The 64427-nt window shown below is 43.3% G+C and overlaps 1 protein-coding gene, 1 long non-coding RNA gene and 1 pseudogene across 2 annotated transcripts; 1 reads left to right on the top strand and 2 right to left on the bottom strand.

Annotated features, from left to right (window-relative positions):
* Positions 1–32580: 32580 nt before the first annotated feature.
* On the top strand, positions 32581–32719 carry LOC123047854 (uncharacterized; annotated as a pseudogene).
* Positions 32720–46200: 13481 nt separating this feature from the next.
* Positions 46201–47326, bottom strand: LOC123040917 (glycine-rich cell wall structural protein 1-like). Its single transcript, XM_044463635.1, has one exon. The coding sequence runs from the start codon at positions 47317–47319 to the stop codon at positions 46438–46440; it is 882 nt and encodes a 293-aa protein (XP_044319570.1). The 5' UTR covers positions 47320–47326; the 3' UTR covers positions 46201–46437.
* A 10803-nt stretch (positions 47327–58129) lies between these two features.
* On the bottom strand, positions 58130–60128 carry LOC123040918 (uncharacterized). Its single transcript, XR_006418324.1, has 2 exons — positions 59856–60128; positions 58130–58553 (listed from the first exon to the last, which is right to left on the bottom strand). It is a non-coding gene; the product is annotated as an uncharacterized lncRNA (long non-coding RNA).
* Between the last annotated feature and the right edge of the window lie 4299 nt (positions 60129–64427).

The raw sequence follows: 64427 nt of genomic DNA on the forward strand, positions 1-64427 counted from the left end.
GCTTCTGTTGCTCATCCGAGAAGCAACGGTCAAGCGGAGAGGGCGAATGCTGAAGTGCTGCGCGGGCTCAAGACCAGGACTTTCGACAGGCTGCACAAGTGCGGAAAGAACTGGATTGAGGAGCTGCCGGTGGTTCTTTGGTCGATCAGGACGACGCCAAATCGAGCCACTGGCCAGACACCTTTCGCTCTAGTCTATGGAGCAGAGGCAGTTCTCCCCACGGAACTCGTATACGGGTCACCTCGAGTGCTCGCTTATGATGAGCTTGAGCAAGAGCAGTTGCGACAAGATGACGCGCTGCTCCTTGAGGAGGACCGTCTTCAGGCTGCTGTACGAGCTGCTCGATACCAGCAAGCTTTGCGCCGCTACCATAGCCGCAAAGTTAATGCCAGAAGTCTCGAGGAAGGCGACCTTGTTCTTCGGCGCGTTCAGTCCGCCAAGAATTCCAACAAGTTGACGCCGAAGTGGGAAGGCCCTTACCGGGTGAAACGAGTCACTAGGCCTGGCGCTATCCGCCTTGAGACCGAAGATGGCATTCTGGTGAGCAACTCCTGGAACATTGAGCATCTTCGTAAGTTTTACCCGTAGGGCGCGGTTGCCGGAACCTGTTCCGGCAACCACCTTTTGTACAAGTCTTGCCGATGTTGCATGTAATCCTTTGTACGAAAGCCGGGCGCAGACCCCGTGCATAAGTAAAGCTCATGTGCTCCGCACATCTTGTCAATTTCATGCTTTCTACTTTCTTTGCATGCATTATTTGACACTTTGTGCAGCGCCTACCCCCGGTAAGCAATAACGAGCCGTAAGGCTCCATATCTTTATTTTCTCTTATTTCTCTTTCTCAAAGGAAGGAAGGTTCCCTCGCCCACAAGTTTGCCGGGGGGAAAGGAGAAGATAATGGTGTGGACCAAGCGTCGTTCGAGGAAGTTTCGCCTTGCCGGGAAGCAAACAACAGAAAAGCTAAGTTGCCAAAGTTTGAGCAATCAGTTTTAAAATTTTTAAGTTATCTTCCTCGAACGACCGTGCTTTGTATGGAAAACCTGTGCGCGGAGGAACCAACTCGTAGCTAGTTGCGCCCTTACTTTGTTTCGAGTCCGCTCAACAACTTAAGTGAGCTGCGACTAGTTGCAACAAGGTTTCTTGTCGGTAGCGGCACCGCCAGCAGGCTGCTAATGTCCCGCACTCAGCGCTCGCGGCTAAGGTGCCTCCGCCGACAAGTTCCCTAAAAGCGTAGGGCAAAAACATACAAAGGAAGGAATCAAGTAAAGGAAATAACATAGAAATCTCTACCCAAAATAGAGTTATATTACAAGATAGCTTGTCGCAGCTCTAACAGATTGTTCTCATGACATGACCAGCAGCAACAAAGAAAAAGAGAAAACGGGCGGCCTAATCTACGCGATCGCCCTCAACCCTCTTGATCCCGCTCACCTTGTCCACAATGGGTGCGACAAGGGTCTTGAGTGCTTCCAGATCAGCATCCGGCGGCAGGGACCTGAGGACGTTGGTGAAGTTGAGGCCTGGGTTGCGGAAGGCCACCTTCATCAGCACCTTTTGAAGAGCTCCCGCGCAGATCTTGCACGACTCGTCGGCCAGCTGCTTTGGGATCTTCTCCTGGAGTCGCTAGAGGGCCGTCGCCACGCCTTTGAAGAACAAGCTGAGCTTGGCGCTGGGTTGGAGGTGCTCATCGGAGGAGTACCCGAGATCCTCCATCCCAGCTGCGCCAGCTCCCTGTAGATGGCTGCGGCAACATCCACGAGACCCTCCGTCCAGTGCTCCACATTCTCCCGAAAAGTGTTCTGGGCGGCGGCAGCACTCGCCAGCAGCGCCTCGTCGGCCTTGATCTTCTCCGTCAAGGCCAGCTCCCGCTCCCTGGCGCTGTCCAGCGTCTGAGTCAAAGTAACCAGCTTCAACTCAAAATCTGCATTGGAGTCCTTGACGGCGCTAAGCTCTTTGCTCCTCTCAGCGAGACGACCCTACAGCTCGCCATGAGCGGCGGCGTCCTTCTCGCGCTCACGCTTGAGCGCAGCAAGCTCCTCGCTGCTCGCCTTGAGATCGGCCTCCAGCTGCGCCATCTTCGTCTCCAGCTCCTTCTTGGCGGCCTCGGCAGCTGCGGCAGCATCCTCTGCTTCCTTGAGAGCCCCGCCAAATGTTTGCTCGCGCGCGGCAAGCTCCTTCTCGTGGCTGTCAAGGTTGACCTTGCGCTGCACCAACTCGCCTTCCTGCGCAGATAGCTTTTCGGCAACAAGCCGCTGTTGCTCTTCAACTTCAGCCTTCTCGAGGAGGAAGGCTTTTCGCTCCTCGGTGACTCGCTCCCGCTCCTCTGCCAGGGACCGGAGAGCTTCCTGATTGAGGCCCCGGAGCTCCTCCGCACGCTTCTCAATATCCACTCCCGCCTTCGCGACAAGCGCTTCTCGGGATTCCAGCTTGGTCTGTCGGGCGCGGTAAAGCGACAACAGCTTCCGCAGCAGCCGCTCCTCCTCAGGCTCGTCGCTGCTGCTGCTTGGCGCGTCGACCAGCGTCAGCCCAGCGGAGGCGAGCACCTCTCCATCCAAGATCTCTCCTTCGACCGGCGCCCTGGAGCTTGAAGATGCCGTCGCCGGCCTTCAAATAGGCGCCGGGCTGGGGCTCTTCGGAGCCTGGCGCTGCAGCAGCGGCAGAGGGATCGGCGGTCGGCATAGCGCCTGACGCTCCTGCGGCCTCAGGGCCGTCAGTGCGATCGTCGGATCCCTCGCCAGCTTCTGCGGCGGCAGCTTTGGCGGCCTCTTCGCCGGCGGGATCATCAGCGCCGGCTTCTCCTTCGGTGGCAACAGCATCGTCGGTATTGCTGCGCGCGTTCTCCTTGCCGGCGACCTCGGTTTCCATTGGCTCCGTGGCAGATGGATCTGACGAATGGAAAAAGGGGAAAAGTCAAGCAAATATCCAAAAAGAAAATCAGAAGAAGAAGAACCCCAGGGAAGTTTTTCAAGCAAGAGGATTACCTGTACTAGGATCTGTAGTCATGGTCTCAACCACCAGAGGGTCGCCAGTGTTGTCCCTTGCCGGAGAACTGTCCCTTGCCGGAGAACGCTCCCTTGCCAGGGAATCCTCCCTTGGCAGTGTAGTCGAAGCAGATGGCATTTCGGGAGCGGCTTCCGGGCACTCCTGGTGAGGCTGCTCTGCTCCTACACAAACCAACAGTCAGATATCAGCAAAGAAAGAGCACCCATGCGCGCTTGATAGCAGGAAGTAAACTATATACTTACGCTGGGGGCTGCGCTGGGGGCTGCTTTGGGGAAAAGTTGTCGGGTCCGGCAAGGTGGTCTCGGACACGCCCCCTGCTGTCGCGGTGGGTTCGTCCTCGATGACAATCACTGGGACCTTGGCTCTCTTTGCCGCTCTCTGGGCCAGAGTCCTAAAAAGGAATGGGTTCGGAGTAAAGCAAATCAGATACAAGAGAAAACAGCAAGAATTGAAGAACTACAAGTACAACAAAGAATCTTACTCTTCTTCTTCCTCGTCGGAGCTGAGCGCGGAGAGATCGAAGTCCGGCTTGCCTCCGATGCGACGAGGCGGAGGAGTAGGTTCCCTTGTCCGCTTGGCAGGAGCAGTAGCGGTGGACCGGGAAGACCCCGCTCCAGTTGCCGCAGCGGCGTGAGGCGCCCCCGCGGCAACAGTACTTGCCGCGGTAGAGCGCGTCGCGCGGCACGGCGGCTGTTGACTCGTCTGCTGCCCCGCTACGTCCATGGCCTTGCGGAGACGCCTTCTTGGCGAAGCTGGCGGCTCCGCTTGCGGCGAGCTGTCTGAAGGTTCGGGCCCGACAAGCTCTCCCTCGCCGGGCTCGCTCGACTCAGCTTCAGGCCCAACAAGCTCTCCCTCGCCGGCAAGCTCCTCTCGCTCGGCAAGGCTTGCCGCCTCTGCTGCCTCTGCCTCCTCCACGGTGAATCCAAACTCGCCCACGGCAGCTGCTGCCGCCGCCTCTTCCAGCCTAGTGGCGATGCGCTGCATCTCCGCATTGGTGGTGTCGCGAGTAAGGCTCTTCTGTTCATCGGAGCGGACCGGCACTTCTACCAGGCCGTCAAAGAAATCCCGCACGACGTCATCTGCAGGCTCTTGCCAAGTTGGGACAATTCCATGCGAATCGCACAGCGGCATCATTGCACGGATGCGGTCGAGCGAGGAGTTGTTGCACAGCGGAACGACACCCCTCGGCAACATGAACGCTTCGGGATGTTGAGGATCGCGCTTGAACAGTTCCAGGATCATCGCGTCTAGTTCCAGGACATTGAAGTTGAAGTTGAGGCCCGGGCGCAGCCTCATGATATCCGCCGCGTTCTGGAACTCCCAGGCGGGTCTCCTCCTCTCCTGCAGGGGGGCGATGCGGCGGCGAAGAAAATCTGCGCCAACGGCGCCTAAGGTGAGCCCGGCAAGCCTAAGGCGTAGGATCCGGGTGACGGCAATCTTCAGCCTATCGTCTTCCGGGGCCACGTTGCTCCAATCGTTGCCGCGCGCTATTGGGGCTTGGCGCTGGGCGGTAAATGGCTGCGGGTTCTCCTCGACAATCCAGCACCATTCTGCTCTCCATTCCTCCCACTTGCTGCGGAGCTCTCCCTCCAGATAAGCTTCCTTCTTGCCAGCTCTCGAGATCCAGGCGATTCCGCCGGATAAAGGCTCTCCTCTCTCAACTCGGGGCATAAAGAAGTGGCGAAAAAGAGCTACATTTGGATGGACTCCGACAAAGTTTTCGCAGAGATGTGCGAAAACTGCCATGGTCAGAACGGCATTGGGGGTGAAGTCAAGGAAGCGGAACCCGTAGGTGTTCATGATATCGCAGAAAAATTCAGAGAAAGGCGGGCAGAGCCCGCAGTAGAAGAACAGCGCGAAGAAAGGGTATCCATTCGGAGCCAGTTCCGACGCGGCAGCTGGGAGTACCTTCGTACGCGGATGCGCTCGCGTCTCCGTCGACCAAAAGAGGTGGTAGTACTCCTTCAGCTCCTTCGCGGCGAGCTGGGGGGGAAAGATTGCCCGCTCCTTTCGCAGCGCCGGGAGCCGCTGCGCCTCGGCCGACTTCATGACCTTCCCCTTGTCGGCTTTCGGAGCCATGGCGGAGGTGGTGGGGGAGATCGACGGCGTTGGTGATGCTGGTGGCGATGGGGGGCGGAGCGCTGCTCTCTTTCAGCTTTGGGAAGAAGGGGGGAGCGGCGGAGATTTCTGAGATTGGAGTAGCAACCGGCGAGATGGGCAAACTGCCCCTGTTTCCCCTGCTTATAAAAAGGGAGGGGGCGGGCGTTCCGTCTTTCCGAATAAAGAAACCACCCACGATCTCTCCCACGACGCCGCATTCGACGCGTGCCGTTCAGGGAGGGCGCGGTGGATACGGAGTGAGATACGGCGTAACCCAGGCCGCGCGTGCCCGTGCCCTGTTTTGGGCCTGGCCCAACAGCGCTCGGCACCGTGTGTGGCCCAGGCCCGGGGGCTCCTGTCGGTGTACTAGAGTAGGGGTACCCTAGTATCCCGAACTTATGCACGGGCAGTTGCGGCACCCCGCGGCAAGGCTTGCCGGGTGACCGCCAAGGTCCTCCGTGGTTCCTTTGGAGCCATTCAAGAACAAAGTATTCAAGCCAAGGAGACAAGGCCCCGGCAAGAGGAGCTTGCCGGGAAGGCCAACCAAGGCATCTCAAGGAACTTGCCGCGACGCGCCACGCGTCCCGGCGAGGCCCGGTGAGCGACAAGCTTCTGGACGCGACAAGACAACGACCGCGGCAAGGCGCTTGCCGCGGCAAGCTACCACTCTGTACCCTGCGCTCCAGCACATCCACCAACGTGTCGCCCTGGGGCCTTTCCAGGCGCGCGTGGCAAGAGGCTGTGCAGCCAGCGGTGCGCGGTGGCAAGCGATGCTGACAAGATTGCCATCGTGGCGAGCGGTGGCGTCCCTGACGGTCCCTTTTTGCACTATTTGGGAGACGCAGACGGGCATTTAATGCCTTTGTCCCCTGCCGTCAGGGTTAGGTATGATACACTGTACAGGTAGTTGTACCAACTGCAATTCCTTTTCCATTTTTACCCTTGTCTACGTTGCCACCTGTCGGAGACCCCTTTAGCATATAAAAGGAGGCCCATGCGCAACGTGGAGGGGGGGTTCGAAGGCAGAAAAACACTCACGCTCGGTTTCGTTAGCAGCTAGTGTGTACTGTAGCACTCAGCGCTCCCGAGCAAGAACTCAATACACTCAGACATGCAGCAGTAGGAGTGTTATCTCTCTGGAGAGCTCCGAAGCTGGGTAAACTGCTCGTGTGCTTCGCCTCGATCCGCTCTTCGTGCGATCTCCGCCCCCCGCCGAACCGAATGGGGCTCGGTCCGTCGGTCCCATAGGTGTTCGTGGATCAGTTTCCCCGACAGCTTGCGACACCTAAACCTGCTACTGCTTTGAATTCTGATATGTCGCATGTTATTGATGATGCCACTTCTGCTATGCATGATACTTATGATGAAACTACTTTTGTGCGTGATACTACTTTGCCATTAGGTGAATTTCTTGATGAACAACTTGCTAGGGTTAGAGAGAATGAAATTATTGAAGATGCTATTATTGATGATAGTGATGATGAAAGTTCTCCCCCTGGTTATGAATTACCTGTTGTTCCTGAGGGTTATGTTATGGATGAGGAAGCTGCTAGAGCTATTTTTGCTTGCAAAGATAGATACGATCTTAAGAAGTTATTAGCTAAATGGAAGCATCAATCCCTTAATGCTAGAATGAAACCTGACCCCGCTTTTGCTACTTCACCTATCTGTGTTACAGATAAGGATTATGAATTCTCTATTGATCCTGAGATTATTACTTTGGTTGAATCTAATCCTTTTTATGGCCTTGAATCTGAAACTGTTGTGGCACATCTTACCAAGTTAAATGATATAGCCACCCTGTTTACTAATGATGAGAAGTCTCGCTATTATTATATCCTTAAGATATTTCTGTTCTCATTAAAGGGTGATGCTAAAACTTGGTTTAATTCTCTTGATCCTGGTTGTGTGCGTAGTCCCCAGGATATGATTTATTACTTCTCTGCTAAATATTTCCCTGCTCATAAGAAACAAGCTGCCTTGCGGGAAATATATAATTTTGTGCAAATCAAAGAAGAGAGTCTCCCACAAGCTTGGGGGAGGCTTCTTCGATTACTTAGTGCTTCGCATGATCATCCTCTTAAGAAAAATGAAATACTTGATATCCTTTATAATGGACTAACTGATGCTTCCAAGGACTACTTGGATAGTTGTGCTGGTTGTGTTTTCAGGGAAAGAACAGTCGACCAAGCTGAATTACTATTGAATAATATGTTGACTAATGAAAATAATTGGACTCTTCTCGAGCCAATTCCTGAGGCAATCCCTGAGCCAATTGAGCCAACTCCTGAGCCTATTCCTAAACCCACTCCAAAGAAGAGGGGCGTTCTATTTCTCAGTCCTGAAGATATGCAAGAGGCAAAGAAATCGATGAAATAAAAAGGTATTAAAGCTGAAGATGTTAAGAATTTACCTCCTATTAAACAAATACATGGTCTTAATATACCGCATGTTGAAGAAACACATTGTCTTGATAACCCGACACAGGTAGTAAAGGTAAATTCTCTCTATAGATATGATAAAGTTGAAATCCCGTCTACTAAATCTCATAGCCCATGCTTAGATGAATTTGATGATTTTATGGCTAGACAAGAAAGTTTTAATGCTTATGTTGGTAGAGAATTAAAGAATAATGCTTTCGAGATAGGACACTTGAGTGATTATATGGCTAGAGTTAAAGGTGAACTTAAACTCATTAGCAAATATGCTTCTATGGTTACCACTCAAGCTGAGCAAGTACTTAAAGCTCAAAGTGATTTGCTCGATGAATTAAATAATAAAGATGACTTTGCTGTTAGAGTGGCTACTAGAACTGGTAGAATGACTCAGGAACCTCTGTATCCTGAAGGCCACCCTAAGAGAATCGAGCAAGATTCTTAGAGAAATAATTTAGAGGCACCTAGTTCTTCAAAGAAGAAAAAGAAAAACGATAGGACTTTGCATGCTTCTAGTGAACCTGTTGTAGACACACCTGAGAATCCCAATGATATTTCTATTTCTGATGCTGAAACACAATCAGGTGATGAACATGAACCTAGTGATAAGGTTAATGATAATGTTCATGTTGATGCTCAACCTAGCAAAAATAATGATGTAGAGATTGAACCTGCTGTTGATCTTGATAACCCACAATCAAAGAATCAACGTCATGATAAGAGAGATTTTGTTGCTAGGAAGCACGGTAAAGAAAGAGAACCATGGGTTCAGAAACCCATGCATTTTCCTCCAAAACCATCCAAGACAAAGGATGATGAGGACTTTGAGCGCTTTGCTGAAATGATTAGACCTATCTTCTTACGTATGCGCTTGACTGATATGCTTAAATTAAATCCTTATGCTAAGTATATGAAGGATATCATTACAAATAAAAGAAAGATACCGGAAGCTGAAATTTCCACCATGCTTGCTAATTACACTTTTAAGGGTGGAATACCTAAGAAACTTGGAGATCCAGGGGTACCAACTATACCATGCTCCATTAAAAGAAATTATGTTAAAACTGCTTTATGTGATCTTGGAGTCGGTGTTAGTGTTATGCCTCTCTCTTTATATCATAGACTTGAATTGAATAAGTTGACACCTACTGAAATATCTTTGCAAATGGCTGATAAATCAACTGCTATACATGTCGGTATTTGTGAGGATGCGCCTGTTATGGTTGCAAATGTCACTATCTTAACGAACTTTGTTATTCTTGATATTCCCGAGGACGATAGTATGTCGATTATACTTGGTAGACCCTTTTTGAATACTGCAGGGGCTGTTATTTATTGCAACAAAGGCAATGTCACTTTTCATGTTAATGGTAATGAGCATACGGTACACTTTCTGAGGAAACAATCTCAAGTTCATAGCATCAATTCTATTGGAAAAATTTCAACTATCATTATTGGAGGTTTTGAATTTCCTCTTCCTACTGTCAAGAAAAAATATGATATTCTTATTGTTGGGGATGTTCATATCCCCGTTGAGGTAACTTAGTGTTATTCAAAATTTCTCTAGTTCCGTGTTATTCGGAATGAGTTGTTAACAAGACTTGATAAACCTTGTTAGTGGATTCATTTTGATGATCATGATACAGATGAAACTAGAAGGCACAACCTTTTGTACACTCTTTTTACTTTCTGTCATTTAGAATAAATAAAGCAAAAAATAGTATTATCTGTCTGTTTTTTGAATTATTCGTGCAATAAAAAATATCCCGAAAATAAAAGTGCTCCAAATGCCCTGCAAATTTAGTGTGATTTTTTATGGATTATTTGAGGATTTTAGGCACTGAAAACACTGCAGGGGGGCAAGCACCTGGCCACGAGGGTGGAGGGCGCGCCCACACCCCCTGGGCGCGCCCCCTATCTCGTGGGCCCACAGTGGCCCCCCTCCACTTATTCCTGCACCCACACACTCCATCTTCTTCCCAAAAAAATCCTCATCCAGCTCAAGCACGAGTTCTAGCTCATTTTGCTGCGATTTTCGATCTCCTTGCTCAAAGCTCCATTCACAAAACTACTTTGGGAGATTGTTGCTTGGTATGTGACTCCTCCATTGGTCCAATTAGTTTTTGTTCTACTGCTTTATTCTTTGCAAATTTTTGCTGCATAGGTGACCCTGTTCTTGAGCTTGCATGTCAAATTTATGAGGTCCCAAGCAATTCTAATGCATGATATAGGCTCTAGGCACTTGTAGGAGTAGTTGCTACCAATCTTGTTTAGTTATATTCACTTTTATTTTGAAGTTACTAAAAAATTTAGAAATTTTTTAGAGAAGGAAATTTGTCTAGGAGAATGTACCAAGGTGGTTCCTCAATAAAGAAAGGACCCAAGCGTGCTATGCGTGAGCAAGATGATAAACCACCAAGGGACGCGGAAGTGCGAGCTTGTGAGTGGCCATCACATGATTTTTTGGTCAATGCAGGCATCAAGGATGAATTTGACGCATATGTGCGTAATGCTGATCTTGAGGACTTCATACAAGATAAGTGTCCTCAGTACTACAAATTGACTGATTCATTTGTGAGAAGGTTTAAATATAAATCTTCACATAATTCTCGGAGTGTCCTGTTTGATATTTATGATAAATCTTATACCATGGACTTAGAGGATTTTACAACTGCTTGCAAACTCCTGCAGTGGGGCAATGTTAATGACCCCCACAAATCTGAATATAAAGACTTTCTTGCTAGTATTACTGTGGGAGAATCTAGGGATATAACACAAGCTACCGTAGGGAGCATTCATTTTCCTACTATACATTATTTTGCTCTCTTCATTGGTAGATGCATTAACAGTAAAGATGAAGCATGTCATATGTGTGTCCCTGATCTTTGTGTCCTCAAGAGTGTTGTGTTAGGTAATAAAGATTACAACTTGGGGGCAATAGTTGCACGTAGGTTGCATAATAACGGTTTATCTGGAGATTTATTTGGAGGGATTTATTCGACCCGTGTTGCTAATTATCTTGGTATAGCTCCACGTGAGGAGGATGTTGAGTTGCTTCCTACTTATTTAGATTATGACGTGATGGTCAAACATCATTTTCTTTTGTGGAACGAACAATTCCTCCAGTATCGACTAATCTTTGACAGACGTAGCTCTGTCCATGTTACTCTCCCTGCTCCTTTCCTTTTTGATTACCAGTCAAAATGAAGATATGTTGTTACCAGGGAGGAGGCAGCTGAACACGAGGGGAGAGCGGAGGCGGCTCGCCAACATGCCACGGCTCAGGATGCATGTGCTGCTGCATCTCAGTACGACCCCAGTTATAACTTCGGATATCATCCAAGCTATCCTTGGTATTAGACCAACTTAGGCCAAAAGCCTAAGCTTGGGGGATTACGTATTTCTCACAGACTTTACATTCATGTTCACACACTATTCTAGTTGTCGGTGCTCATACTCTTTCATTGTATTATCCATGTTAGTTTAATTTCTTTTTCTAGCTTTCTTCTTGTGTGTTTGATAAACCTTAAGAAAAAACCAAAAAAAATTAGTTAGTTTAATTTCCATGCTTGTAGTAGTAATTAAAAAGAAAACCTAAAAATATTTCTCGTTCTTCTTCTTGCTTGTTGGGAGCTTTCCTGTGTAAATAGTTTTTGTTTCTTTTCTTTCCTTTGGGGGTCGAGAGTAGAAGACCATATTGAAAATGTTTAGTGGCTCTCATATACATGATTGTTTATTTAACTTAGAGCCCATATTACTTTGTCTTCTCTCTTGAATTGAATGCTTGCAGATTCCAGCTTAGTCCAATGCACGTGCACTATTATTATTATACACATCGTTCGGTCGTGCAAGTGAAAGGCAATAATGACGATATATGATGGGCTGATTGAGATGAGAAAAGCTAGTATGAACTCGACCTCTCTTGTTTTTGTAAATATGATGAGTTCATCGTTCCTGATTCAGCTTATTATGAAGTAAACATATTTGCAATGACATTTAGAGATTATAGTTGCTTGTGCCATGTTTAATTAGCTATGAGTTATAATGGTTTACCTTGCGTGCTATTAAAATGATTATGATGTGGTATGATGGGATGGTATCCTCCTTTGAATGAATTGAGTAACTCGACTTGGCACATGTTCACGCATGTAGTTGAAACAAATCAACATAGCCTTCATGATATTTATGTTCATGGTGGATTATATCCTACTCATGCTTGTACTCGGTGTGAATTAATTTTAATGCATGTTCATGACTGTTGTCACTCTCTCAGTTGGTTGCTTCCCAGTCTTTTGCTAGCCTTCACCTGTACTAAGCGGGAATACTGCTTGTGCATCCAAACTCCGTAAACCCCAAAGTTATTCCATATGAGTCCACCATACCTTCCTATATGCGGTATCTACCTGCCATTCCAAGTAAATTTTTATGTGCCAAACTCCAAACCTTCAAATGAAATTCTGTTTTGTATGCTCGAGCAGCTCATGTTTCAACTAGGGTTGTCTATATCTTCCATGCTAGGTGGGTTATTCTCAAGAGGAGTGGACTCCGCTCCTCATTCACGAGAAAATGGTGGTAACCGGGATGCCCAGTCCCATGATCAAAAAGATCAAAGCAAATCAAAATAATTAAACAGAACTCCCCCAGGGTTGTTGTTAGTTGGAGGCACTCGTTGTTTCGAGCAAGCCATGGATTGATGCTTGTTGGTGGTGGGGGAGTATAAACTTTTACCATTCTGTTTGGGAACCGTCTATAATGTATGTAGCATGGAAGATATCGCCGTCTCATAGTTGTTGCGTTGACAGTGAAAGTATACCGCTCAAAATGTTATTCATCTCTCTTTTAAAATCAAGCTCTGGCACCTCTACAAATCCCTGCTTCCCTCTGCGAAGGGCCTATCTATTTACTTTTATGTTGAGTCATCACCTTCTTATTAAAAAGCACCCGCTGGAGAGCACACTGTCATTTGCATTCATTACTATTAGTTTATATTGGGTATGACTTGACTGGATCTCTTTTACCATGAATTACAATGTTTAGTCAGTCCTTGATCTTTAAAGGTGCTTTGCATTTATGTTTTGCGGTCTCGAAAAGGGCTAGCGAGATACCATCTTGTTATATCATATTATGATTGTTTTGAGAAAGTGTTGTCATCCGAGTTTTATTATTATTGCTCGCTAGCTGAATATGCCATTGATATGAGTAAATATGAGACCTAAGTGTTATTGTGAGTATGGTTAGTTCATAATCTTTGCTGAAAACATGAATGCTGGCTTTACATATTTACAACAACAAGAGAAAATAGAGTTTGTAAAAGTTTTTCTTTACCACATTCAGTTTATCAACCTCAAGCAAAGGTTTAAGCTTGGGGGAGTTGATACGTCTCCAACGTATCTACTTTTACAAACACTTTTGCCCTTGTTTTGGACTCTAACTTCCATTTTTTTGAATGAAACTAACCCGGACTGATGCTGTTTTTAGCAGAACTGCTATGGTGTTGTTTATTGTGCAGAAAACAAAAGTTCTCGGAATGACCTGAAAATCCACGGAGATAACTTTTGGAAAATATAAAAAATATTGGCGAAAGAATCAAGGCCAGGGGGCCCACACCCCCTGGGCGTGCCCCCCTATCTCATGGGCCCCCTGATGCTCCACCGACCTCAACTCCATCTCTATATATTCCGTTTCACGGAGAAAAAAAATAGAGAGAAAGTTTCATCGCGTTTTATGATACGGAGCCGCCGCCAAGTCCTAATCTCTCTCGGGAGGGCTGATTTGGAGTTCGTTCGGGGCTCCCGAGAGGGGGATTCATCGCCGTCGTCATCATCAACCATCCTCCATCACCAATTTCATGATGCTCACCGCCGTGCGTGAGTAATTCCATCGTAGGCTTGCTGGATGGTGATGGGTTGGATGAGATTTACCATGTAATCAAGTTAGTTTTGTTAGGGTTTGATCCCTAGTATCCCCTATGTTCTGAGATTTATGTTGCTATGACTTTGCTATGCTTAATGCTTGTCACTAGGGCCCGAGTGCCATGATTTTAGATCTGAACCTATTATGTTTTCATGAATATATGTGAGTTCTTGATCCTATCTTGCAAGCCTATAGTCACCTATTATGTGTTATGATCTGACAACCCCGAAGTGAAATAATCGGGATACTTCTCGGTGATGACCATAGTTTGAGGAGTTCATGTATTCACTATGTGCTAATGCTTTGTTCCGGTTCTCTATTAAAAGGAGGCCTTAATATCCCTTAGTTTCCACGAGGACCCCGCTGCAACAGGAGGGTAGGACAAAACATGTCATGCAAGTTCTTTTCCATAAGCACGTATGACTATATTCGGAATACATGCCTACATTACATTGATGAACGGGAGCTAGTTCTGTGTCGCCCTATGTTATAGCTATTACATGAGGAATCGCATCCGACATAATTATCCATCACTGATCCAATGCCTACAAGCTTTTCGCATATTGTGCTTCGCTTATTTACTTTTCTGTTGCTGTTGTTACAACTACTACAAAACTATTATCTTTACTTTTGCCACTGTTACCATTACTATCATACTACTTTGCTACTAAATACTTTGCTGCAGATACTAAGTTATCCAGGTGTGGTTGAATTGACAACTCAACTTCTAATACTTAAGAATATTCTTTGGCTCCCCTTGTGTCGAATCAATAAATTTGGGTTGAATACTCTACCCTCGAAAGCTATTGCGATCCCCTACACATGTGGGTTATCAAGGACCAGAGGGGAAACCTTCCTCCCATATAGGGAGGAGGCCAAGGAAGAAGAAGAAGGAGGGGGCTCTCTCCCCCTCTCTCCTGGTGGCGTCGGAATGCCGTTGGGGCCATCATCGTGACGGTGATCTACACCAGCAACTTTGCCACCGTCATCACCAACTCTCTCCCCCTTGCTACTTCTTGAGCTTGCGTTGGTTTTTCCCTTGAAAAGGAAAGGGTGTTGCAGCAATGTAGAGATAAGTATTTCCCTCAGTTAGAGAACCAAGGTATCAATCCAGTAGGAGACAATGCACAAGCCACCAATACCTGCACAGATAATTAAACAACTTGCACCCAACGCGATAAAGGGGTTGTCAATCTCTTCACGGTCACTTGCAAAAGTGAGATCTGATAGAGATAGATAAACAAAAAGTAAAATATTTTTGGGTTTTTTGGTTTATAGATCTGAAAGTAAAAGATTGCAAAATACTAGATCAGAAACTAATATGGTGGAAAATAGACCCGGGGGCCATAGGTTTCACTAGAGGCTTCTCTCATGAAGGCAAATAATACAGTGGGTGAACAAATTAATGTCGAGCAAATGATAGAAAAGCGCAAAGTTATGACAATATCCAAGGCAATGATTATGAAATATAGGCATTGTTGGAAATATGAGCAATTTACCAAATGATTTTATTAATAGAAAAACTAGATAAAGCATGACTAATATAGCAGTGATAAAACAAGCCATGCAATTTGACAAAGAGAAGGTAAATAACATCTGCATATATGATCTAGAACCAATCATCTCTAGAGCAGACAGTAGATCAGGATGCATATATGAGGTAGATCCTAACATGTCTAGGGCAAACACTAGAACAAAGAACTATCACAGGACCTCTAACAGGAAAAGCAAGAACACGTACAAGACAGCAGCTGGAGCAGAGGCACTGGACTTGGGGTCGGTGTCCTCCATGTCATTGAGGATGTTGTCGACGTCGGGGAAGTAGTCGTCGTTGGGGAAGTAGTCATCGGAGTCCGGGGCGTCCGTGACAAAGGAGTCAGTAGTCGCGCAGAGTGCTCCCCAAAAACCTTATCACCCTTCTCCCGTACAGGACTCAAAAGGTGCGGTTTCGGAGGCCTAATATCCCGACCTGCGGTGCATGCCGCAAGCCGGGATGGGGAAGAACGTAGCAGCAGCGCAGTGCTCAGGAACTTGTGGCGAGAGGAGGAAGAGATTCTGGTGCGTCTCTTTGAGAGGAGCGACCTCCCTTTTATAGGCGCAAGAGAAGGAGGAAAGAGGGCAGCGACGAAAGGTGAAACGAAGAGACGAAGATGAAGCAAACAGCCAGCAGCCGAAGGGCTGCACCGTTCGCATTCAAACTCCACTATCGCAAAAACTTTTCAGCTTCCGTGTGACCTTTCGTATACCCGTAGTGCGTGGCAAAAATTTAGACATCGGCTCGGCTCATTCCTACAACCCGCGGCGCGTCGTGACGAGGCGTGGCATGGCGTGGCGAGGTGGGCGGCAGAGGAGGAGCGCGCGTGGATGTCCCTCTTGTTCTCATGCTCATACAAGTGGGGAAGGAGCCTCCCTTATAAAGAGGTCCAACTCCTTGTAAACTACCAATGTGGGACTAAACTTTAGTTCCACCTCTTGCCTTGCACAAATGGGTTGTATGGGCCTCTAGGATTTATTAGGAATTTCTGAAATTGCTATTGGGCTAGGCCCGAATAGACAAAAATTCCAGCAATCGCCCACCAGATCCCAGAGGCACACAAAATTTGCCTTTGGTTCCAAAACACTGTTTTATATACCGGTGCTGCAGCGGAGACTGTTAAGTTGAACTGCCACCTAGAACTCTATGCTACACTAGTAAGCAACTTGAACAGTGGACTGGGCCTTGAACTGCATGTTTTCTGCTAATCTAGCTTCACATAAAGCCTTGACCGGTACGTGGCTACCGTGGGTCTTCCCCGCGGGTGGAGCTTATGTGTCATACTCCAAGACCTTTCATGAGTTTACTAGAGAGAACCCTACTCTCATAGATTGCGACGTTTAACAATCAGACTCATATAGGTGCGTTCTTCAAAAGATGTTCTGCAGGACAACATCTCTGCTTCAAAGAGCCACTTAGAACACATTAAGACATACATCAATCTGCCATGCAGATTAGGAGAGTATTGCATCTTCATGGAGTGGTATTTTAACAGTAAGGGTACTCTCCTCCCAGTTGACCAACAGCTTGTCTTCCACATCTAATTCAAGGGATCTCCGATCACAAAGAATAGGTTACCACTGTGAACAACTCATAGTGTGGGTCTCATACCCATCTCCCTTGATGCATTATCTATCACATTACGTGATAGACCCTTAGTGAAACGATTTGCCAGATTTTTAGATGTTTGGATATAATCCAATGCAATAACTCCGGAGTTTCTCATTTTTCTGACAGACTTTAACCTTCTCTGAACGTGTCTTGATGACCTCATGTTATCCTTAGAGCTGTTCACTTTTGTGATCACAGTTTGATTGTCGCAGTTCATAAGGATACCCGGTATAGGTTTCTCAACAACCGGCAAGTCATTCAAGAGTCGATGAAGCCAATCTATTTCGACCGTAGCTGTATCTAGTGTTGTGAGTTCTGCTTCCATTGTTGACCTCGTTAAGATGGTCTACTTGCAAGACTTCCAAGAAACAGCGCCACCTCCATGAGTGAATACATATCCGCTCGTGGCCTTTATCTCATCAGCATCTGAGATCCAGTTTGAGTCACTTTACCCTTCAAGCACCTTTGGGTGCCCGGTGTAGTGAATTCCATAATTCACAGTGCCTTTCAAATAACGCAAAACTCTCTCTAGAGCTTTCCAATGCACATATCCTTGTTTTGAGACAAACTGGCTCAGTTTGCTAACAGCAAAAGAGATGTCAGGTCTTGTAGCACTGGCTAAGTACATAAGCGAGCCAATAATCTGAGAATATTTCAATTGGTCTCTAACAATTCTTTGATTCTTTCGAAGCATCACACTAGCATCATATGGTGTTGGAGAGGGCTTGCAGTCACTGTAGCCAAAGCGACTCAAGATCTTTTCCACATAGTGAGATTGAAGCAATGTAATCCCACCATCATCGTCTCTCAACAACTTGATGTTCAGAATGACATCAGCCACTCCTAAATCCTTCATCTCAAAACAGCGAGATAGGAAATCCTTGACCTCCTTAATAACATTCAGATTTGTTCCAAAAATCAGTATGTCATCAACAAACAAGCAAAGCATAACTCCCTCGCCACCATGGTGATAGTACACACATTTGTCAGCTTCATTCACAACAAAGCCTGCAGCTGTTAAAGTTCTTTCGAATTTCTCATGCCACTGTTTGGGTGCTTGCTTGAGTCCATACAAAGACTCAGCAACTTGCACACTTTTCCTTCCTGGCCATCTATTACAAACCCATCTGGTTGTTCCATATAAATTTCCTCATCCAACTCTCCATTTAGGAAAGCGGTCTTAACATCCATTTGATAAATGAGAAGACCATGTGAGGCAGCTAGTGAAAGTAGAACTCGAATAGTGGTCAGTCGAGCCACAGGTGAGTAAGTATCAAAGAAGTCTTCACCTTCCTTTTGGGTATAACCCTTAGCCACGAGCCGAGCCTTGTACTTTTCAATAGTACCATCAGGCCTAAGCTTCTTATTGAATACCCATTTGCATCCTATAGGTTTGCACCCATAAGGATGATCAGTTATCTCCCAAGTTTCATTCGTCAAGATGGAATCCATCTCGCTACGAACTGCTTCCTTCCAGTAGTCACCACCTTCAGATGCATAGGCCTCTGAAATAGAACTGGGAGTTTCATCTATGAGATACACAAGAAAATCATCACCAAAGGACTTTGCAGTCCTCTGTCTCTTGCTCCTAGTAGGAACTTCATTGTTCTCCTCCACAGGACTTTCAAAGTGTTCCATCGAAATGGCAGGTTCGGTAATTGTAACTGGTTCCTGATTCAATGAACTAGGCATCTCCTAATTAGATGAGGTAGCCATATCCTTCATGGGAAAGATATCTTCAAAGAAAGTCGCATCATTCGACTCCATGATCGTACCGACATGCATGTCAGGTACCTCAGATTTTACAACCAAGAATCTATAGCCAATGCTATGAAAAGCATATCCCAGGAAAACACAATCCATAGTTTTTGGTCCCAGCTTCTGCTTCTTTGGAATTGGCACATTGACTTTCGCCAAACAACCCCAGGTTCGTAGATAAGAGAGCTTTAACCTTTTCTTCTCCCATTCCTCGAATGGAGTTATCTCTTTGTTCTTTGTGGGAACTCGGTTTAGGACATGACATGCAGTCAATATCACCTCCCCCCACCATGCCTTGGAGAGACCCGATGTGTCTAACATGGCATTAACCAAATTAGTTAGAGTACGGTTCTTTCTTTCGGCCACCCCATTTGACTGAGGTGAGTAGGGAGGCGTCCTCTCATGGATTATACCATGTTCCGCACAAAAAGCATCAAATTCATTGGAAAAATACTCTCCACCACGGTCGGACCTAAGCCTCTTGATTTTTTGATCAAGTTGGTTTTCCACTTCAGCTTTATAGATCTTGAAAAAGTTCAAAGCCTCATCCTTAGATTTTAGAAGATACACACGGCAGTATCTAGTGGAGTCATCAATTAATGTCATGAAATATTTCTTTCCACCTTTTGTCAAAACACCATTCATTTCACATAGATCTGAATGTATAAGTTCTAATGGTGCAAGATTTCTCGTCTCCGCACTCACGTGAGACTTACGAGGTTGCTTAGCTTGCACACATACTTGACACTTAGATCCCTTGACAGTGGTGAAACTAGGGATTAAGTTCAACTTCGCTAGTCGCGACATGCAACCAAAGTTAACATGACAAAGACGTGAATGCCACACATTTGATTCACTATTGTTGCAAATATGATTAACAACTTTATTCCAAACGTCTGACAAGGATAAACGAAACAGGCCTCCTGACTCATAGCCTTTACTGACAAAGGTTCCATACTTGGATATTACAAATTTATTCGACTCACAGACAAGCTTGTAGCCATCTCTACATAGAAGAGATCTGCTAACAAGATTTTTATTGATGGAGGGGACATAATGCACGTTCTTCAGCCGCACGATCTTCCCCGAAGTAAACTTCAGATCGACCGTGCCAACACCACGAACAGAAGCACTTGAACCGTTGCCCATTAGCATGGTTGAAGTCCCTGCGGTCTGATAAGACAAAAACATGGAAATATCACCACATATATGCACATTAGCACCCGTGTCAATCAACCAATCAGGAGAATGACATACTGAAAGAATAGTGGGAAATATACCATACCCAGCATCCTTCATGTCAGTGTCTCCAATGACAACATTAGCGGTCTTGTCGCCTTTCCCAGGATGACCCTTGTCATGGCGATTGGGGCAGCTAGGAGCCCAATGGTCAGGATCTCCACACACATGACAAACACATTTCTTCTTGTCATTCTTCTTCTTAAAGTTCGTGTGCTGCACAGCCTTGTTCTTCCCATCAAACTTTGCTTTACCGTCAAGCTTGCCCTTGTTCTTGAACTTGTGGGACTGGAAGTTTTTGTTCTGTACCAGATTGGCACTAGATCCTCCCTCAATACCTCGAGCACGTGTGTCCTTTGCTCTCGCCTTTTCTTCCACATCAAGAGTACCAATGAGATCCGGAACGGAAAACTCCTGTCTCTTATGCTTCAGTAAGGTAGCAAAGTTCCTCCATGAAGGAGGAAGCTTAGTGATGATACCCCCGGCAACAAACTCGTCCGGTAGCATGCAATTGAAATGCTCAAGTTCTCTAGCAAATGACTGTATCTCATGAGCCTGCTCAACCACGGAGCACTCTTCAGTCATCCTGTAATCATAGAATTGCTCCATGATGTACAGCTCAGTGCCGGCAACCGAGACCCCAAACTTGGCCTCTAGTGTGTCCCACATATCTTTTCCATTGTCAATTGACGCATAAGCATCAACTATGTTCTCTCCAAGAACACTCAAGAGAGCAGCCTTAAACAAAGTATCCATTTTCTGAAAAGCTTGTGCCTGTTGGGCATCTTGCTCTCCTTCAGGTTTGCCAAGAGTGGCATCATAGCAACTCATGGTTTGAAACCATAAGACTGCTCTCACGCGCCACCTCTTATAGTGGATACCCTCAAACATAGGAGGTCTCATGGAAGCAGCAAAACCACTTGGGGTAAATTGCCTATAACAAGGTTTTTGGATTGTTGAAAATATGAGCAATTTCCAAATGATTTTATTAATAGAAAAACTAGATAAAGCATGATTAATATAGCAGTGATAAAACAAGCCATGTGATTTGACAAAGAGAAGGTAAATAACATCTGCATATATGATATAGAACCGATCATCTCTAGAGCAGACAGTAGATCAAGATGCATATATGAGGTAGATCCTAACATGTCTAGGGCAAACACTAGAACAAAGAACTGTGACAGGACCTCTAACAGGAAAAGCAAGAACACGTACGAGGTAGCAGTCAGAGCGGAGGCACTGGACTTGGGGTCGGTGTCCTCCATGTCGTTGAGGATATTGTCAACGTCGGGGAAGTAGTCGTTGTTGGGGAAGTAGTCGTCGGAGTCCGGGGCGTCCGTGACAAAGGAGTCAGTAGTCGCGCAGAGCGCTCCCCAAAAACCTTATCACCCTTCTCCCGTATAGGACTCAAAAGGTGCGGTTTCGGAGGCCTACTGTCCCGACTTGTGGTGCACGCCGCAAGCCGGGATGGGGAAGAACGTAGCAGCAGCGCAGTGCGCAGGAACTTGTGGCGAGAGGAGGAAGAGATTCTGGTGCATCTCTCTGAGAGGAGCGACCTCCCTTTTATAGGTGCAAGAGAAGGAGTCGAGAGGGCAGCGACGGAAGGTGAAACGAAGAGACGAAGACGAAGCAAACAGCTAGTAGCCGAAGGGCTACACCGTTCGCATTCAAACTCCACTATCGCAAAAACTTTTCAGTTTTCGTGTGACCTTTCGTATACCCGTAGTGTGTGGCAAAAATTTAGACATTGGCTCGGCTCATTCCCGCAACCCGCAGCGCGTCGTGACGAGGCGTGGTGTGGCGAGGCGGGCGGCGGAGGAGGAGCACGCATGGATGTCCCTCTTGTTCTCATGCTCATACAAGTGGGGAAGGAGCCTCCCTTATAAAGAGCTCCAACTCCCTCTAAACTAGCAATGTGGGACTAAATTTTAGTTCCACCTCTTGCCTTGCACAAATGAGCTGTGTGGGCCTCTAGGATTTATTAGGAATTTCTGAAACTGGTATTGGTCTAGGCCCAAATAGACAAAAATTCCAGCAGGCATCACGTCCATGTCAAGTATACCGACTCCTGCCTGCATCTACTACTATTACTCCACACATCGACCAACTCCTGCCTGCATCTAGAGTATTAAGTTCATGAAGATCAGAGTAATGCTTTAAGTAAGATGACATGATGTAGAGGAATAAACTCAAGCAATATGATGTAAACCCCATCTTTTTATCCTCGATGGCAATAATACAATACGTGCCTTGCTTCCCCTACTGTCACTGGGAAAGGACACCGCAAGATTGAACCCAAAGCTAAGCACTTCTCCCATTGCAAGAAAAACCAATCTAGTTGGCTAAACTAAATTGATAGTTCGTAGAGAATTACAAAGATATCAAATCATGCATATAAGAATTCAAAGAAGATTCAAATAATATTCATAGATAAACTGATCACAAATCCACAATTCATCTGGTCTCGACAAACACACCACAAAAGAAAATTACATCGGATAGATCTCCAAGAACATCAAGGAGAACATTGTATTGAAAATCAAAGAGAGAGAAGAAGTCGTCTAGCTACTAGCTATGGACCCATAGGTCTATGGTAAACTACTCACGCTTCATCGGAAGGGCAACAGAGTTGATGTAGAAGTCCTCCGTGATCAAATCCCCCTCAGGCAGGATGCCGGAAAAGGCCCCTAGATGGGATCTCATGAGAACAGAAGGTTGTGGCGGTGGAAAAGTGTTTTCGTGGATGCCTCTGGTGGTTTGGGAAAATATGTGAATATATAGGAGGAAGATCTAAGTCAGGGGGTCACCGAGGGTCCCACAAGGTAGGGGGCGTGCCCTGCCCCCTTGGGCGTGCCATCCCCCCTTGTCAACGCCTCGTGGCTCTTCTGACTTGGTTTCCAAGTCTCGTGGGTGTCTTCGGGTCAAAGAAAAATCATCGTGAAGGTTTTTTTCGTTTGGACTCCGTTTGGTATTCCGTTTCTTCGAGGCTCAAAAACAAGGAAAAACAAAAACTGACATTGGGCTCTAGGTTAATAGGTTAGTCCCAAAAATAATATAAAATAGCATATTAATGCATATAAAACATCCAAAACAGATAATATAATATCATGGAACAATCAAGAATTATAGATACATTGGAGACGTATCAAGCATCCCCAAGCTTAATTCATGCCCGTCCTCGAGTAGGTAAATGATAAAAATAGAATTTTTTATGTGGAATGCTACCTCACATTTTTACCCATGTAATTTTCTTTATTGTGGCATGAATGTTCAGATCCATAAGATTCAAAACAAGAGTTTAATATTGACATAACACTACTAGGGAAAACCCTAGTAGTAGCGCTTGAAATACATATAGCAGTAGCGCTGGGTCCAGCACTACTACTAAGGCGCTACAGCTAACTGGTTAGCAGTAGCGCTTGTTGAGGGCGCTGTTGATAAGAGTAAGTAGCAGTAGCATTTCTTCTGAAAAGCGCTGCTACTAAATTCTCCTGTATTTTTGAAAATGCAACTTATTGTCGCTGTCTTTGTATAGGTTTTATATAGAGTATTTTCATCATATGATTTTATAACCATGATTAGTTAATATTTATAACAGTGGGTGAAATGAACATGGATTAGATTCAAATGGAGGCAACATGTGGTGCACATCGAAAGTACTACTAGTCCAAACTAGATCAAGTTGGGATTAATTAGTAGTACTTTCGACATGCACCACATGTTGTCTCCACTTGAATCTAATCCACGTTCATTTTACCCACTGATATATATAATAACTCATCATGATAACAACTTAGCATCATGCATCATCATAATATTAAATAACCCATCATTGGTATCATAATAACAAGTCCTACTCATCATCATCATAAAACTTCTACTCGTTATCATGAGAACAAGTCATACTCATCATCATCATAGTCATCTAACCAACCCTACTTAATTGTTCTTAGCACACGATCATGAGTATTAGCTAGGATCTAACTACCCTCTCTAAGGTAGAATAGCATAAAACAAGATAGGCCCTGACTCTCCATTATGGAGAATGGAGATTATCATGTCACCAATTCTTGCGCTTCGCACAATGTTGCTTCCAAGTAGCTCCCCATGATTGACCATACATTTTTTCCAATCTTTGATTGTCATGTGTTCAACGGTTTTAGAAATCCAGTATGGACAACAATCATGCCTATTAGGATGACCTGGTCGTAAGCTCATAACATCAAGGCGACCTTTCGGAAACATCAGATGAGGCTCACAATCCTTCAGGATTTTCTATTGAAAAACATAGTAATAACTTTGTAGTTAGCAATGTAGTTTAGTTTTAGAAGAATTTATGCAAAAGAAGCACAGACGTCATAATAGTAAAAAAATCCTACCATGCGATCTCCATGGATGTTACCGTAGTTCAACACGTGCACTAGTGGCACGTATTGACCATAATGTGCAGGAGTTTGATAATAGATATTGTAATTCTTAAGATCACTGATAAATGAGATAAGATGATTTTTCTCCTGATAAGTTAATTATGCGCCATCAGTATAGTAGGTTCTGTCTACCATCTTCCGTACATTTTTTGAACAATGAAAATAAGTTGTTAATGGAAATAAGTTGTCAACTATTTTGAAATAAACAATATAAATTACTTAATAAATATGTTTAAGAAACTCACATGGTAGTAGAATTGGAAGCGTATCAACAAGGACCCAAATGTCCATATTATCTTCGTCGATGTTAGGATCACCAAGATCCAAGGTGACAAGCATACCGTCATTGGAATCATATGCCTTGCAAAGTGATTCCCAATTCCGGCAACCAAAATGGGATCGCTCTCAGAATTGTATAGATTTATAGCAAAATCAAAACCATGATGGGTCCTTAGGTGAACTATCTTTGTTTCCATATTTTCATGATCTTTAAAATCCATCATCACCTAGACATAGCGTCTTGCATGACATGGGATAAGCTAGTTGAATTGTAAAAGACGAAAATTACACATTGAAGAAGCAGAAGTTGAGCTTAATTACGAAATAACACTTTGCGTCGTTGTGTACCGTTTCAACATCAAAGGTCTTCTAGAGCTTAATGCTGAAGTGTCGACCTTCTACCAGGTGAGGCCTGTCGCAGAAACCCCGGTCATCGTCGCGCCAGTCGCACTGCGGGAAACTTTCGTCATCCGACAACATTTCTTATGTTCATAATTCAAAGATTAAACTTCTAAAGTTCAATATATGTATTACAAAAACTAAATTAGATCATTATTATTCATCACGGGTCGACTATCGGTATGTCGAGTCTTTTTGTGAAAACTCTCAGCTCACGTGGTGTATATATTCGACCGTTGGTGATGGTCGCTCCTCCCTTCGTCCCCGAGTGCATTAAAGGAACGAAGGAGAAGCGACCCCCACAACAACAGTCAGCATTCTTCTTCTCTCATATATGGTGGAGTCTCGACAGACTTAAAGTCAACCTGAAATGTCGTTTAATTATCTCTCTAGAAAATCCAGGACACTCGATATTTCCTACATATTCTAGCACTAGTCGTGCCAAACTTCACGGAAAAATCCGGCATGACCTTTGCTAAAAAAGGACATATTAAACACCTAAAATTTGCCAAAAACATAAATTAAGCAACACTCCGGCAAAACATAGGCCACTCAGAGGTGTTACCTACAAACATGGCTGGCCACTTGGACAAGCACATATCCTATTTGAGCCACACAAGATATACGTGTTTATATCTACATCATATGAGCATTCAAACTTGATGGTCATTGCATTTCAATGGTTGAAAATATGAACAAAAACATTTCAAAATATCTTATAGGACTCATATTGACATGGAGATTTGGTTGGTCTCACCTTGAGGTCGAAGGGGGTCGGTGATGGGGACGACGGCGGGGATGATGGAGGGGCTCCTTGATTTCTGCAAAAAAAATATAAACAAAAACATTATTATCCTCATCTTAGGACTTAGTGAAACCCTATAAGCTATCAAATGCATACGCCTTGCATAGTGCTCCTCAATTTGAGCATTCAAAATAGGAGTAGTTCTCCTGTTTGAGCATTCAATAAGCAAAAGTAAATCATAAAATAAATTAGTATTCAAATTAGCATGCATCCAATAAGCAAAACTAAATCATAAAATAAATTAGTATTCAAATTAGCATGCATACAATAAGCAAAACTAAATCATCTCTTGCGTCGTACATCATCGAATATTATAACTAATACATCTCAAATAGTATCATACATATAACATCACTAATACAGCTACAACCCTAGCGACCGACGGAATCGGCGCGGGCGGTGGACACCCAAAGAGAAGCAACCATCACAGGATCATAGCTCTAGTGAGACCCTGAAGAACCTGCCAGGTATTGTCGAACCTGCCCTCCAACGCAACCATGTAGCGACGGACATGCTCGTCCTCCTCGCTGACACAGTGACGTACCACCTCCGCGAGGGACGAAAGCCTCCGCACCGTCAGTGGCCCACGCGAGCACCACCGAAGAAGGTTCGGGTCAATGACGGGCTGGCTCCTCACCAAGCTGCGCCCCCGAAAGGTAGCACCTCCTAGTACCAGCCCGGCGGAGCCCAGTCCCAGACATGGCCCCTCTGATCAAGCAGGCCTCCTCCGCCAAGTCGACGACGAGGATGCGGGATTGGCATCGTCGATATCGATGCGGGAATAATTGCTTTAACTAAAAAAATAACAACAAATGTGACATGTCCACTTCAAAACGAATCAACCTAGGATTCTGTTAAATACACCTAAAACACCTAAAATCTATTAACTACACCTAATTAAAAACCTACATTTTGAACATGGTTCGATCATAAATAGGGTTCATACTACATTATTCTAAGATTAAACACCTAAAATACCTAAATTATATTAATTATACCTAATTAAAAACCTACATTTTGAACATGGTTCGATCATAACTAGCTAGGGTTCATACTACATTATTCTAGGATTAAACACCTATAATTAAACACCTAAGATTATAACCTACTACATTATTCTAAGATTTAACCTACATTTTTCAACTAAGTAGGGTTCAAAATAAACTAGGGAGGAGGAGGAAGGAGGGAGGAGGAGTACCTCTTGCTGGAGGACGGACGGCGCGGGGCGGGGGGCGGCCAGCGGCGAAGGAGGGCCGGCGCAGGAGGGCGGCCGACGGGGGACAATGTCGGCATGGGGGAGGGTGGCCGGTGGAGTAGGAGGACCGATGCGGGCGAGGGCAGCCGGCGGGGGAGGACCGGCGCGGGGGACGGCGAGCCGCAGGGGATGGCATATATTAGCATAAATTACTCTCTCATAATATTTTTCAGTAGCATCATTAGAAAATTCAACAATATAACTATCACATAAAAGCATTCTTTTCATCATCAGCAAGCATAGAATTTTTATTACTCTCCACAGAAGCAAATTTCTTCTCATCAATAGTGGTGGGAGCAAATTCAATGAACTTGCTATCATGTGATACTTGATTGGCATAATCCAATTGAAAATTAAAATCATGATGACAAGTTTCATGGTTATCATTATTCTTTATAGCATACATGTCATCACGATAATCATCATAGATAGCAACTTTGTTGCAAAATCCATTGAAGCCTCTCCCAAAATAGTGGAATCGTCATTCAATAAAGTCATGACCTCTCCAAATCCACTTTCATAATTATTACAATAAGATTCAACACCCTCCAAAATAGTGGGATTATTGCTTCCTAGAGTTAACACTCTTCCAAACCCACTTTCACCATTTTAATCATCATAAATAGGAGGCATGTAATTATCACAATAAATTTGCTAATCAAAACTTGGGGAACTAAAAATATCATCTTCATCAAATATAGCATCCTCAAGCTTATGACTTTGCATAACTTCATTTCTATTATTTTTTGTAGTTTTCTTTTTTATAAACCCAAACTAGTGAATAAACAAGAAATAAAATGATTCAATTGCAAGATCTAAGGATATAGCTTCAAGCACTCACCTCCCCTGCAATGGCACCAGAAAAGAGCTTGATGTCTACTACGCAACTTTATTCTTGTAGACTCCGTTGGGCCTCCAAGCGCAGAGTTTTGTAGGACAACAACAAATTGCCCTCAAGTGGATGACCTAAGGTTTATCAATCCTCGGAAGGCATAGGATGAAGATGGTCTCTTACAAACAACCCTGCAATCAAATACAAAAAATCTCTTGTGTCCCCAACATACTCAATACAATGGTAAATTGTATAGGTGCACTAGTTCGATGAAGATATGGTGATACAAGTGTATTATGGATAGTACATATAGGTTTTTGTAATTTGAAATGATAAAAACATCAAGGTAGCAAGTAACAAAAGTGATCCCAAACGGTATTTCAATGCTTAGAAACAAGGCTTAGGGTTCATACTTTCACTGGTGCAATCTTTCAATAGTGCTAACATAATTGAATGATATAACAATCCCTCAACATGGGACAAAGAATCACAACAAAGTTTCTATCAGGAAACATAGGACAAAAATGTGTATCAACCTATGTGCCTAGATCACTCTAGTGTCACTACGGGAATCCGCAACTTGATTACCAAAACATATATCAGGTGACTCAATATAATACCCCATTGTCACCGCATGTATCCACGTGCAAGACATGCATACATCAAGTGATCTCAAGTCCAATATTCAATCCAACATAACGAAACCTCAAAGAGCACGACTCAATTCATCACAACAAGATAGAGAAGGAAGAACATAATATGATCCAACTATATTAACAAAGCTCGCGGTACATCAAGATTGTGCAAAATCAAGAACGAGAGAGAGAGAGAGAGAGAGAGAGAGAGAGATCAAACACATAGCTACTTGTACATACCCTCAGCCTCGAGGGTGAACTTCTCCCTCTCCGGCGTGGAGACCATTGGGATGATGAAGATGGCCTACGGTGATGATTTCCCCCTCTGGCAGGGTGCCAGAAAGGCTTCCAGATGGGATCGCTTCGGTACAAAGGCTTGCGGCGGCGGAGTCAAAGTTCTAGGTTTATTTCTAGGGATTTCTCTATTTATAAGAATTTTTAGCATTGGAATCACGGGAATAGGAGTTACGAGGGGCCCACAAGGAAACATCACATGGCTACCCCCCCCCCCCGGCACGCAGGGTTGCCTTGCCGGTCTTCTGGTCCTCCCACGAAGATTCAGGGGTCTCTTATGTTCCAAAAAAATCTTCAAAAAGTTTCGGCGCGTTTGGACTTCGTCTGGTATGGATTTTCTAGAAAACCAAAAACATGCAGAAAATAGCAACTGTCGTTGAGCACTAGGTTATTATGTTAGTCCATGAAAATCATATATAAGTCATATAAAAGTGCACTAAAACCATATAGAATTATTGCAAACATGGCATGAATACTTCATAAATTATATATACGTTGGAGACGTATCAGGCTCCACGAGGCTTCCCTCGCAATCTCAAAAATATCTACCCACCTAGAGGATTTTTCTATTTGATAGCACACAGTTATTATGTTTGGGCCTCTGGCCGATGCGCGCAGTCATTTTATTGATTATTCACAAAGACCTTATAAAGTAATACATCTGGTAGTCTGAAAGCCACCATCTTAGCAACATCTGTCGTTACTCCTATCCACATGATGAAGGGGTGCCAATAGTCCGAGCCTAATAACAAACATACATCACACAAATGCTTAACATCTAAAGCCAGAGGCCCCAACCAAGCCACATACTAGGTTTGGGGCACAAACCGGTCCGACACACTCTCATGTGTCGTCGATGCCATCTTCTAGCAATCCATCTTCAGAGCAAACTAACGCAACGACCTTGCCAGGCTTCGCTGACATCGATGCCACCATGAGCTAGACAGCATCCTCCTCCCGCGCGAGTCAATCTCCGCGCATCGAACGCCGAGTCTCCACAGTGCCACTCCGCCAAGATCCGCCACCATCAGTGTGTAAGATGAAGCACCGCTCCACCAAAGAGGTTGTCCTCCGGTCCCTCGAGCCCGTGTGCACCTCCAAAAATGACGTCCCTAAGGGGGAAATGACACCAGAGAGCCGCTGTCATCCGATCTACTGATCTAGAGTTTCCCCCGGAGGTAGCAAAGAGTGGCCTTGAACTTCTCCACGGTGATGCCTTCAGGAAGGGAATGACACAAACAGCGCCACCATCATCAGCCTTGGCAATAGCCGATAGCAGGTTTTCACCCAGACCTGTTTGAAGAACCTCCATCTCTCGTGCACATACCGCCGCCATCCCTGCCGGGATCTGGATCATCCAGGCCGCCGCTGCCAGATCACAGCAAGGAGAAGCCCCCACCATGACCCGCCAGCCAACCAGGAGAGGCCGAGATCGCACCCGCAGGACCAGATCTGCGCTGGATCCGTGCCCGCGCCGCCGCCCCGGAGCCCAATCCCACGAGCAGCCTCCATGGCCTAGCCGCCTGCGCTGCCGTATGGCCGCCACGCCACCGGATATGCCCGCCCTGCATTAGCGCCACGCCGCCGCATCTCGCGTTGCAGCTATACGCCGGGAGGGGGAGAGGGGCCCGCCGCCGCCGCCGACGCGCACCAGGCTGCGCCCGACGGCGCCTTCTGGCGGCTGCGAGGGGAGGGAATTGTTTAGGGGGCGGCCGCGGGGTGGAGGCTAGGGTTCCCCCGCCGCCGCCCGCGAGAGCGACGAAGGGGCGTCGGGAAAAGGCATGTCTCAAGTGCTAACCTGGGAGAATAAACCAGAGGCAGAGTACAATTTTGTGTTTCAGCCCTACAATTCATACAATACTTCCACGCATATTCATTGGAAAAAGGTTCTGTGCTCTTTAATGCACTTTGTACGTTGCTAACTGGCAGTTTAAATGCACGAGAAGGAGCTGATAAATTACGGATTTTCGTTGTTGTTTCTGTTTACGTTGTAGCCTGATGTCGCATGAGGTGAGCTCAAGCCAGAATAACCTCGTGTAAATTTATTGACTTAAGCCACTGTATTTGAAAGATTTTGGCTACGCTCATCTGCTATAGGTTTCTGCAATCCCAATCTTGGTCGAACTTGCTAAATGTGCAGTGAAAAAAGAACAGTATACATTGCATATGAAAGCAAGCTTGAAGCTGGATACAGCTATCACCATTTCAGTATTGAAAATACTATGACGAGAAATTCAGGGTTCTAGCTGCATAACAAGTTTTGTAGTACTTCAGATGTCAGTCATCTCTTACGTTGATTTAGCCATGATATCCAATTTTTAATGCACTGGAATGGAAACTGGCGTAACCACATCTATTATATGTTGTGGAAATCTCATATGTAGTCAACTTAACTAAATATGGTATTAGGAAACAACAGCAGCCAGAGATACAAAAGAAAGCATGTAGCATATTCAGAGTTTGTAAGGTAACATAACACGTTTGGAGTTGATATGCCATCCATCTATTCCTCTCCTGCGCGTTTGCCAAAGAGGCCTTGCATTGCTTCAGGAACTCTTACCTGGATGTTGTTGATGCTGCCATGCTTGCCACTTCGATTTTTCACTGGTGGACAAACCCTGCTTGTTATAACAGTGTTGTTTCTGGCACTAAGGGCTCAACTTTTGCTGCATATATCGCCTGGAATATTTGGAATAAGTGGAACCGGAGAGTTTTCCAGCAAAAGACCGCTTCGGTGCCTGCTGTCGTTGCCCACATCAGAGAAGATATCAGATGTTGAGACCTGGGAGTAGTCACTTCTGTATGTTTTTTTTTTGTGCCCAGTTTGCAAAGGCTGCTGTGGCTTTTATGTCTTTCCCTATTGTTTTTCTAGGCTGTGACCAAGCCACCTTGTACAGTTTTTCCCTCTACTATAAATGCAAAGACAGAGCACCTGCCAGTTTTCCTGTAAAAAAAAAAGAGTTGATACTGCTAGTGTATCCTTCCATTGGAACAGCTGCACATCTCACCCTATCGTATTTGGCAATTTGCTCTTTTATAAAATTATCCGCATCACCAAAGAATGTTCCAGTATCATACTGATTGGGTTGCACCACTATGCTAGATCATTAAGATTTTCTATTTTGTCTCACGCACTAAGGTTATTAGCTGAATCTTATGTTTCGTGTAACCAGAGATTGATAGTAGAAGATTGATAATGGTTGATTCAAATTTAAAAAAAAGTACAAAGACATGAGGCATTTTTTTTAATCCTGCAATTACTATTGTTGGTATGTTTATAAGATCCAAAATGACACTCGTGCATGTGTTAAACATACATGCCAAGGAGGCCTCGATCTCTTGGCGCACCGCTGGTAGCTGCTGTTAGGATTTGGTCTTATCTCTCTGTAACCTCCTAGTCTATCTCTTGTGATACAAGTTGTAATCTGAACAAACTCCTGTACGCGATTAGGGAGTCGCGACCCTGCTATATAACACGAAGCCGTCGCCCAGAACAAGGTACGACGTTCCAACCATTGTGTTTCACATGGTATCAGAGCCTAACTCCTCCATCGCATCTAGCCATCAGAAAAGCTTCCGCCATGGCCTCGTCCTCCACCACCAACCCTGGTCTCTTCGGCCAGATCACCGAGAAGCTTACCCGCACCAACTTCATCCTCTGGAGGACACAGATCATGCCTCAGCTTCGTGGTGCAGGCGTCTTCGGCTATGTGGATGGCAGCACGCCAGAGCCACCCAAGGTCGTCGTCAACAAGGACAAAGACGGGAAGGAGGTCATCGCACCCAATCCCCCTCACCCGATATGGTTCCGGGAAGATCAACAGGTACTAGGTTATCTTCTGAATAATCTATCCAAGGAGGTGCTCGTGCAGGTGACTTCGATCGCCCATGCCCACGAGTTGTGGATAGCGGTGGCAAACATGTTTTCATCCCAGTCGCTGTCACGCATCCACAACATCCGCATCACGCTGTCCAATGCACAGAAGGGGACCCAGTCCGTCACGGTGTTCTTTGCGCACAAGCGCCCCGTCGCCGACAAGCTGGCCGCGGCGGGCAAGCCTCTCGGAGACGACGAGCTCATATCCTACATCCTCGCCGGCTTGGACATGTAGTATAAGCCTCTCGTCTCTGCCCTCGACGCCCGTAGCTCGCCTGTCACCCTTGACGAACTATATGCTCAGATGAGTAACTTTGACCAGAGGGTGGCCTTGTTCCAGGGTGCAAACGGTGGCTTCAAGTCTTCTGCCAACACCGCTATGCGTGGCCGCAATGGTGGCTCACGCTACCGCGGACCGCCGCGCGGGAAGGGCAAGAGTGCAGGAGGCACCAACTACAACAACCCTCGCAGCAACGCTCCTCGCAGGAACAGCAGCAACAGCGGCGGTCGGCCCTCCTCCAACAACAACGGGGGCCGCCGCAACAACTCCACCAAGCGCCCTGACACCGTCTGTTGTCAGATCTGCGGCAAGCCTGGCCATTCAGCCAAGGACTACTGGTACAGATTTGATGAAGATGAAGATTCATCTCAAGATGAGAAGATGGCGGGTGCGGAAGATGGACCATACGGCGTGGACATAAACTGGTATGTGGATAGTGGAGCCATGAACCACATCACTGGTGAACTCGAGAAGGTGACCATGCGGGAAAAGTACCGCGGGCAAGATCACATCCACACTGCTAGTGGAGAAGGTATGAAGATCAGTCACATTGGTCACTCAATTATTAAAACCCCTCGTAGAAAAATTCATCTTGGAAATTTTTTGCATGTTCCTAGTGCCTCGATGAACCTTCTCTCCATTCATCGCATCGCCATTGATAATCATGTATTCCTTGAATTTCACCCCTTCTTCTTTTTGATCAAGGATCAGGCAACGAGGATGGTTCTGTATCGAGGTAGATGCGTTCGTGGGCTTTACCCGTTGATTCCGGAGATTTGAAGATTCAATAAACAAGTTTTTAGTGCCACCAAACTATTGTCTACATGGTGGCATGATCATTGAGGACATGCATCTTTTTCTTCAGTTGAAAATTGCTTAGGAAAGATAAGCTCCTATTTGTTCGAGAGCGCAATGTTAAAATAATTTGTGATTCATGCCAGAGAGCCAAAAGTCATCAACTACCTTATCCCGTGTCTACTAGTATTTCTACCAAACCATTGCAACTCATTTTTCTGATGTTTGGGGTCCTGCACCCTCCTCTGTTGGTAGACATACATACTACGTGAGTTTCATTGACGACTATAGCAAATACTCATGGATCTATCTTCTAAAGAAAATATCGGATGTGTTTCAAGTCTTTAAAAACTTTCAAGCTCTTGTTGAGCGAAAATTTGATAGCAAAATCATAGCCATCCAGTCTGACTGGGGCGGGGAGTATAAAAAACTCAACTCCTTCTTTCAAGAACTTGGCATATCTCACCATGTCTCTCCTCACGCTCACAGCAAAACGGGTCTGCAGAACGCAAACACAGACACGTCGTAGAGGTTGGTCTTGCTCTTTTGGCTGGCGCATCTATGCCCCTCAAATTTTGGGATGAGGCATTTCTCACCGCCATCCATCTTATCAACATACTGCCTAGTCGTGTCATAAATAATGAAACTCCAACTGAAAGGCTTCTTCAAGTCAAACCAGACTACACAACTCTCCGTGTGTTTGGATGCGCCTGTTGGCCCAATCTCAGGCCATACAACAATCGCAAGCTCATGTTCCGCTCAAAATAGTGTGCCTTCATCGGATATAGTGCTCAACACAAAGAGGTGAAGTGTCTTGACATATCCACCGAACGTGTCTATATCTCCCATGACGTCGTGTTCGGCGAAACAAAATTCCCCTTTGCCGATCTCCATCCAAACGCCGGTGCCCTACTTCGCAAAGACTTACTCTTGCCATCTCATCTTACCGGTCTTGAGCATGGGGAAAATAATTGTGATGATTCTTTGTTGACTAATCCTCATAATCGTGCGCATGAGCATTGTGATGATGCAGATACATCTCAGGAAGAAGATGGAGAATAAACTACTAAAAACGGTGAAGAAACAGCCCTCAACAGGAATGATTTCATGTGTCCTGCGTTGGGGGGCATATCTCCCTCTGGATCAGGGCTGCAGCAGCTCGGCAGCCAATCTTCCTCGGGATCGGCGCGGCTGCAGGACGTCAGCGCCACATAAACCGCACCGTCATCTGCCAGGCGCGATACTGCTGACTTGGCGGTCGACACGCGGCCTGGTGTGGCTCGCTTCGGCCTGGCATCTGGCCTGCACCAATCATCAATGCCCATGCGGCCCACTGCGGCTTGCTGGCCCGCTGGTGGGCCCTTCCACTAAACCCGGTGCTCGCGGTCCAGTGCGGATCTGACAGGCGATCGATCCAATGCTGCTACGGACGCAGGCACGCAATCCGGCACAGCTCCAACTAGGCCCACACCATCATTGCAGCATGATGGGCCTGCTGCAGACTCGGGATATGGCACGGGATCTTCTGTGTCGCCTTCCTCCACTCCGCCAACTGCAGATGCTGCAGAAAATCCTGCTGCACCGGGGAATCTGCCTCGGGATCACTGGGATCTCCAGCTGTCGGATCATCTGCGCCAGTTCCTCTTCAGCCACGTACACGCCTTTAAAAAGGGGTAATCCAGCCTATCAATTACAAGCATGTAACTAAATTTGGTCTAGCATGTTCTACAGGAGAACCAAACTCTCTCGATGAAGTACTTGGAGATGCTCATTGGAAGAAGGCTATGGAGGAAGAATATATGGCACTTTAGAAAAATAAACTTGGCACCTGATTCCGATACCACAAGGTAAAATTTTAATTGACTTAAAGTGGGTCTACAGATTAAAAGAAAATCCGATGGAACCATAGACCGCTACAAAGCAAGACCTGTTGCCAAAGGTTCTAAGCAACGGTATGGCATAGACTATGAGGACACCTTTAGTCCTGTTGTTAAAGCTGCTACTATCCGTCTTGTCCTATCTATTGTTGTTTCTAGGGGTGGAGCCTTAGACAGCTAGATGTGCAGAACGCGTTTCTTCATGGTATTCTGGAGGAGGAAGTGTACATGAAACAACCTCCTGGGTTTGTCGACAAAAACTCACCCTTCCATGCATGTAAGCTTGATAAAGCCCTTTATGGATTGGAGCAGGATCCTAGGGCGTGGTATTCACGTCTCAGTCAGAAACTGCAAGCACTTGTTTTTGTCTCTTCCAAGTCTGATACGTCACTGTTTATTTACAACAAGTTCAATACATCCATATTTGTGCTCATTTATGTTGATGATATTATTGTCACAAGTTCATCTGATGAGGCAGTGCCAGGACTGTTGAAGGATTTGAGTGTTGAGTTTGCTCTCAAGGATCTGGGATATTTACACTTCTTCTTAGGCATTGAAGTAAAGAAGCTTGGAGATAGTCTGCATCTCTCCCAGGAAAAATATGTTGCTGATTTGGTAAGAAGAGTTGGTCTGAAAGAGTGTAAACCTTCACCAACTCCCTTGTCTAGCACAGAAAACTTATCCCTTGTAGAAGGAAATACACTGAGTTAAGATGACAGCACCAGGTACAGAAGCTTAGTTGGAGCACTTCAGTGCTTCACTCTAACAAGGTCTGATATCTCCTTTGCTCATAATAAAGTGTGCCAATTCCTTCATGCACCTACCACAGTTCACTGGACTTCCGCCAAGCGTATAGTGAGCAAAAATATTATGAGCGTTGGTCTCACTTTCAGCAGATCTTCATCTACTCTTGTCAGTGCTTTTTCTGACTCTGACTGGGCAGGTTGTTTGGATGACAGACGCTCTACTGGTGGGTTTGTTGTATTCTTTGGACCCAATCTCATATCTTGGTGTGCAAAGAAACGAGCTACTGTGTCAAGATCAAGTACGGAAGCTGAATACAAAGCAGTTGCAAATGCTACAGCAGAGATCATTTGGGTTCAGTCCATGTTAAAGGAACTTGGTGTGAAATGCACTCAGGCTCCATGCTTATGGTGTGACAATTTGGGTGCAACATATTTATCTGCTAAACCTGTCTTTCATGCACGAACAAAACACATTGAGATAGATTTCCATTTTGTCAGAGAAAGAGTTGCTAATAGACAATTGGAGATGTTTTGTGCACTCCAGAGAACAGGTCGCAGATGGTTTCACAAAGGCGCTGCCCACAAGGAACTTTGAAGAATTCAAGCGTAATCTCAACTTACAAAGTTGTGATTAAGGGAGGGCGTTAAACGTATGTGCCAAGGAGGCCTCGATCCCTTGGCGCACTGCAGGTAGCTAGGTTGTTAGAATTTGGTCTTATCTCTCTGTAACCTCCTAGTCTATCTCTTGTGATACAAGTTGTAATCTGAACAAACTCCTGTACGCGATCAGGGAGTCGCGACCCTGCTATATAACATGAAGCCGTTGCCCAGAACAGGGTACGACGTTCCAACCATTGTGTTTCACACCATGAATATTTTAAACATGTCAGCTTTTCAGGTGCTCTTATATAATTTTAGCTGCAATATTTGATTCTTGTAATTTCCTATTATGTAATTATTATGACAATCTTATCTTCCATTTATGAAAGAAACGTTTAGAAAAAAAGAAGTATGAAAGCAACCAGCTATTTTCTTTGACCTGAATGCATCAGTAAAAAAGTATTCATTAGTTCATGGTGACTTAAATATGATTTCATATGACCCGCAAAAAAAGGATTTCATACATATTTCAGAGTTCTAAACTGCCATAACTTTTTAGAGATCCTTGCTTCCCCCTTCAGTTCCAACAATAATGCAAAATCTATGTGATTGTTAGCCCTTTTCACATTATCTTTCAACATGACCTTTTTGTAAGTAATTTATCCTCTGTTTTTATTTTATTTTTGCTTTTCAGAGCGATGAGATGACAGGCACTACTTCTAGTAAGGTCAAGAAAATCCATACACAAGGTACTCAGGGTTCTGCACGAGATACGGTGCATGCTGAAGAAACAAAAATGAGGGAGACCATTCATTTTGAATGAGATCTGATGCATGATCCAATACAATAGCAACTAGTCAGACATGAATTGGTAACTTCATCGAATTGAAGAACACTAGCAGTGAAGCATCTGCATTTTAGTAGCAGGGGAACAAGTCAGCCCACCTAGAAGCGGCATCACCATTACAAGTGGTAATATCAAAAATTTAACTTCTGTTTGAAGTAAATGATAGGTATCTCTCGCACTAACACCTTCTCCCAAAAAAAAGACATATCTGATGTTAAATACCCAGATTGTTCCCTCAAAAGAAAAAATACCTAGATTGTCAGTACGGATGTAAACTGCACACTGTTTAAGCCCACTTATCGGTCAAAAAGTTCAAGAAAGATTTTTTTTCTGGAAAATGAACTATCGAGCCATCAAAAAAATGGTCGGGCTTTGCGGCACCGTTTATCACATCATTTATATTCCTAATTTTCAGGAATGCTTTCACTATTTATCACAAGTTCTTTTATGTTGGTTGATTGCTTTCCCACTAGTAGAAAACAAGGCTTTGGTTGAGACCTAGGTAAGGATATTAATCCCGGTTCACTCACGAACCGGGACCAAAGGGGGCATTAGTCCCGGTTCGTGAGGCCAAGGCGCCAGCCGGGCCTCGGGGGCCATTGGTCCCGGTTCCAGACACGAACCGGGACCAATGGGCCTCGCTCCTGGCCCACCACCATTAGTCCCAGTTGGTGTCTTGAACCGGGACCAAAGGTTGTCCTTTAGTCCCGGTTTTAGCCACGAACCGGGACTAAAGAGAGGACTATATATACCCCCGCCCCTGCCCGCCAACAGAGCCAGTGCTCTATTTTTTTGGCTGGCCGTGGGAGGGGTTTGTGATGCTCTAGCTCACCTCCTATGCACATGAGGTGTTCGATGAAATGCCCGAGCCACACTTAAGCTTTCTCCTCTCGAAGCTCCTTGTCTAAACTCCATTTTCCTCAAGATTTGTCTATGTTTGGTGGTCCATCCTGTCTCGTCCCCTTCCTTACCACCATCGATCACCCGCGTCGATCTCGTCGACGGCACCACCGTGGTGAGTCTCTTGTTATTATCTTCTTTCTAAAAGAAAAAAATTCTACTTGTATGATTTAGATAGATACTTGTATAATTTTCTTCCTTTTATTATTGTTTGTTATTATATAGTGCGATGGTTTTGGTATCCGCCTCCGTCGGCCATCGTCCTGTCTATGATTCGGATGTGGTGTGTGTGTGTGTGTGTGTGTGTGTGTGTGTGTGTAATCTTTTATAACTATTTGTTTCATATAGTGTTTATGACAATTATGCCGACCAATGTGACATAGATGTTTTTATCTAGGAGGTATGTGAACTGGAAATTCTAACTGACCCTATAGTTGAGAGGTTAAATTTAGTTGAAAAAGAAAACAATTACTTGAAGAAAAAATTGAAAATAATTGAGGAGGAGAAGATGAGATTGGAGTTGCATGTTGCGGATGTCGTCGATGATCACAAGATCAAGATGGATGCAATGTGCTTGAAGATTAGAAAGATTAGAAAATATGTCATTCATACTGAGGCTTGATATCATTATGTCGTTGGATCAATTATTACCTTAGTTGCGATTATGATCGCATATGTTGTTGCATTGAAATGTTTTACATAGTTTCAATATATGGTTTAACTAAATGCTCTAGAGAGCTATATGTTGTTTAATGAGAACTATGTATGAACTTTATGTATTTATTTTTTCAGTAATAACATTTGATCACTACTGTATTTTAGTTTTAATGCGATAATGAACTTCTATTAATGATGTGGCTTTGAATGGTGCATTTTGAACACACAAAAAGTCTGGAGTTCAAATAAGTTCAAAAAATGAAATCTCTTTGTAATTGATGAGTTTCCGTCTGAAACTCTGATACTTCGAAAGAGATTGTCCATTTTGTACACAAAGTGCATCCAGGTTTTGCCGTAACCCTCTCAACTTTTTAGTGATGATACCATGCCAACTTTCAACCTTTCAAGAGTCCATTTGTAGTGCTTTTCAATTTCAGGGTCATTTAGCTAAAAAAATCAGTAAATGCATGAAAAATACCAAATGGAGTCAGAAAGGGTTGAAAATTTTTGATGTGGCTTTGAATGGTGCATTTTGAACACACAAAAAGTCTGGATTTCAAATAAATTCAAAAAATGAAATCCCTTTGCAACACATGAGTTCTCGTCTGAAATCATGATACTTCTAAAGAGATCGTCTATTTTATACACGAAGTGCATCCAACTTTTGTCGTAACCCTCTCAACTTTTTAGAACATGTTATGTGGGTGAAATAATGATACCATGCCAACCTTTTCAGAGTTCATTTGTAGTGCTTTTCAATTTCAGGGTCATTTAGCTAAAAAAATCTGTAAATGCATGAAAAATACCAAATAAAGTCAGAAAGGGTTGAAAATTGATGATGTAGCGTTGAATGGTGCATTTTGAACACACAAAAAGTCTGGAGTTCAAATAAGTTCAAAAAATGAAATCCCTTTGTAACAAATGAGTTTTCGTCCAAAACTCTGATACTTCGAAAGAGATTGTCCATTTTGTACACGAAGTGCATCCAGGTTTTGCCGTAACCCTCTCAACTATTTAGTACATGCTATGTGGGTGAAATGATGATACCATGCCAACTTGCAACCTTTTCAGAGTTTATTTGTAGTGCTTTTCAATTTCTGGGTCATTTAGCTTAAAAAATCAGTAAATGCATGAAAAATACCAAATAAAGTCGGAAAGGGTTGAAAATTGATGATGTGGCTTTGAATGGTGCATTTTGAAAAAAAAAATAGGAGTTCAAATAAGTTCAAAAAATGAAATCCCTTTGTAACAGATGAGTTTTCGTCCGAAAACCTGATACTTCGAAAGAGATTGTCCATTTTGTACACGAAGTGCATCCAGTTTTTGTCGTAACGCTCTCAAGTTTTTATATCATGTCATGTGGGTGAAATTATGATACAATGCCAACTTTCAACCTTTTCAGAGTTCATTTGTAGTGCTTATCAATTTCAGGGTCATTTATCTTAAAAACCAGTAAATGCATGAAAAATACCAAATGAGGTCAGAAAGGGTTGAAAATTGATGATGTGGCATTGAATGGTTTTGAATGGTGCATTTTCAACTTCAGGGTCATTTAGCTCAAAGAATGAACTAATAGCAAAAAGAATGAAATAGAAAACTTTTATGAAACTCTAATAGCAAAAATAATAAACTAAAAATAATTAATTAAATTATTCTGTTATGATCAACTAAATAAAAACTATAATATTCTTCAATAGCAAAAAGAATCAACTAAAAAGCTTTTATAAAACTCTAATAGGAAAAGGAAACAACTAAAAAGATTTTAAAACCTCTAGTATTTTTTAAACTAAAATTATATAAAATTTATACAACTAAAATTATCAAAGTAATTTTTGTTCAAAACATTAATAGGAAAAAGAATTTTCATAAAGAATTTTTTTGTTAGAAACTTTAATACTAAAATAACAAAATATGTTTTTGATTAAAAAAGACATTTAAAATAACCTAAAAAATACCAAATTGAATATAATGGTAAAACACAGTAATATTAAATAACAGGAAAAACAATCACTCAAAAATCTATTTTTATAGTAAAGTTATTCACAAACTAGTGATTCACACAAATTTCAGAGAATTCAAATTTAAACTATTCAAATTTGAAAAACTAATGGCACTAACAGAAAGTTTATAATATTTGTGACATAAAAGCAAAAAAGAATCACTGAAAAACTATAAGTATTTAGCTATAAGTAGAAGCAAAAGAAATAAATAAAATAAAAAAACAAAACAAAAAAAGTGGAAAAAATAAAAAAAGGCCACCTATTGGGCCACCACGGCTTGAATACGATTAGAAACCCAACCAGCTAGTTGGGCCAGGATTCAGGCCCGCAGCAGGCCAAGTAGGCCCATAGGCAAAGGGGTGTGAGATTAGGTCCGTAAGCCTGGAGTTGAGAGGAGCTTGAGAGGGTTGGCGCAGCAGCGCTTCTAAACCACTCTCGAGCCCTCTCAGCTAGCGAGGTGGGGCTAAACATTTGGCCCCGGGCAGCACCCTCCTTTCTTCCCGGTTGGTGGCACAAACCGGGACCAATACCCACCTTTGGTCCCGGTTCGTGCCACCAACCGAGACCAATGCACACCTATGGACCCGGTTCTAGCCACCAACCGGGACCAAAGGTCTGTGCTTCCCACCCTTTTGGCTACTGAAAACTGACCTTTGGTCCTGGTTTGTGTCAGGAACCGGGACTAAAGGTAGGTATTGATCCCGGTTTGTGCTACGAACTGGGACTAAAGGCTTTCTTATATAAGTGGCACTTAAGAATTTTTTTCCCATTCTCCCTCGACGCCAATGCCCCTGCGCCCGGATGCCGCCTGGCTGATCCTCGTCGTCGCCGACGCCTCCCCGACCTCGTTGTCGCCTCCTCGACGCCTCCCCGCGCCCCTGCCCTGCCTCGCGCCTCTGCCAGCCCCGACCTCGCCATTGCCAACCGCTCCTCGTTGCCGGCGCCGCCCCAAGTGAGCACCCCGCCTTCCCCCCTGCCCCGCCGCCCGCTGCAATTTTTTTATTCTTATAAATTTAAGTAAATGGATATGCATGTATGCATATTGTTCATATGGATGTATGTTGATATATGGATGTATGCATAAATGGATATGTATGCATATTGTTTTTAGTAAATGGATATGTATGCATATATTTTCATAATTTTTCATACTTTTTTTTCATATATATGATGATTTTTTTTGTTCGTAGATGACCATATATGATGTTTTCTTGTTCATACATGATCATATGATGTTTTGAAAAGATTAGAATTGTTATACAAAAAAATGGTGCATATGATCATGATTTGCTTCCAAAGATATATACTTTGCTTCTAAATTGTTATCAGTGAATTGCTTCCAAACGAACATATATTTGCTTCCATGAAAAGGGAAAAAGAGTTATATTTTAAATTTCATGGGGATATATTTGCATATGATATGTCCTATGTTTTGCCGGAGTGTTGATTCATTTCCATTCCGGCAAATTTCAGGCGCTTGATATGTCCTATTTTAGCAAGGTTCATGCCGGATTTTTCCGTGAATTAAGCATGACTTGTGCTAGAATATGTAGGAAATATCGAGTGCCCCGGATTTTCAAGAAAGAGAATTAAACGACATTTCGAGTTGACTTTAAGTCTGTCGGGGCTCCATACATGACAGTCAAAAAATCAATGAGGGGAGAGTCTCCACCATATATGAGAGAAGAAGAATGCCGACTGTTGTCGTGGGGGTCGCTTTTCCTTCTTCTCCTTGTGTTAGACCTTTGTTATGCACTAGGGGAAGAAGGAGTAGCGACCATCATCGACGGTTGAAACATCGGTGAGGGAGTGTCCACCATATATGAGAGAAGAAGAATGATGACTGTTGTTGTGGGGGACGCTTCTCCTTCTTCCCTTTGTGCTAGACCTTTGTTATGCACTAGGGGAAGAAGGAGTAGCAACCATCATCGATGGTTGAAAAATCGGTGAGGGAGTGTCCACCATATAGGAGAGAAGAAGAATGTCGGCTGTTGTTGTGGGGGTCGCTTCTCCTTCTTTTCCTTGTGCTATATATTTTAATGCACTAGGGAAAGGAGGAGTAACGACCATCACCGACGGTCGCAATATCAGAGAGGGAGTGCCCACCATATACGTGAGATAAGAGTTTAGGAAGGAAGACTTGATAGACCTAAATTCAACCCGTTGCATATTGAGTAATAGTGATCTGTGTGTTGAGTTTCCTGGTAGTTGCCCTCGACTGATTTTCAATGTTTCAAATATGAACATAGGAAATGTTTGACGATGAAAGAGAATTTGTTATGTGCAAATACTGTGAAGACGAGCGCGGCATGTGCGACAGGCCTCACCTAGTTGGTGGTAGGTGCTTCAGCATCATGCTGCATGAGACATTCGAAGTGGATACAGTAAGTCACAACGGCAACTCTTGTTTCGTAATCAAGCATGACTTCTGCTTCTTTTGCTTCAACTTATAATTTTAATTTTTTACAATTCTACTAGCGTATCTTCTGCCATACAAGAATGTATGTCTTGGATAAGATTGGTTTCAGTACTATGAAAAGTATGGAGGTAAAGAGAGTTCACTTGAGGATCGAGCATCGTTATACTTTTGTCGTAAAACTATACAATGCAGACACCTACTCCTATTTTGAATGCAAAAATTAGAGAGCATTATGCAAGGCCTATGCATTTGAGCCTAATATGCTTGTCACATTTGATATTCGTCCGAAAGATGAAATTGAAGGTAATATCGACATCTGGGTCGATGTGCAGACGTCTCCAGTTCTACCATTATGTGAGTTTCTCAACCATATTTATTAAGTAATTTATATTGGTTATTTAAAAATAGTTGACAACTAATTTCTATTGACATCTTATTTCCATTCAAGCAAACACGTCCTGCGCTTGGTAGACAACACCTACTACTATCCCGGGGCTGGACTAAACTGCAAGGAGATAAGTCATTATGTTTCATGGCTTGAGGATCTTGATACTGTCAAGACAGGTTATTTTCCTGGACTTCGAAATATTAGTACTAAAAACGTGCGACCACTAGTCTGCGTATTGAACTACGATCACATCTATTTACGAAAGATGGTAAGATTTTTACTTTTTGTCCTTAGTGCATCTTTTGCATACATTATTTTTTAAGCTAAACTTCCTTGCTAAGTATGTTACTATGATGTTCTCCAACAGGGACTCCTGATGAATGTTGTGCCTCATTGGATCGAGCCTGAAGGTCGCATGACAATGGTTAGCTTACTGCCAAGATATCCTGCATTGTACATGAGTGCATTCATGATTTCTCAAAGCGAGCAAGTCTTAATAGTCAAAGACTGGAGCAAAATTGTGAACGATCACAGCAGAGCAATACTAGGGGGCAGCAATCAGAAGCGCAGTCCACAATTAGGAGATGGGTTCATCTGCATTCTCCAATATGATGGAGCAGGAGTGCTACACATGTTTTATGCTATTTTACCTGAGAGAGAGCAGCAGGAGTTATTAGCTAGCTAGAATGAGTTTGAAGATGTTGATGTGCTACACTATGACTATGATGATTAAATAGCTAGTGTTGGTGGTAGTGACTATGATGATTATTATTAGCTAGTGTTGGTGGTGATTAGATAGCTACACTATGACTATGATGATTAAATAGTGTTGCCGGTAATGACTATGATGATTATTATCAAGTGATGTTGGTGATGATATGATGCAAGAGTTTTTATATTAATATGATGATGATGTTGATCATGATTATCATGATGATTTGTATAGTAGCTAGCGTCAACCAAGCACGGAGAAAGAGATGTCACTTCTCTCTATTAGCTAGCTAACACAATATGAAACCCCTAAATTAACCCTCCAAAACCCTACCCCCCCCTTTAAAAAAACAAAAACTCCAACGCTTGCGAGCTGCTGGCATGTGGCAGCCTTTTGGTCGCGGTTGGTGTTACCAGCCGGGACTAAAGCTCCTCCTGCATGGGCGCCCCGCAGCGGCCACGTGGAGCCCCTTCTGTTCCGGTTCGTAAGCGAACTGGGACTAAAGGTTTTGGGATTTAGTCCCGACCCTTTAGTCCCGGTTCCAGAACAGGGACTAAAGACCCTCTCGAACCGGGATTAATGGGCTGTTTTCTACTAGTGTCCTATGGGCTTTCTGAATTTGCTTTCTTTTAAAGTAGGCCAATTCCCATTATCCTACGTTGTATGCAAGTTAGCGATGTAATCTTACAGTACATGGTAAGTATCTACACGGGCAACTAAAAAAATATCTACACGTGAGGGACCATACTTCTTTGCATCCTATCTAAGGAGGCATCCATGCATAATATAAATACTAGTGGTTGAGGCCCGCAGCTTGAGAGAAAGCTGTGCATACCTCATCTTCATTTAAAAAATAAAAAATCATTCCCATGTCACATGAACATCATATCCATCTCAAAAAAAAAATCTTCATCTTAACATTAAAAAAACATTCTCACGTCACATGAACATCATATCCATCTCAAAAAGAAAAAGAAAAAAACTATAAAAACTTTTCTCCGAAAAATAAAAATGTCTCACTTCCATCTTCGAAAAATTATCTAAAAGAATCAAAAACTTTCTCACTATGGCCAACCAGCATGCGGCGCATAGCTAGTTAGCCACCTTTCTACCGCACCTTAATGTGTTTCGTACGTCCCCAAAGCTGAAACTATACAGTTGGCAAAAGACAAGAGTAAAGATTTTCACGTGGATGTCATCTTTCTTCAAAGAAAAATGATTTCCATGTGGTTTGTTGTAATCTGAACATATGGGCTGACATGGTATGATAGTTGTAACCTGACGTTGGTGGTTACAAATCTTACCTCGTGCCTTTCTCTCCGAGAACCAAATCCTAACTCATTCTTTCCAAAGTAATATTATGACGCTCCATTTTTGCTTCACGGAACATAGACCGGTTACATTTTTCAGGCTGTAATTTTACCCCACATACTTTTGTTTCTTATGTTTTGAATTGTGACCGTGTGAGATGGCTGGTGTAAGGAATAAGAATTCCTTACAGAGGATGACGAATAGCGCGATCCTACATGTATATATAAGATATAAGACATTGGTTCGAAGGAGTAATCCAGTACTCACACTAACAAAGAAACATATAAGAGATCATAACATAAGATATTCGTAGGTAGCGATTACATGTTAGTAGATTGCTCTACTAAACTATTTAGTACTTCCACTAGAATCATGGAGCCCTTTATTAGGAGGCGCCTAGTAAAAACCCTACGAATGAAGAGAAACACAAATGATGTGGAATATTGTGAAACAAAGAGACTAGAAGTGGTGTTGGGCTCCGATTCTTGCTTGTTTGAAATTGAAATTTAGTGGTATCCGCCTTTGCCGCCTCCGGATCCGCTACCTCCACCATTGCCAGACCCGCCGTTGTAGCTGCCGCCCGTGCCCCCACCCTTTCCACCACCGAATCCGGTGGCATAACCTTGACCAAAGGAGCCAGTGCTACCAGTATGCCCGCCCCCAAAGCCAGAACCAGAACCAACTCCCATGCTTGGACCTTGAGCTACACCTCCACCTTGGCCACCACCGTTGCCGCTACCCCCTCCACTGGCATTGCCTCCGGAAGTGTCATCGCTGGCCGCCTGTCCACCTCCAGCGCCATTACCACCTCCATTTCCTCCATCACCGCCACCACCGCCAGTACCACTACCTCCAGCATCAGAGTAGCTGGCACCACCAGCAGAAGGAGCTGGTGCGGTTGCTATGCCACTCTCACCGTATCCTTCGCCGGCACCATCTCCGGCTCCAGACCCGCTTGACCCATCTGCACCAGCACCTCCACCACCGCCCCCACCCTGACCATCAGCATTGGCGTACCCATTGCCACTAGGGGCTGATGCCGATCCACTCGAACCGACACCGTTTCCACCACCAGAGCCGGAACCAGACCCGGCCCCGCCTTGAGAACCACCGCCAGCACCGTTTCCTCCTCCTCCACCTGCTCCCTTGGCAACGTAATTCTTATTGGAATCTCCACCACTCTCACCACCATATCCCAAGCCACCGCCTCCTCCGGACCCTTCACCCCATCCACTCCCAACCCCACCCGACGAGCTGCCACCGCCTCCGCCTCCCCCGCCTCCACCCCCAGCACTAGAGGAACTAGCCAGCATCCTCGAAGCATCGGTGAATCCAATGCTCACGAGGACAACAAAGCCAAGAGCTACAAGCTTAGTGCTAGCAGCCATTGTGAGTGAGCTCGGGGGAGTGTGTGATGAGTTGCGTGTTGAAAGCAGACTGGGTTGCGTCGGTATATATAGTGGAGGCCGTGCATGGGTGATTGATGATGAGTGTTGGATCTCACACGCGGAAGGCGCGCACGCTTTGTGTTGTGAACTGACATAGTGAACCGATGACAAGTTCTCTAATCACGTACGGTAGCATGCACGTGGAGTATTTACTTAATCGGTAATTAGTTGATTAGAACTGGTCAGCTGTAGAAGCGTCTGAAGATAAGTACTGACGCATCGTTGAGATTACATCTCTGGCAAGTAGCATCCAGATTAACAAATTGTTTTCTCTCCACCACATGAAATTAAGAACGTCAGTTGCCTTTACTCGATACGCACGCATGAACTGGAAGCCGTAGATCACAGGTAATCCTTTGACATTGCACTTAATGAATGCTACTTGACCATTATCAATCATGAACACCGCGGATCTATAAAAAAGGAGAACGAAAACATACGTAAAGTAAGTGTACTTACCGTACGTAAGGCATTGTCTCTTACTTTTTTTTTCTGCGGGGCATGTCTCTTACTGTTAATTACCAACAGAAAATGACTAGTGACTCACCTAATCGTAATAAGCATTAACACTAGTACTCCTAGTCCTAGAAGCACATGAGCTTGGCATGCGGAAGATGAGCCGAGCTCTGACCCGCCGTCTGACGTCGTTCTTCGTCGTCGTCGGTGCATGCAGTTTGAGAAAGGCTTCAACTAGCTCCTACTAGCTGTAGCCGCTAGGCGAGTAGAGTTGACCTACGAAGGAGAGGGTTGACCTAGATTTATTGCACACTACTCCTAGGGTTTAAAGCTAACAGCGGCGACCTAGGGTTTAACGCGCCCTCGAGGTTCAGAAATTTGACCACGTAGTGTAAGCACACAGACAGGAACACACTTGGAGAGTTGGAGTATGCTATCTTTGGGATCGTTATGGCGACGCAAACACCGAGAGTTGACCTACCCCAGGCTTAGGACTCGGTATTCGATTCTCCAGCTGCCATCTTAACTAGGAGTAGCAGGCCATCTTAATTGACGGGATCACCGAACATGTGGTTAATCCATTGCCCCTCCATCGCATCGCTGGAGACTACCATCGATGAAACGTGGCTTATTGCCGTGCTCTACTTTCGATAAAGGAAAACATATTAATATCACGAAGATATCAATTACACCCAACCTCTGCACCAACAAGATATCGAAGAGATCAAGGATGCACACAGCCAAAAACAAAAATTAAAAAGAGAGAAAAATAAAAACAAAGACCCCATCGCAGTAATGAAACACTCGTAACAATAACACTCTAAACACCACAAAAAGTCAACCCCCGGACAACAGAAGAGGTTCTTCAAAAGCGACGCCTTCAAGAAAGAAACAATGCGCAAGCGTTGTCGTCGCCCGATCAAAGATCTTGAGTCTTCGCCCTGGAGAGAGTCCGAGATCCCAAAAACAATGCCTTCGCAAGACCATTGCCAGGTACAACCAATGAAGGCCATGCCTTGGATTTTTCACCCTAGAGATCGCGGCTCAGTACTAGAGAAGCACACCAAAAAATATTGTCCACCTGTGTTGCCGCCCCTCCTGCCAAGGCCACCGCTGCAAGTGCTCAACACCCGACACACAGGGGAAAAAACGGTGTCGCCATTCTTCAGCGCAACCAAAACTCCTCTCCGCCATTACAAGTCTCTGATCACATTCATCATGACTTTCTTCACCATTATCAACGCCGTGGAAATCTATACTTAGACATGTCCCATGGCACCGGCAAGACAGCGAAGCTTCGCGCCACACCCTCATAAAGCATCTCTGGCTGAAGGTGAGGGCGCGCCCGACCGGATCGATTTCGATTTAGATATTCAGTGACGCCGTGCGCCACAAGCTGGGATCTCCGATAAGAAGACTGGAACTTGTCGGTGTCCGGATCAAGGAGACCGGCAAGAAGCAGATCAAAATTTTGGAGCAGGAAGAACAGCAGGGCCAACCACCGCGGGACTCCCTTGGATGCCGACACGCCAGATCTGAGCAGTGAAATCGGACAATCAATGGAGGAGCGGATCCGAATCGGATCGTGGTGCTCACATGCAATACGCTGCAAGGAGACGCCATCATGGACACCATCACGGAAGCCACCAGCCGCTGTGCCATGTAGATCGAAGGACCATCGGGCTAGGAGAAAGCTCCATCGATGGAAAAGCAGAGGGCCCCGCCGCCATTGTCTTAGGCATCCGTGTAGCCTTTGCGTGTGGTCAACCTCTGATGGCGACGAGATGGGAGGTCCGATGGCGGACTGAGAGGCCGGCGGCGCGAGATCCCCCGAGTCGCCAGACACGAGCGACACGGGGGTCGTTTTATCGTCTCGTGCTCTATGACTGGAACCCTCCTTCAATGTCATGCCAATCTTTCTTTCTCGGCGACTCTGAGCTATTAGAATAATCCAAGACACGTCGTCGATCATTCAAGGACCTAGCACTCACACGAAGCACGACGCAAAGATTTGTTAACATGGTTCATCAATATATGGCTACATCTCCGAAGTCTGACTGTGAACGCTTCTCCCCACATTATATAGGAGGTCTAAGATACAAGAGTCCTACTAGGACACTACTACAATGTTACCCTTTCCTTCCAAACATTAGCGCGAATTGTATTTTTATTCTTATTTATTTTTGTGAGAGAAATTATCAATCTATTTATCAATCATGACAGTAGAGAGAACATAAGAGGTAATAAAAATTACAACCAGGTATATGGACCACCTAGCGACGACTACAAGCACTGGAGCGAGTCGAAAGCGTGTCTCCATCATCGCCCTTCCCTCACCGGAGTCAGGTAAACCTTGTTGTAGACTTGTAGTAGACAGTCGGAAAGTCATCGTGTTAAGATTCCAAAGGACCAGTGCACTAGAGCAGCAACCATCGCCAATGAAGAGAGTTGAAGATCGTAAAGATCAAACCTGTAACCACACAAACGAAGACGAACAAAAAGTGGATCCAAATGAATCCAGCAAAGACCAGCACCGACCGAATCTCACGAGATCCGACAAAGACATACCTTCACACATCCTCCGATGACGCTATTCACACCATCGGGGCGGGGATAGGAATGCTCTCTAAGTAGTCACATGTCGCGTGTTGTGTAGAACCGTGTAGCATCTATAAAGCAAAACCTTGGTACCAAAGCTAGCTTATTTATTAACGAGAATGAATCATGCAGCAGCCCCTTACCTTTCTTAGAAATTCCATAGTTTCTGGTTAAGCTTAATCTAGGTTAAAATCATCATAAGTTTATTGATATTTTCTTGATAGAGTTTCCTGTAGCTCCTTCACAATATACCTACACTGCATCAATAGTTAGAGAAAACAGAATGACTAGCTAATGTGAAAAGTTGTGATCATCACTATTTGTTATACCCTCTACTTTCAATATACTTTTAAAAGTAGCCATAGATCTGGAGAAAATGTCTTTTTGGTGTGGCCTTGCTACCATTTGCATTTTTTTATATGATGGTTTAGTGGTCGTCTCTACACCTATGTGGTCTCAGTGTTGCACTATATGTAGGCATTCAGCTTTAGCATCATGTTGGGATCCAGGATAGGAACTAATAAGATGCAGATTTGAATGTAGAGAAGGTAAATTGCCTTTTCTTAACAGAGAAAGGGACCCCGAAGGATCCCGAAACTTTATTCATAAAAACATATTACAACTATGATTATAGTTGGACCCAACGGACACTAGAAATTACAAATAAGTCCCTAGACTTTGCAAGAAGGACCCCAATCTAAGATACTGAATCGCAATTAGGTCCTCAACCTTCTCTCAGCTTCCACCTCGCCATCACAAGGTTCAGAACCACTTGGGGAGACAAGGCCGACGAAACACATAGCCACGACCACCGAGATGACGCTATGACGCCTCCCTTTAGGCATTTGGGCCCGGGGGGAAGTTTTGGACGTCTTTCGACCAGAAAAGTCACTAGATCCGCGAAGAATGCCCATCGTTCGCTCTCCAATGAGCGGTATAGCTCTGCATCGAACTCAGGTGTGGATTGATGTGTCCAATTTTTGCGTAATTTTTATACCTTTTATTTTTGCACCTTAGTGTTAGGATTTTAGGATTTTACCACGTCCACGCACCCTTTTCTCTTTTTTCACTAGCATTTCATCTACGTAGGTATTTGGGGGCACGAGGAAAGAATGCCAAGGATATGATGTAAAAATCATGTTAATTGGCACGATAAAAACCTATCATAAAAGGGAGAAGTGGAATGGAGAAGAAAAAACAAGGTCAGGCTCTAGAGCAAATGATGGTGTCCAATATGACCACGCGTGCTCGTACTGCTGATCGTCCCAGCTGTCGTTGCAACCTCCTAGTCCAGTACTTCTACCCTGGGCGATCGGATCAAGGTTCATATGCCTACAGCCACCACAAACTCATCCAGAATGAAGAACCCTAACCTCTAGAAATGATCCGGAGGGAGGATTGATTGAAGGGTTCCACCGCGACATCACTCCCATCGAGGAGGCATCAAGATCATCCATCTACACCTTCACCATCCCATCACCATTTCTTTGTAATAAGATAGACCTTGTGGATCCATTTTTATATTACATAGTTTCATCCATGTTTATCACAATTCATCATGTTATTAGGTAGGAACCCTAGTATGTTTAGGTACGAAACGATGATAGGATTTTACATCCTCTTTATATGTTATGTTGATGATATTCTTGATGGGTGAAGTCGACCATCCAACATATGCCTCTTTTGGATGAAAGGTCATTACTATTTGTGTGAAGGTGAGTTTGTGGAGCTTTGTACTGACAGTACCTATTTCCCTCCTTCCTTGGTCATTGCAATAGGGGATCAACGGAGACCGCCTTCAGCTGCGTCCATGAGAAAACCCTTAATCACCATTCTAAAGCCAGTGTGTGGACAAAAGGTGGTGGTGTATGTGATACCGGGTTGTTGCATGTATGCACGTATCTATGCTTGGCTCCGCCCACTTGTAGAAACAAGTGGCTTGGGAATCTGAACCTAGAACTATCCATTAGCATAGGTCGCATTAGAAACATAATAGAGGGGAATCCGGACTCCCCGAGAACGACTTAGCCTATTGAGTCCAAACTACCATAATTCCGTGATTGCATATTTTTATTTTAATCTTGTTCTTTATTCTGTGTTCACAACTCACTTGTAATATTTCAAACTTATATTTCCACTTTGCTTTGGACCGCAACTAACTTGCAGGCACAATATTAAAAATATCAACGAGAGACAAATTTCATTTCCTATGCTCCCTGTGGGATCGATACTCTTACTTCAAAGAAGGACATCAAGGATACGTGCGACGATAGCGAGCTACGGATTTGCATCCTCCATCACCATCTCCATGACGTCTACACAAAGAAGATGAATGAGAGAAGGGGATCCTCCAGATCCGGGAACCAACACAGCCCCTCGTCACCACAGATCGGGGGAACCCTGGACAAGGGCCTCCAATCTGACTAGCACGAGATCTCCAACCACCCCTTATCCGACCGCCATGGTTGTAGATGCATGCAACAGAAGCAAGAGAGGAAGAACCAAATCAAGTTTATTTGAGAGGAAAGAAAGCCTACGACTATATGAAAGAACAAGATCTAGGCATCCCTCCCACTCAACGCTCGCCACCATGGCCGCCGGCGACCGGGTATGGGGGGAGCAGCCGGAGCAAAGGAGGATGGGAGGGATCAAGGAAGGAGGGGACGAGCGGCACAGAGCCCGTCGCCATAAAGGGCAAGTCCAAAAGTCTGTCGGTGTCTCACTCCTACGTCAGGCAAGTTGCTTTTCTATTGTGAAGCATGCACAATTAGTATTCAGCACTAAGGCTTGTCTAAGACATGTTATAGCCGGGCGCAGTGGAGCACACCCTTCCATCTAACAATATGTATCGCCAATAGCGCTCGCTACGGGTGAAATCACTCACTAAGGCACTATTGTGGGTCAGCCCATTAGCAGTAGATACGTGCGGGTAGAACGCTACTTTTAGGAAGCTTCTAAAACATTCCGCCCACTTTTGGGAGATTTCAAAAGGTTTTTCCCTTTTTTTATTTTCATTATTTACCGGTTTTATAGATTTTTCTGTGATTTTTTCTTTCTTTTTTTCCAGTTTATTTTCTTTTTTAATTCACGAGAATTACTTGAATTCACGAACATTTTTTCAAATTCCAACACTTTTTCAGTCCATGAATTTTCAAATTCATGAACACTTTCTGAATTCATGAACATTTTTTGAATTCTTGATGCTTTTTGAAATTCATGGAAAGTTTTTGAAGTGATGATTTTTGTGGTTAAATTCATGAACAATTTTCCACTTCATGAACCTTGTTTATAATTCGTGAATAAAACTTGAATTCATGAAAAACAATTAAGTTCATGAACAATTATCGAATATGAACAGGGTTTCAAATTCGTGAACACTTGGAAATTCATTAAAAAAATACATTCGTGAACATTTTCTAAATATTGAACATTTTGAAAATTCTTGTACATTTTTTTAAAATTCACGAACATTATTTGAATTCATAAAAAATTGGATTTATAAACATTTTATTTCAAATTCGTGAACATTTTTGTAGCTAACGTTTTTGACCAATATTGTAAATATTGTAAAATATACGAAAACATACAAACAAAAAAACAATGTGAAAAAACGAAGGAAAAAATGCACTTGCTTGTTGGCTGGTTGATGGAATCTCGCTTTTTTGCTAGCTAGGCCAGGCTCATGTAGGATACCGCTCGACGGTGCGGGAGGTACGCACACGACTTTTTATTTTAAGGCTAGGCAGGTACGCACGCGAGTTATGTCTCGTTTATACTTACAAGCAAAAGGGCTCATGCGTTTCAATGGGAGAGAAAAATTCATAATATTTTGCTGAATCATCGAGATACACTATCGCTTCCAATTTCGTCAAATCATGAACAATTTTTTAAATCATGATCATTTTTTAAACTCATGCACATATTTGAAATGGTGAACATTTTTCAAATTCGTGACCACTTTTACAAATTTTCGAACATTTTCAAAAATAAAGAATATTTTTTGAATTCATGAACATTTTATAATATTTGCAAACTTTTCTTAAAAAATAATAATAAAAATAAGCATTTTCTTGAATTGGTGAACATTTATAGAATCGGCAATGTTTTTTGGAAATTGCTGGAACAATTTTTAAAATTCACGAACGTTTTCTTGATTTAATGAGCCTTTTTTTCTTTAATGAACAGTTTTTGAAATGCATGATCATTTTTTGAATTAGCGAAAAATTTATGAATGTATAAACTATGTTGTAAGTCTCAGATTGTTTTTGAATTTCTAGTATATTTTTCCATTCATGAACGTGTTTTCCATTGGCAAAATTTTGTTCAATTTCATTAAGATTTTTAAATACATGAACTTTATAAAATCATAAATTTTTTTGATTTCCCAAACATGTGTTTACAAAATTTCGAACATTTTTTGAATAAGCAAACATTTATTTTAAAAATTGCAAACATTTTTTGAATCCATAAACATTTTATTTAAAAATTCTCATTTTTTAAAAAATTGGAACCTTTTGAATTCCCAAATTATTTAATATAGGAAAAACAAAAACGAAAAAGAAAAGAAAACATAAAATACAAAATCCTCTATTTCTAAATTGCTAGCCGTCACGAACTATTTCTCTCAACATGGAAGCATGCCAGATCCTCGCATAACATGCATGGAAAAAGGCTCATCCCCACATCATCACACAACATGCAAACTTGCCACTTCATCATAACATGCATGAAAAAAAGACCAATCTCAACATGCAAACATACATGAGAATTTTCGTTCTATTATGCTATATATATTTAATAAACCTTTTAGAACTATATATTAATCAAACATAATAATTATATGTATTTTTAGTTTAAACCTTTTATATTATTATTCAAATATCCATGTTTCATTCAAGAAATCACATTGAAATATGCTGCAAAATATGTCCACAACAAGGTGCGGGGTATCATCTAGTTTATAAAAACAGGCCGCCCGGACATGAGCCGTCCCATAAAGGGTCCGCTGCGTCTTCTCCCAGCACACGGAGCGCAGTATAAGAGGTCCCTACTGCATGGGCAGGCCCAGGGCGAGGATTTCCCTGTGAGAATTTTTTTATCACTTATAGATGGCATTGATGGGTAATATTTTACAATTTTGGGAGCAATTTTTGTGACGTACCATTAGAAACAATAGCCCCTTTATTATTACTAGCAAAAGAGCCCGTGCGTTGCAACGGGAGAAAAAACACAACACACACTCTTAACCGAACAACCATCACTCAAGACCACAATAGGTCCATCTCCTTTATTTTAGCGACACATCATATTTGTGTTGCCGCTTATCCTTCTTCCCACCCTCGCCGACGATGGCCTTAGTGTTCACACAAACCAAAACGTGTTAGAATGTGGTTAATCCTAAGACGTCTCTCTCTCCCTCTGTCCTCCCTCTCCCTCTCTCTCGCTTTCTCTCACACTCGCGATGAGAAATCTGTTGTTTTCCCCTGCGACGTATTCAGAGGCATGCATGTGTAGTTCTTGATGTTTTCTTTTCCCTATATGATTATAGTGGGTGTTTATTTGCAATCCGGATCGCCGCCTGTATCAAAGAAAAATGGACCGTGCGCTATAGTTATAAGTTTCCTTCCAAAACAATATTTAAAAAATATTTAACATGTAAAATTAACATCATATACAGATTTCATGCATTTTTCTAATCAAATTTCATATATAACATATTAAAATCGGAGTTACGTTTTAAAATATGCGTATAATTTAGAAAGCCATTTGTTTGAATTAAATATCTTTCAAAATAATATTTATAAATACTTAACAGGTTAAAATAATCTTATATTCATATTGTACATATTTTTCTAATCAAAATTCATATATAACATGTTTAAATTGGAGTTACGGTTTAAAAGATATGGATGATTTAGAAAAACATTTGTTTGTATTAAATATGATCCGTGAATAGAATACCTAAATAGTCAAGGGGTTTTTTGAAAATCTGTAAAATAACGATTCGGAGTGACTTAAATCTGGACTGCGGGTTGATTTCATGTAAACGCAGGGGCTTTTTTGCAAATTGGCGTGACGGACGGGCAGAAACCCTGCGTGCTTTATTATTACTAGTACAAATGCCCGTGTGTTGCACCGGGCGAAAAATTAAAACCCGCTCCATGTGCCATTATACAACACTTTTTTAATCCATGTTTCGCAAACATCAGAAATAAGATCGTCGATATTTACCTTGAAAATGGGATTTGTGGTCTTTCATCTTCCCATGTGGACAACAAAATACTTCATGAAGCACATCAGAAATAAATTAACAGTAGAAACTACTTTTAAATTAGGATGAGGGACATGTAAAAGTTGTGCCTCCAAAAACTACATGTGTGAAAGATCTGTACTAATACATCCACTCTTGCAAGTACTTAGTATTCACCTAGCATACCTACAAGATCTACATGATTACCAACTATACAAATATATGTTTAGATCTTTGGGTTACTTGTAGTGTGTTCTAACCAAATACAATTTTAAGATGATATGCTGCAATACTTTGTTCTAGTCACCCATCTGCCGAACTACTAAACAATCCAGTACATGTTTTGATTAGCAAGACAGAAATATATAGATACTCTTCAAATTAAACGGAGTCCATTGAATATCAGTAAATTTGTTGCACATACAAATACCTCTGCGTTGCACCGGGCGAAAAAGTAAAACATGGGCATGTACTAAGTTGGCTTTACTTTTTTCTGTCTGGGCGTCCACACTCTCAAAGCTGGGTAGTACGTACAGTACTTTATATTAGACTGTTTTGTTGTTGCACTTCTGATCTAGTAGTCGGTTTCCTTTTTAGTTTTGTGATCAGTATTAATCCGCGAAGGACACAAACATCAAATCGTCAAACATATCTCTCAGCCAACATGAAATCGTCAAACACATCTCTTAGCTGCTTGAGCGCGGATGTGTTCTCGCCGTCCTCGGGGCCGCCGGAGCGTGTTTGCCTTGAACGCGGATGTGAGCTTACGGTTTCCTCGACATCTGCTTGATGACCCTTTGTCGCGACTCACTTACCTTGAACGCGAACGTGAGCTTACGGTTTCCTCGACATCTTTTTGATGACCCTTTTGCCGCAACTCACCGGCGATGGCATGTAGGCTCTGCTGCTCGTCGTCACTGGTGCGCCACGGTTGGAGCAGAGGGAGGACAACGGCGCGTGAAGACCGCCATGGTTGGCATGGAGGGAGGAAAAATGGCACGCGAAGACGCCTCGAGGGAGATAAGGTAGGTCGCTGGAGCACCAAAACAACGCGGCCGCAGTTCTTTGTTTATTCCCAATCTTAATGAAGGGTTGCCACACACTGAGGAAACAGAGCATCATCCAGCGGAAGCAACACACAAACCAGGAGGAGGAGCATAGTTCATATCTTCAGATTGAGGGGAACATATTTGTGGAAATTAAATAATAAAAGCACTGCAACTGCTAGTAAACAACATGATAATTTCAAGCAATACACATGACCATCATCAAGCACAGAATAATGTTAAAGAGTACAGGTCTAGATTTCATTTCAAGCTAGAAACTCAAAGTCGTTTACTGAGTGGAGTGTAGCATCTATATATATGGCTCAAAGTCGTTTACTACCTTTTCCACCCCAAGTTCTCTAGTAGAAAATAACCAACAGTACAGTTATACAAATTACAATTAGCACAAATAGATTCTCAACTATATATATGGTTAATCATCCTTCATAATTTTAAGTCTTTACAATTCATGTGTGTACCAGTATCATTTGAAAATAGATCAAACAACACCCTGTGCACTTCAAGTCTTCAACCATAACATAAACAAAAATTTAGTCTGCTGCTACAAGTACAAACAGAATCCATATATGTAGGATGGCATTATGTGTTGCTTGTCAGTCAAATGCAGTCTACTGTTGGCAACAGCTATATTAGCTACAGTAAACTGACGAATTGACAAACAGATGAGACCCATCAGATGCTTCAAAAGTACATGCGGCAAAGTAGGTCTAGGCGATCGCTGATGGTCTTCCGGCAGTCCGCAGAGGCGATGGCAGATGGCCTTGCTGCAAAGTCAGCGAAGGCGAAGTTGACGGAGACGACGGCTGCAAAGTCGACGGATACAACATATTACAGAGATGTCAAAACCAATTAATCCACTCCACTAAATACACCTCATAATCCTATTTTGCTAGGTGCAGCAAGCATATCTATGTGTATGCAATTAAGCTATTTGATAACCGAAGAAAGAGCAGAATATATGAAACTTCAAGAATTACTCCAGCATCATGCCCAAGAATTACTGTAACCAAGTTGAAGCCACCATGTTCAGGTATATGTAATCAGCAACATGAAATTTCTTGGTTCAATCCTTGGCTAGTAACAATACTGAAACAGGAGCTTGTATCATATCAGCCAAACTGAAATTGTGAACAATCGGAAGTAGCACCAATTTTCAGAAAAACTAAACTGAAACAGGCGTAGATTTATTCAGTACATTGGATTTTGTCTCAGCCATCATTTATTTGAGTGTCTGTCTCTATATACTGCATCTCTGTTTGGCTGCATGCTCTGGAGAGGAGCAGTAGCTACTCCACTGCACTTTTCTTTGTGTGGCAGCAGAAGCAGATTAACATATTCCACTTGTGTACAAAGGGCAGCAGCAGCAGATTAACATTATAATTTATGCTTGTTTGATGTGTCCGCAGATTAACATTATAATACTAACTACAACCACCCACCTTGTATCAGTCTCAGAATATGGCCAGCATGCACACTTAACTCTGAATCACTTAGCACAGCAATGGCCCTTTTTTTGGCTAAAAAGTCAGAGAAGGTTAACAAGGCTTTGCACGGCAATGTGCATCCCCAAGAGCAACAACTCCCCATAAGCTACAATTTGTATGAAACTCAACTTTTTTGATTTGTTTTGCGTTTTTAGGAATCACAAATATATGATTTTTTTAAATCTCGACTGATGATTGTAACAGCACAAAAGAATTCATTGGGGGCATGCATAGCCTGTTGGAGGCTCGAACACAAAACCATGCACTCCCTTTGGTTGTTGGTACAACATAATGCAACATAATGCAAATTATGTATGACAATCCATTATGCAAATTACCTATGAAACTCTGAATCAACGAAATTACAAATATTGAGCAGGTGTACTGGATGCAGAGTAGCTAACAGAAGTGTAGCATCTATGAATCTAGTGGAAGCATTACAGACTTGAATCAAATTTCTGAACTCTGAAGAAAGCAGTTAGAAAATAACTGAAACTTTGCTAAAAACTGTTGAACTATGTACTGAATAAAAGAATAGGTTCGCAATTCTGTGGCAGACAGAGAAACAGGGGCTACCCTTGATTTCCTTTGTAGTGATTTGGCTTTCAAGGGGCTACATACCTCTGCTGTAGCCGCCGTTGTCGATATTGGACGGCTCGACGGATGTTCTTCTACCTCCGTCGAACTCGGCGTCTCTTCCTCCGGCGAACTCGAAGGCGACATGTTTTCTGGTCCAAGTACTCCGCGATTTGATGGATTTGCTGGTCCAAGCACGCAACCTGATGGAGGTTCCGGCCGAGGACCCTTCCTTCTTATAGGACACGGCACGAATTCAATCCAAATCATACACGGGGGCAGGATCTCGGAGATTGAGAAGCTTACTCGTGGAGGCCGGAGAGGATTGGCGGGGGCGGGCAGGTCACAGTGGCGCGTGCTCATGGCCGGTGGCTGATTTATGCAGATTCACATTCAAAGTGCAGATTCTCTCTATAAATTTTTCGTATACATGCCTAACAACTTTTTTGCTACATGTTGAATACTTTAAGAATACATGTGAACATTTTTTTAAAGCATGTTTGGAATTATTTTCAAAAACATGCTAATAGTTTTCAAATACACATTGACCTTTTTTAATGGTATTATATTTTCTTTAAATCAAGCTAACATGTTTTACATTGTATAAAGATTTTTTTAAAGCCATGAACTTATATTTCAAATGCATGAACATTCTTTTCAATGTCATGGACACTTTTTTGAATTGTGCGAAACATTTTTAATTACATCATTTTTTACATCGTATAAAGGATTTGAAAATTGTACAAACATATTTTTTTAAACCCGTGAAATTCTTTTTAATTGTCACTATCATTTTTTTAATGCCAAGAAATATTTTCTAAACTACATGAAGATTCTTTTTACATCATTTAAATATTGTTTGAATGAAATGGTTAGCTGCTGAATCACCCTTTTTTGCTATAGATCTGAATCACTCAGAAGTCATCGGATGCACATCGTGCGGTCACACTTTCCGCTGATCTTTCACACTAAGTGAGGCGTCTAGTATTTGGGGCAATAACCACAACAACAAAAATCAAGTGTTGGGTGCTGAAGTCGAACTCCGGCTTTCAAGGATTTGGTGCAAAAATCAAGTGTTGGGTGTTGGAGTCAAACTCCATGTCTGAAGGATTGTGGGACAACAACCACTTTGACTAAGCCACTTGTGGCGATAAACTAACGGGGTGTGTTTTACTTGTATCCACGCCCAAGGTTGAGCGGTTATAGAGAGAAATAAATGCTAGGCCGCCTATAGAATTTGAACTTTAGTTTTTTTTTTGTCGTGTGTTCCACGTGATGAGATTTTGTTATAAAAAACTTTTTTTACACGATGACTTGAGGACAAGGTGGATGCCAGTGATTCTCAAATATTCAACATCTGGTGTCTACCAGTCATTTGTGGTTCCTTAGTTGAACCAAAAACAACAAAATTAGACAAACAATGATTTTGTTTGTTCTGACCTGGTATTTTAATGGACTCTGACCAAAATAAAGTTGTTGAAATGTACCCCCGGTAACTTCTGTGTGATTAACATGTTAATTTACGCACCACAGACTTAATAACTTACGTACAAACACCATAGTAATCTTGCCCCCATGGTAAGAAAAGTTTTTTTGAAACATACCCTTGATAAATTCTATGTGAATAGCGCGGAAATTCATACATTGTGAACTAATAACTTACGTACAAACATCATGGTAACTTTGATCACAGGTAAAACAAGTTCTTGAACATGTCGTGGTAACTTATATGTGAATAGCGTGGTAATTTGTGCATTGTAGATTTGAATAACTTACGTACAAACATCATGATAACTTCTGACCTTGGGGTCAAAAAAAGTTGTTGCAAGATACCCCGTAAACTTCTGTATAAATAATGTGATAGTTATGCATCACAAGCATGATAACTTATGTACAAACAACATGATAACTTTTTTGACCCCCGGAGTAAAAAAGTTGTTGAAACATACCTCGGTAACTTCTATATGAATAGTATGATATTTTAACACCCTAGACTTGATAACATATGTACAACACCAATGTAACTTTGATCCAGGAAAAAAAAGTTGTGTCAAACAAATCCCTGGTAAATTTTATGTGAATAGCATGGTAATATAGGTGTGGCTGGATCATGCAATAAAAATACGCAGTAGTAGGCCTGATAAGTTACATACAACACCATGGTAAATGAAATTCTACATGATGTGTTATATATTCTCACTAAAAATCATTTATTGTTTAGCTGGTAACTCGATTTCTACGGAAGGGGTTATATATTCTAACTGGAAATCGTTTTGACGTTCAACGCGATAGTGAAATAAACAACAACGCAAAGCTTTGTTAAAAAAATAGGAGCTTAGCCCAGATGTGTACTCCACTCCGGATGAGAGCTAAGGTTTGGAGTTTGACTATAGGCATCTGTCATTTTGCCTATTAAAGATGCAACAAGAGTCGCCGGAAGGAGCAGTAGTGGTTAGCACAAGGAACGCGATCTTTGTCTAATGAATCGTGAGACGTTTGGCGGCGTCCCTAAAGATAGAACATTCGGCGGTTATGATACTCATGTTTCTAAATGACACAAACTTTTTTATGAAACGCGTGAAATGTTAAAAATGTGACAAACATTTCTTTTTGAATGCTATCAACATATTTTAAAATTTGCATGATTATTTTGTTAACATTGTATAAATATTTTTTTAATGTGTGGTGAACATTTTTAAATTCTGACTAAGTAAATTTTGGAATATATATCAAAAATATAAATAAAGTACAAACAAAATTAAAAATAAATGGGCCAACCAATTTAGAGGATCCATAAAGGTGAGATGTACTTGTGTCTCGCCGCAGGCTAGACAAAGACGCACCCCCAAATTTAAAATAACCTAAAAGTTACCAAATTGAATATAATGGTAAAACACAATAATATTAAATAGCAGGAAAAACAATCACTCAAAAATCTATTTTTATAGTAAAGTTATTCACAAACTAGTGATTCACATAAATTTCAAAGAATTCAAATTTAAACAATTCAAATTTGAAAAACTTATGGCACTAACAGAAAGTTTATAATTTTTGTGACATAAAAGCAAAAAAGAATCACTGAAAAACTGTAAGTATTTAGCTATAAGTAGAAACAAAAGAAATAAATAAAGTAAAAAAACAAAACAAAAAAATTGGAAAAAAAGGCCACCTACTGGACCACCACGGCTTGAATACGACTAGAAACCCAACCAGCTAGTTGGGCCAGGATTCAGGCCCGCAGCAGGCCAAGTAGGCCCACATGCAGAGGAGTGTGAGATTAGGCCCGTAAGCCTGTAGTTGAGAGGAGCTTGAGAGGGTTGGCGCAGCAGCGCTTATAAACCACTCTCGAGCCCTCTCAGCTAGCGAGGTGGGACTAAACATTTGGCCCCGTGCAGTACCCTCCTTTCGTCCCGGTTGGTGGCACAAACCGGGACCAATACCCACCTTTGGTCCCGGTTCGTGCCACCAACCGAGACCAATCCACACCTATGGTCCCGGTTCTAGCCTCCAACCAGGACCAAAGGTCTCTGCTTCCCACCCTTTTGGCTACTAAAAACTGACCATTGGTCCTGGTTTGTGTCAGGAACCGGGACTAAAGGTAGGTATTGATCCCGGTTTGTGCTACGAACTAGGACTAAAGGCTTTCTTATATAAGTGGCACTTAAGATTTTTTCCCATTCTCCCCCAAAGCCAATGCCCCTGTGCCCGGATGCCGCCTGGCTGATCCTCGTCGCCGACGCCTCCCCGACCTCGATGTCGCCTCCTCGACGCCTCCCCGCACCCCTGCCCTGCCCCGTGCCTCTGCCAGCCCCGACCTTGCCGTTGCTGCCCGCTCCTCGTTGCCGACGCGGTCCCAAGTGAGCACCCCGCCTTCCCCCCTGCCCCGCTGCCCGCTGCAATTTTTTGTTCTTATAAATTTTAAGTAAATGGATATGCATGTATGCATATTGTTCATATGGATGTATGTTGATGTATGTTGATATATGGATGTATGCATAAATGGATATGTATGCATATTGTTTTTAGTAAATGGATATGTATGCATAATTTTTCATAATTTTTCATAATTTTTTTGTTCATATATATGATGATTTTTTTTGTTCGTAGATGATCATATATGATGTTTTTTTGTTCATACATGATCATATGATGTTTTGAAAAGATTAGAATTGTTATACAAAAAATGGTGCATACGATCATGATTTGCTTCCAAAGATATATACTTTGCTTCTAAATTGTTGTCAGTGAACTGCTTCCACACGAACATATATTTGTTTACATGAAAAGGGAAAAAGAGTTATATTTTAAATTTCATGGGGATATATTTGCATATGATATGTCCTATGTTTTGTCGGAGTGTTGATTCATTTCCATTCCGGCAAATTTCAGGCGCTTGATATGTCCTATTTTAGCAAGGGTCATGCCGGATTTTTCCGTGAATTTAAGCATGACTTGTGCTAGAATATGTAGAAAATATCGAGTGCCCCGGATTTTCTAGAAAGAGAATTAAATGACATTTCGAGTTGACTTTAAGTCTGTTGGGGCTCCATACATGACAGTCAAAAAATCAATGAGGGGAGAGTCTCCACCATATATGAGAGAAGAAGAATGCCGACT

Source organism: Triticum aestivum, chromosome 2B, assembly GCF_018294505.1.
Source record: "Triticum aestivum cultivar Chinese Spring chromosome 2B, IWGSC CS RefSeq v2.1, whole genome shotgun sequence".
In the NCBI taxonomy this organism is placed as follows: Eukaryota; Viridiplantae; Streptophyta; class Magnoliopsida; order Poales; family Poaceae; genus Triticum; species Triticum aestivum.

Excerpts from the sequence above, each read along its gene's own strand:
- LOC123040917 (XM_044463635.1), bottom strand. The coding sequence starts at position 47,319 with ATGGCTGCTAGCACTAAGCTTGTAGCTCTTGGCTTTGTTGTCCTCGTG.